Below are 52,933 nucleotides of genomic sequence, written 5' to 3'. Positions count from 1 at the left end.
TTTATGTCTGTCTCTGCCAGGGTGAGAAAGCCTCAATTACATTCCACAGAGAGCCAAAGAGGGTCCTGTGGCCCTCTGTTTGTGTCCCATCCCCCCGCAAAACATGGAAAACTGACCTTCCCCCTCAGCGAGTGTGAGACACTTAATTCCATCCCCCCTCCCCATTCAGCCTTGCTACTTTGAAAGGACAGGAGATAACAGTTTGAAAGGACAGGAGATAGCCCTATAATCATTATTGTATTCAGATTGGTTTACCTGCAAACAGCCAGCAGCATGCCTTTCATCGCTCCAAACTTACTCCCCTCCCCCAGCAGCTAAACATGCAGAGCTGTTAAAAACCCAAAAGAAACCCCAAATCTTCTATGACTTATAACACTATTATAACCCAACATTCTAATTGATGAAAGCAAAGAAAAAGATGAAGTGTTTTTTTTTCAGGGATAGAGAGTAATCATCAAATTGCATACTGGTATGCAAAGTTTAAGTTTCCATGTTCATCGTAGTTCAAAACTGTAAGCAGGGTTCTTAAAGGCAATGCATTTTTCCACAATGGTAGTGTTTTATAATTATACTATGAAGAAAAAAGCCATAATGAAGAAAGGTAATAGAAATAGGTCTACAAAAGTACACCAATATGGGATACAAACATTTTGTCATACACTGATATATCATACACGTACTAATGAATTTAGTTTTATGTTAATCTGATACTGAATCATACTGCAAGTTCGACTGCAATAAAAAATTGTTGTGCGATACTGTTCTCGATTTAAATACAAAACAACAAACATAATTCTGTATGAACGTCACCGCCGGACTGCGCCTACAAGCTAGGAAAATCTAACAAAGGCGCCATCTTGTGGAGAAAGGGGCTCGTTACATCCGGCCCATGTTGAGGCCGGGGCACGTCTGCCTACACCTAGCGATGCCTATCGCTGGTTACCACGCTGAGATCGTCACAGAAAAGTTAAAATTTGCACCTTCCTATCACGGTGCGTGTCACGACCGTGTTATGTTTGTCTAATCTTGCTTGTCCTTAGTGAAGGTAAAGTCGACTGTTAACCTCAATATAAATCGGACGATTCAAGCTAATGGTTGGTTAGCCAATGCTAGCTGCGAGTCTAACATAACATCTGGGTTTGGCTTTTCACTTTTCCCTCTTCTCAGCTGAATAAAGTCCACCGGTCATATGTTCCAGGTGTAACTCTACGTGGGCGAACCACCCTTGTAGCGTATTTTCGCTTTCATTGGTGTTTTTAACGTATCACTATAAATAATGGAGAGGATTCATGTTTGAGATGTCCTTCTCCTGCCTGCTCGGCTCCTCCCACAGTTGACCTCAAACCCTGGGTGTAAATCTTTATAGTGCACGGAAATGGGAGGAGATATGAGAATATAAATCGGTTGCTATTGTTATTGAATCCAAAGTGTTTTCCCTTGCGAAATGTAACCACAGATGATTTAGATGGAGCTGAAGCTCATTGGTTACAGTCTAGAAGTTTTCAAACTTTCTCCCCCCAGTGCAATATGCTAGAGTTCCTGAACCGGATGTAACCTTCACCTCTTACCACACTGGTGCAGTAACGTGTCTGTTCATTAAACACACACCTACACAAAATGCGATTTTAGTCATACATTTTCTTGTAACTTTAATTTGAATGTCTTCTTTACTCACTCCTCCCTGGCTTTTTACTGACTTTTCCCTCTAGTTCTGATCAATTATATTCTAAAATAATTATATTACTAAGATCTTTTTCCACAAACCAAGACAAAAGAAATAGTAATCATATCAACAATCAAACCACTTCTTGTTAGCAACCAGGTAAAACTGAGATCTTTCATGTCAGTAAACAAACATTGTAGTTATGATTCTAAGGGTATATTCAGAATATTTTATTTTGTAATTACTGGAGGAATTCACAGAAATGCAATTGTCAATAAACTCTTCTTAGAATGTATATTTTTATGATGTAGCATGTGCTGATTTGGTAAACACAAGATAAATCACTTCAACATGAAATTTGAGAGAGCTTAAATTCCAACTGCAGTGTTATTACCTGTAAATGACTCACACTCTGACATTTGCCAAACATTATGTCCATAGGTTCTGTAGGTCTAGTTCAGCTCCTAGAACATACAGATTTAGGCTTTGTATTTTCCTTATTTTTTGATTTAAGAACAGAAGATACTGACTTCGTATATCTAGGATTGTCATGATTTACAGGTGCTGAGTACTTCTTGGATTTCATATCATGATGATGAAGTAAATGAACTCTTATCATTTGTTTTGCACACTTATTCTCGTTTCATGCAATTATGCAGTTTTTGTTGCAGACCAACACTTGTTAAATGTTTATATTTTCAGTTTAATTAATCAAAAACAAAAAATACACAAAAAGATGATGTCAGGGCAATTTAATGCAAATGAAAATTTGACATAAGTCATTTAGAAACAAAAACTATGAAGAAAACTGAAAATTCATTGAATGACTAGAAGAATAGAGTATTCCTTTAATTGTCCCACTGAGGGGAAATTTTAACCACTCAGCAGAAAGTGATCAGTGTAAGAAAAAGTTCTCAAAACTAAGAATAGACAATAATCAGTGTTAACTATTTTATAAAGTATAAATAGGTAAGAGACAAATAAGTTGAAAGGAGGGTTGAAATATTCCATCCTTGATTTCTTTGACTTTACTATTTGTATACTTATGTAGACTACTGGTTCAGGCAAATGTTGTTTAATTTAGTGTGCTTTTTGATTAAAGGTAGCTGTTAAAGTTTATTTGTTCAAATGAACCTGAGGTTGGTTTAATTCACTACCTTTTAACTGTTTTGTCTTTTTATTGTTCCAGTGGTTGTTTAACATAAAACTGGGTACTTTTCCGAGACTGATTCCTCTGGTAGATAGAGCTTTTCGCTTGTTGTTAATACAGACACCTTCTAGTGACCCTTGACGATCAAATCAAATATTCAGTCCAGTGCAAGTTTATGAACCGCAACAGCTGTATACACGGCCTACCTATTCTTACTGGGTGCTGTGTTTCAGCCTCCCCATGCTAAACAAAAGACAAGCAGTCAGGAAATGTGCCAGCCAATCAGCAGCTGCCTTACATTTCAGCAGCAACTCTATCCAGTCTCGATGTACCTTATATGAGAGCAGTGAGCTGGACAGCTTGGAGAGCGTGGCTGTGCTCTGAACAGGGTGAGGGCTGACAGGGCTGTCCTCCATGTTTTAATAAGCATTGACATATCACACTGAGTTTTTAGGCATGCATCCACAGAGGTAAGCTATATTTTGATTGTTTCACATGTATTACTGTGTTGGTAAGGTATCAGCCACTGTATATGATCCATGCCTGAGTAATAATACAGGTTTGTCTGACAAACTGGAGGAGACTGAAGAGTATTTTGTCACCCACAGCACAGGAGCAGAGCTTTGAAGAAGAAAGCATAGCTTATTACAGCATAATAGCTTGTCTCTGATAACAGGTTGGCTCATTGCACACATTCACGCAGCAGCCACAGTGTGTGTCTACGGTCAGTCTATGCAGATAGTGTATTGACTACAACGACCTGGTTTTATTTTGTCAAGATTAAAAATCTGAGGTTTTGTGGTTCCCCTTGGCCTGAGCTGTCATGATGGAAGGCCTTCGAAGGGAGCCCACGAGGAAGAGAAGCACAGCGGGGCAAAGGGGATTCCCCACAGGATTTAACAGATGGTAAACTGACAGCACAGCAGCTTTAATTTAGGCCTTGAACTGGCATGAGAACAAGGCAGAGGGGCACTGCTGTTTGCTGTACCAGGTAAAATTGAGGAATAAGAGAAAGCCAAATTGACGTTTCCCTAATTCATCACCATTTCTCTCGTAACTCAGTTAAGTCCTGCACATTGCCCCTTTTTCCACTTCAATACAGACACACATTAAATGGCCAGATGTGGTTAACTCCTCATATGATTTAGAAATATCAAGTATCAAGAGTTTAGAGCTAAGGACAAGCTTATTTATCAGAGTGCAGGAGGAATTGCTTTTGCCTTATGGTGTGCCCTGCCTCCCAATGTTCTCTGATTCTGAGCGTCAGCCATCTTAGAGAGCTTCCCCTTTCTGTCCCTCTGCTCCAAGCACACTGGGTATTTGTATGGAAGAGAGAAGGAAAAAGGGAAGGACTTCCTCTGAAAAGGCACAGCAGTGAAATCCTGTCTCATCCAGAGAGGCTTGAGCCCGTATTTTGAACCAGGTTTTGTTGAATTGTGTTTATATGTGATGGGGTTTGTGTTGGATTTCTCTTTGCATGAGTCATGTAAAATTTTTTAATCTATTTTGAAAATGTATTCATTTTCTTCCAGTGTGTCGCTACTGCTTTATTGTACAGCATCTATCTGACTTCAAGTGGTAAATCATTGCTAATCTTTTCTTTATTGATGAATGCTTTGACAAAGAAGCGGTTTTAGACACCCCCAAAGCTATGGCCTGGCTGTAATGGCATGCTTAATGCTTGACCATGGTTCAGGGGCAGTCTGCATTGACTGCAACAGCAAATCCCCCTTCAGTGTTTTGTGAATGTTGCCTGGTAATGCGTCTAATCCTTTCATGCCACTCTAGAGTGAGGATTGGTGCAGGCACATTGAAATCTACATAACACTGTCACTGCCCGTTTATGTTGTTCATAATGTCTGATCAGTTGATCTTTAAAAAAATTAAAAAAATATATTTATTTTTTAAACATATATATGTATATAGCAGGGATGTTTTTTCTGTACTGTACAAGTACTCACACCTGTGTTGTGCCATGTCTGTATATTTTGTTAAAAGCAATATACACTTTAAATGAGATTAAATGCTCAAATTCTATCCACTTTTAGGAGGACAAATACATTCCATTACAACTCCTGGTAGATATTGATTAAGAGGGTTGAAGAGGGATCAGAGAGACAGAAAGGGAGGGGATGATACTTTACATGTAGTCTTGGAGGCCTGTGACATTTTAAGTCTCGTTTTTGAGTCGCCCATTAGAGCCCACGCTGCATATCTGCATAATAACATGCTTGGCATCAAATAAGATGCATGTGTTCTTTTTCATCAGCGTCCGCTGGGTCTGTGTGCACGCGTGTGGTACGTGCACTGATCGGTGTTTCATCAAAATGAAAGGCATTCCGCTGCATCTAAAATCTGTTAGGTAGAAGTGGAGCATGTATTGGTTTTTAGGGAAACGGGAGACTTGGTTTTGGAGCGATTTAGCCACAGTGAGGAGCAGTCCTCTCTGCATTGCAGCACTGTGGCTGAGGAGAGCGGGGAGAAGAGAGCCTGTGTGGTACATTGAGCTAAGCGCCCAATCAGGCTCCTCCGTGTGTTGTTCAAACCAATCGGCTGCCTGCAGCCGAGGTTAAAGATTGACAATTGCAAGAGAGAGCAGCGGGGAGAGAAGGCCTTCAGGGAAACCTGGACCCATCTTTTCCCTCATCCCCCAACGCCCTCAATAATTGAAAAAGATTAAAGAATAGGCTGAAGAATCTGAGTAAGGAAAAAAGGTATGCTATTGATTTCCTACATTTAAGCATGATTGTTATGGTAGTGCTGGGTGTGGGAAGGGCTGTACCATCAGGTTACAATAGGTTGTGATATGTGATCCCTCATTTCACAATATTTTTGACAGGATAGGCTGTGGTGCTGTTCCTTATTGTCTCTGTTTCCTCCCTTTGCCTTCGCCTCTTATTGGTATACTTCTGACCTGCATAGGACATGTTTGTGGTATATTGTATACTGAAACTATCCAGACAGGTTAGATGAGGAGGCCAGTAAAACCATTTCACAGCACTCCTGCCTGTCTTTGCAGATGTGCAGTGTTCCAGCTCATCATTTCAGCGATCTTTTAGTGATGGAGGAGGGGTGTGTGGGTTGGTGAACAAGCCTCTTGAAATGGAACCTGTTTGTTGTTATTTCATAAGAGTGATACTACATTTTTCACATGCAATGGGAAGATAGTGCTTCCACTCAGAAGATGGGAAATAAAGGCAGGCAGTGGTGAAGCCATCTGAGTGGTGAGGCCAGTGTATCTGCTGTTCCGTTAGAGAGAATTGAAACAAGAATTGGATCAACAACAGGGCACCTGCATACCAAGATAAATCATGTTGGATTGATGGTAGAAAAACTTGTTTCTTACATAGCAAAAAACGCAAACATTTTTTAATAGAGTAGACTTGGTGCAGTGCTCTGTGTTTGTAATAAATTAGATAGTTGACATGGTTATTTTAAAACAAAATCAAGGTCTTTAGTTGAATGTTAAGCTGTACAGACATTCACACATAGTGTACTTCTATTTATAGATCCATTGTCTATGGAAAAATAATCTACTGTTTCTCAAGAGCGCGGTCTCTTTTATTTTCAGTGCAGTTACTCAGACTCATTTACAAATGTTTTCATGGTTTTCCTACAAACCCTTCGCCCAAATGTCTCTGCTTGTATCCAGGTATGCTCTGCTCAGGCTTAAAACAGTACAATTGAACCCAGACACTGTTGCTTGCAGTGATTCCCTTGCTTACAGGTGGCTTTGGCATGCTCAAAACATATCTATCCCCACTTTCTCGTCAAAATATTCCAATTGTTGCATTGTTGGATCCTGTATAGACCTATCAAACCCATCCAGCCTCAGTCTTACTCCTCCTTTAGCAGGTCAATCGGACCTTCAAGAGATTAGTAAGATGGATATCTATTATGGTGTAGAGGAAAAGATTGGAATGCACGACTTCTTTTTTTTCTGTTTTATCATAGTTGTTAAACATAGTTGTTTGTGTTGTAAAACTTTATGCTTGTCAAAATCCAAGAATGGATCCGGCCAGAGGTGACACTGAATTATCCCTCCAAGTTAGTGCAATGTCTTTCAATGCCACTGGCGTGACTTCATCGCCACTGCGGTGGTCTACAGCTGGACTGGCAACCACCCTCTCCTATGTGCCAGTGTTGGAGTACCAGAGCCCTTGGCCACACTGTCAGGTTTTTCCAAAAAAGTTTCATTAGGACAGGTCAAGTTGAACGTTTGCAGGCCCCTAACCTGCCACAGCCTGTGCTTCTGCCCCTGACACACCACTGTACTTGGAGCAGCTCTGGAATGTACATTGAAAATGGACCAGGCTTTTAACAAGTTTAGTTGGATTGAGCCTTGCAGCGATCACACTCGGGGAGATCATCCCCCAAATTTTGCATGTTATTACTTGGAGAATATTATTTTATTGAATAAAAATCTTAAAGGGGAAATGTTTTTGCTGCTTTTCACTGACATTTGCATTGTTTGAATTATTAGAACAAATACGCTTAGGATTGGAGAGATTATGCAAAAAATCTTTAGTTTGTTATGCTTATTACTGATGTGTGAGGTACATCACTGAAGTAATGTGGAAAGAATGCCACAAACTAGTTTATCACCTGATCAATGACTACAGTGTTTGGAAGTATTTACAGGCATCAGCCGGAGGACTCAGTATTATGTGGATTCTGGAACTATAAATATATGCAGCCGTAATTTGTCGAAAATAAGTTTAAAGATCCAAAACAAGAATTTTCAAAGAGAAGCAGTGACAGCATGTTATTTATAATCTATAATGATTGGAAAGCTTTATAGTTACGTGATCAAATTTACACTTTTGACATTTTTCCTTTTTAAAATAGCCTGCTAACGCATAAAAAAACAATAACTTCATCCTGTTTTTACATACAGTGCCTTGTATGGCAGCTCTGTTTGTCTGTGCAAATGATGAATAGGTGAAGACCAGGCAATATCGCTTGAAGATGAGTTATTAGTTTGAAAAGCTTTGTCAACCCAGTTCATTTAGCATTTTAAAATACGAATCATATGGATCTACTCCCAAAGGCCAGTTTAGCTGTTCCCTCACAAATCTGCACCCATAAGCTAAGGGTGATAAGTTAGCCAGTATCCTTTATCCAGCCAACAATAATAGAGGAAATTATATAGTCTGGCTTGTTGTTTGATTTTTTTTTTCTTCCCTCTGCGTACTTGAAGCGTTAAGAATGGTGAGTATTTTTCAGGGGAAAATAAGGGACCCAAGTTGCAGCTTTCCAGACCACAGTGAATGCTTGTAAGCAACTAAAATGACCGTTCAGATTTCCACTTGTTAGTTTACTCAAATAATGCCAGTAAAAAATGTCATAACTTCATAGTTCACTGAATGTCTTATGTTAAAATTTGTTCCGAACATCAATACCAGATATTTTAATCGCACCTGGAACTGCAAAGCTGTCAATCCTGATGGATGTCCTTATTGTAATATTAATGTTGAAAATAACTTCATTTGGATTGTTTCAATTAAAATCATACTTCAGTTTGTCCCAGTTATCATTTCCACATGAAACGGATGCTAATTGCTCACCCTTGCTGTTCTTGTGGCTTTCAGGTGCATGTAGATTAACAACACTTGTTCACAGGTTTTGATCTGTGGCCTGTGCACAAGGTAAAAACTGTTGCCAGGGCAATAATGGAAGTCATAACTCTGCACCTTACCAGTCAATGTTCTTAAAATGCACAGCAACTGTGCTTGAATTTCTTGAACTGAATTTCTTCACATGAAGACGTTTCACCACTCATCCGAGAGGCAGTTCTAATGACCTCTGGGGAGCATCTGAATATAACTGACAAGGTTTTGGGCGGGTCTAGGTTAGCTTGCTGGATTGTTGTGTAAATGGTAGAGTTGGTCTGCAGAAACTAGGTGTAAGGGAGGTTGTTATGCTGTTGGAGGTCTTGTTCGTTGGACCAAAGGGGCAACTTAGTGGAATTACCTGGACTGGAATGTGAAAAGGTAAAGCTAAACAAAGGAGTGAAACCTTTTGGATCGCATGAACTGAGGCTTATGTAGACATTACCGGGGGCTGGTTCTGATGGTGGGTCTTTCCTGGTTGTTGGGAGGGTGCAGATGTAGCTGGTCCTGGTGTGCAAATATGTCTTGGTATTGATCCTAGGGTGGCGTTGTATGTTTGTGAAATGGTTTGTCTAAGGCCCCCATCTCTGTTCAGAGACATTTTTTCTGTTTTGAGAGAGATTGCTTCTTCGACTCTTGTCTTGAACCATCTGTCTTCTCTGGCCAGAATACGGACATTGCTGTTTTCAGATGAATGGCTCTTGTCCTTCAGGTGAAGGTGGACCTGCAGAGTCCTGTCCTGAAGTGGTGGCACTCCTGTGTTGAGCCATCCGTTTGTGCAGAGATTGTTAGATCTCTCCAATGTAGACATCAAAAGATACATCGTCACCCATATTTTAAAATAACAGATCATAAACAGACATTCACTAAATCACAGACTGACCATGGACTTGTATGTTTATGAAACTTGCCATATTGAAGTAATAGGAACACTGACAACATGAGTTAAATGTGTGCTTTCATTGTATAAGTATTTTCTTTACCCCACTTCCTTGCTGCTGCAACCAGATAGTATGTGGTGTTAAGTCGAGATATAAACACTCTCAGTGCACATCAGTCGTAGTGTACACTGGTGGCCCTTTGTCTAGCTAGTTGGTTTAGCCTGTTTCACTCATTGCGATAGAAGTGTAAAGTTGAAGCAGCTGCAGGCTCTGTGTGTTTTCCCAGTGTGTGTGCTCAGTCAAGCCAGAGGAGGACAGAGATGATTGTCTAGCCCATGAAGGAAGACATTTTCCCAAGAGACACAGTGAAACAGGGAATGTTGGAGGTCAAATGATATAATTTGTTGCTGCTGTCTTTTAGCTATAAACTGCATAAAAGTGCAGATGAGGACAACATAAGGGGTTCCAGCTGAGAAAACACATATAATTGACTGGCAATGATACACTGGTCTCTGCTAGTAACTATAGTAATATAAGACAATTGATAGTACTGTTTCAGCCTATTGGAAAATATACCTTTCTCGTGTCATTTTTTGCCAATTTTGTGAATTAGCCACAGCATAAACTTCTATCCCTTGCCATAGTGCACATATCTTTTTAATCATTTGCAGAATCTTCTTTTATGGCATACTGCACTACACATTCAAAATTAGTTTTCTAATAAGAAGCAACAAGGTGTCTGCCATGCAAACAATCTCTTCAAAAAGGCAGTTTTATCTATTCAAGGTTACAAAGTGATATAAAGGAGCAAAAATTGGCCAGACATATTAGTTCACCTTTATTTTCTCTTGATTTATAAATTAAAAGCTTCTGTCAAAACAAGTATCCAGAGTTCCAAGTAAAAAGTTGTTTTACTTTTCACTGAACTTGTAACTCCAGTATACAGTACATCCCCTGTTCTTGTTTTCAAGAAATGATCTCTGGGAGCTTTGCATTTCTGTATAGAGTTAGTTAGTTATAGTTAGAAAATTCAAAAATTCACACAGAACGGCCCGTAAGCAGCTGCTCACAAGCACTTGTGGGCCAGGGTGAATATGAGTTCACACCAGTTGGATGTGTACAGAGGAGTTGTCGTGTTCAGAGAGACTACAGAACAACAACAATGGGTCTGGCAATAGCAGCAATGCAGCAGTTTTATGAGGTTTAAGAAGGCGGAAGCACTCGTACCTTACACAAACAATAGCGCTATTGTTTCCAACTGTTGCGTGTTGGTCAAGAAGTGATTGTTTTTTCATAAACATTGCAAGTCCCCAATAATAATGTAGTCAATTTGCCTAAAATTCTGCCCGACACACTGATTTCAGCCATGAAGGATGAATGACAAGCACAGCATGAGTGCTGATTTACATGAATCTGATGGTCAATTGTTTTGTATTGTAAATGGTGGAAAAAATAAAAGCTGAGAGAAATGCCAGGAAAACAGAACATCGTGGAGCACGGAATGAACATGCCTTTCAGATGAATAGGATTATCTCAATCAGACTGATCTTTTGCTGGTCATTTTGAGGTACACCTGTTCCCAAATCTCGCATTGACACTGTAGGTATGGTCAAGATGCCTGACTGAAGTTCAAAGAGTTATTTCTTTGGTAGGGTATGAAATCACCACAAACAAAGTGAAAGCATGGATTCATCCAGTCATGTCAAAAAGCAGAAATCAAAGTGGATGTGAACTTGAATGTGATAATGAGGTGACTACTGAAATGGCCTAAATGGTCACCAAATCTCATTCTAGTTGAGCACCTTTGGAATGTTGTGGAATGGGGGATTTGCCTCATGGATATGTGGTTGACCGATCTGCAGCTGCAAGGTGCCATCGCAGTGGCATGGGCAAAAATCTCTGAAGAATGCTTCCAATAGCTTGCTGTACGTCCAACTCTCTATTATGTCGGAGTGCTCGATTAAAAATGGCTGCTGAGCATTCGTTGCCACAGTCTGCGGTATCTCAGGCAGCATTAAAAGGTTTCATAGGTGAACAGAACTAATTTCAAATGGAATTTTAAATTTGTAACATAAAACTTAACCTGCAGAGGATATTATCATTGTCCTTCATGAGAGTGATTTGGCAACTGATATGCTCCCGCATAAAGCTGAACTCAAAACAAATCTGGCCTTTTTGGTCGGGGATCTACGATAAAGATGATAAAGCATGATGGCTCATGAAAAGCACAGATATAAATAATAGATTAGGTATGGGTGCTCAATGATGTTCTATGCAGGGACGCAATGGAAAAATAAAAATTAGGAACAAGGCTAAGTAGTTCAAAGTCCTAGCACTAAGAATGACTGAAAATACATGGTGACCCATTGACTAATTTTCTCTTTTCTGCATCAGTGTGGCAGAGGAAGTTGGGAAAACTGAGCCTGAAGCTGAGGAAATGGAGATTTCAACAAGATCCAAAGGTGAGACAAGACTATTCAATTCATCCAACCAAAATGAAGCATACTGTATAAAATGTATGTTGTTATTTAGTGCCTGGAATACCTCAATGAATGCATAGCACATAAAGTATTCTACACAACGGTTTTGCTTGTGAATGATATTTATAGTTGTTTTTTTTTTGTATTTGTCCTGCTTTGACTTGGCCATCAATCTATTGTGTGTGTGTGTGTGTGTGTGTGTGTGTGTGTGTGTGTGTGTGTGTGTGTGTGTGTGTGTGTGTGTGTGTGTGTGTGTGTGTGTGTGTGTGTGTTTGTGTGTGATATGTCTATTTGTGTGCAGTTTCAGACATGGGATCGACAGAGCGAGCAGTCCAAAAGAGAAAGATGACAAGTCCCTCTCACTCATCCAATGGTCACTCCTCTGCTGAAACCTCCCCTTGTCCCATGAAAAAGAAAAAGAAACCAGGTGCTGTTAGCAGTAGCAAAGATCAGGTAACAATCAGCTCAGAACCATAAAGCCCTAAATATACAAACACTACCTTCCACGGTAAACAGAGAACACATGCTCACGATGGTTGATTGTCTTTTGATACCTTGTCTCACGCTCAGTCACAAGTATATGCAACTTACACTTTGATACGCACCAGCAGTAAGTAAGGGGATACCCGCTACAGCGTTGTGACAATTAATTGATATCGCAGTCCATTATGAGTTTACACTCTGCTTCATTGGATCGCTGCTTTTAGTATTATGAAGCATTATTTCAAGATACTAAGGTGCAGGGATGTTTACTAAGCAGGTCTTTAAACCAACTCTTATTCTTCCTCCAAGCTCATACTTGTATACTTACACCTAATAATGGGTGTTTGGTGAAGTCTCATGTTATCCTTTCCAGAGACATGTTGTTTAAAAAAAAATAGGATAACTGATAATCTTTACAGTGGAACCCATACTGAAACAGTGTTTATTACTGCAGCCAAAGAAATTGGGATGGATCTGGGCATTTTTGTTGGTTTGTGTGATGGTAGAAAACTTCTTAAAATGTTACTCAAGATGCAGTGAGAGCCAAGGAAAGGACCTTCATTTTTTTTTTATTTCCAAGTCTTGATTTAGGGGCCAGTTCACAATCAGGGATCATATTTTTCACATTTTCATTGATTTAACAGAAACATTAGAGTCTTTAACACTTTTCTACGGAATTCAGCTTTGTTTAAAATATTTTTGAAAGTATTGAAGTATTGGGGTATTTGATCACAGTACAATGGTATCAGGCTTGATGACAGTCTGCTCTCTGAGTCTGAGTAAATTTTCAGGTCTTTATTTATCTGATTGCAATCAACAGGGTTATGGAAAACAATGTCAGGTTAATTTACATAATACACAGCTTGCCCCCCATCAATGTTCTCTCAAATTTTCAAATGTGTGGGTCTACAGACAACCTCCCTGAGCACACTGAGGGCCACTGTGAGCAGCACACCAGTGTCACACCTTCCATATAGTCCGTATTTTTTCATGAGAAAACTCGCTTACTCCATTAGCTTAGCTGCATGTATTGCAGAGCAGAACTTTCTCTCGAAAAAGAAAAAATCTCACCTAGTTTCACCACTTGTTCTTCTATTTGCACATACTCCGACAGCCATTCCAACTTAAAAGATCCGCATTTCTTTTTTTTACCTTGGTTTGGTGAGTGGATGTATCACATTCACCGCCCGCTCGTTTCGCCGTTATAAAGGGTTAGCATGTTAGCATTAGCGTCACTTAACTCAACTACACTGTTATTATTGTTATAGCGCGTACGGGCAGAGCACGTGCACAAGTAATGTCATGCCGTGATTGGCTGCGTAGCGTAATCGCATCGTATCGTGTGATTGGCTGGACACCTGTCACTCACAGAGTTACACTGCAAAATGATACAGAAAAAAATGTTCCATATCTAAATGCATTGGCAGTGCGCTCACTGCGCTGGAACCGCGATTGCGCAGTTGAGCAGCTGATAGGGAACATTGCCTCCCCCCGCCCCCCCCATCCCTCCCCAAAATGCATTGGTCAGATCTAGTTAGTGTAATAATAACGTCTTTTTATGTGAGTGTTTGTATTTTTTTTTTTTATTTTAAATCCTGTGGGGTCTCATGTATAAACATTGCATATGAACAAAATCAGGGTCTGTTTAACAAAGGACAGTCGTAACTCCTGCACCATTATTATACTCCATATCCTCAGAGCCAGTCAAAACCATAAACAAAACCATAAATTCACAAATAACTTTTAGTTGTATTTTCCTGTCAAAAATCCATTTTTAATGATGTCAGGATGCTGCTGATTGTCGCAGTCAAGACGTGAAGAGGCTGTCTGTTATTTAGACACTGGACACCAGACACAGTGGTGACGCATGAGGTCAATGCTACGTGATGGATGCTGTCTTATTCCCACTCTTGATTATCGCATTGATTCGATCAACAGGCCCATTTTATTCATTGGATTTACGCGAGTGTCTTTCATTGACAATATGGATGTGGGCATGTTAAGGGCGGACAAGAGGTTAATTCACGTGCAACATATTTCCAGGTCAACCGTGATACAGTTTATAAAGAGAAAGTTGCCCAGAGGTGAGCGTAAGCAACACTTTATAAATCTGATTATTGTGACAGAGCATATTCATTTCTAGTTTTGTGCACGTGCACTTTTTAGTGTGGATCTGAGGCAATGTGTTATAGATGAGACCCACTGATGAATTATCTTCGCTGCCTTCCATTTTTGCATCAGCTTGTAGTTTTCTTTTCAGTGCGAATAAATGCAGTCAGTTATGTTGTATAATCAGTCGGTCACCTTTGTGCATTCCATTTCCAAACACTTCACATGCCAAGGGTACTATCTCTGTTTTTATGTTTTCAATCATTTTACCAGATACTTTGATGCTGCAATTAGAATTTACCATCTCGGAAAATCTGTTGGTGTTTATTTAAGCTCTATTTTACGTGCATGCTTTGCCTGCCTTGTGCTTTAAATGCAGTTCACAAATGCACCTTTGGTAAATCATTGCTATTATCTTACACTTGGCACTTTAGATTGACCCTCGTAAATGATTATCCACTACTGTAACTCTGAGCCTTTGCCAGTTAAATGAAGGTTGTTCACTCTTCTGCATATTGATGAAGGTTTTGATCTTTAACACAGACCAAGATCAGACAGCTCCACAAGTGGCCTGTTTTTGAAGTAATCACATGCAGTTTTGGGGTTGAATAACATTTGCTTACAAATGTGATCTTGACTCTTGAATATTATGCTGCAATCAAAGTGTAAAAGTGATTCGTGCTCTGGAGTCTGTGTTTAACTATTTACTACTGTGTGCCTTTTGTTGATGCTGTGCATGTCTGCTTGGCTTCTTTAGTCTCTGGCCTGATTTTGACCTTCCCCCAATTTGTGTTTCTTTTGCCTGCATTTCAGTCAGAACTAAGACATGGTCCCTTTTACTATGTGAAGCAGCCAGCACTCACCACAGACCCTGTTGATGTTGTACCGCAGGACGGCAGGAATGACTTCTACTGCTGGTTATGCCACCGCGAGGGCCAGGTGCTCTGCTGTGAGCTCTGCCCCAGGGTGTACCACGCCAAGTGCCTCAAACTACCAGCCGAGCCCGAGGGCGACTGGTTCTGTCCGGAGTGTGAGGTACTCACTTGGGAATATGTGTAGTGCTGCATAGGTGTTAGGAGCTGAGAATGCAAACGCTTTAATCGAACCGTCACAACCCCGGACTCAGTTTGGATAATAAATGATATTGTCTCTCATTTTGTATTGCACTACATGTACAATAAGTGTTTAAAACAATTCTCCTCTTAATGTCTTTTAGAAAATAACAGTTGCGGAGTGTATTGAGACTCAGAGCAAAGCCATGATGATGCTAACTGTAGAACAGCTGTCTTACCTACTAAAGTTTGCCCTTCAGAAGATGAAACAACCAGGTGTAAGTATTTAAGTCCTTTTGACTTTCTAGGGACTTCATGTAACACATCAGTGCCGTAGCATAGAGGCAGGAGTTTCTATTCCATACTGACGATTGTATGGAGCTTCTTCCCATTCTAACCGAACATTCAGATATGTTGCTTTACCAATGGCATGCGTTCTTTTCTGGCCAGCCTGGATTGAAAGTGCTTATGCAACCCAGCCACCTGCTTTTTTCAGATCATCGGTTGCTCCAGATAAGATCTTCAACCCCAAGTAATACCTATCCGCTTATCAGTCCAGCATGATTTGATGTTGATTTGCATGTGCCGATTTTCTCTTATCGCAGAACTAACCATCATAGTTTTGCTACAATGGGCCTCTCATGGCTGGAAACCATGAAGGTAAACATGCTAGCTGGTGGTGAGGATACAGCTGCCCCTCTGACTCTCTTTCAGGATCATCCCCGCTTGTCATCTCGCTCTCCCCATGCAGCTTCCACGCAGAGAAAGACTTTTAATTGGGTAATCAATTACACCATTAACCAGACCCCGTCATGTTTTCTTCTTTCACTGGTTCTCCCCCTTTTGTTTGAAGCGAGTTTTAGAGCTTTTAGTGGCAGCATTGTGGTAGCATGTTCTTACGCAACTCGCAGAAGGTATGGCAGAGAATGAGGCCCGAGTTTGTTTACTGTCAATCTGTTTTCTGTCTCCTCCATCTCACAGACTGAGCCTTTCCAGAAACCTGTATCTCTTGAACAGCATCCAGATTACGCTGAGTACATTTTCCACCCAATGGATCTTTGCACATTGGAGAAGGTATAAACAAATATTTCTTGGATGATATGAATGTAGAAATGCTGAATCGTTAATGCTTTGATTTTTCTTTTTGCACTCAGAACATCAAAAAGAAAATGTACGGGTGCACAGAGGCTTTTTTGGCAGATGCAAAATGGATTTTGCACAACTGCATTATATATAATGGAGGTATGTGGCGTAATCTGGCAGTTTTATACTAAACAATATGATAACCACACATTGAACATAGTTGTTAAATAATTCCACTATCAGGAACTCAGTAAACCATTTAGTATAATCCTACCATGCAAAACCTTTCTGAACAGAATCTTAAAAACAAAACATAGAAAACAAGACAAAGCGAAAAAAAAAAAAAAAAGATCCCACAATTTTTTGTATTCACTAGTAACAGTTATGACACACTCTTGACCGGTACAGCATCTGGGGACACAGGAGGTCATTGAATTTTCTATTTTTTGACTTCTTATGGGGATCTTTGATTTCTTATTTCTCCTTCACATATTTATATCGCACTTTCTATTCTGGAGTTAATATAAACATACATAGTGTGTGCAAATCAACAAATTAGAAGCTTGAACTATATAAATACTTTTCCTTATGTTGCAGTCATCACAATAATTGTTGTGTACCCACACCCCATGATATAGAATTCGTAGTTTATCTGACAGATTTCTGTTCTTTTTCAGGCAATCACAAACTCACAGCCACAGCTAAAGTTATCGTAAAAATCTGTGAGCATGAGGTAAGTATGTGGTTTACGTCATTTAGGTTTATTTTTTAAAGATTTGTTTACTTGATTGAAGTAAACAATTTAAGTTTTTTTTCAGATGAATGAGATTGAAGTTTGTCCCGAGTGTTATCTCTCTGCCTGCCAAAAGAGAGACAATTGGTTCTGTGAGCCATGTGTAAGATATACACTGTTTCTGAATAGAATTCAACCATGTGTGTGTCAATTCATTTGCACAACACTGAAGCAGAAACTTTCAGTTCAAATGTTTTACTATGTGTCTGCAGAGCAACCCGCACCCGCTGGTATGGGCTAAACTAAAAGGGTTTCCCTTCTGGCCAGCTAAAGCTCTGCGAGACAAAGATGGACAGGTGGATGCACGTTTCTTTGGTCAGCATGACAGGTATCAGTACTTTGTGTTACCATACGTCGCTTTAGCATCAAAATCAAGCTGTGCAAAACCCCTTATTCTTTTTTTCTCAGGGCTTGGGTCCCTTTGAATAACTGTTACCTCATGTCCAAAGAGATTCCATTCTCTGTGAAGAAGACCAAAAGCATCTTCAACAGTGCCATGCAAGAGATGGAGGTCTATGTGGAGAACATGAGGAAGAAGTTTGCCGTCTTCAATTATGCCCCTTTCAGGACACCTTATACTCCTGACAACAACTTCCAGATGCTGCAGGATCCAACGAATCCCTTATCCACTCCTATCAAACATGACAAACAAGAAAAGATCAAGCTGAGCTTTGATATGACTGCTTCACCCAAGATCCATCTGGCTCGGACCATGCTGTCCGGGTCTGGAGTTGGGGGGACTGTAGCAGGGCAGCGGCTCCCGCTCAGTGACATGCCTCGTTCCCCAATGAGCACCAACTCCTCTGCCCATACAGGTTCAGATGGGGAACAGGAAAATACAGACAAGTGCCAGACGAAAACACCAAACAGTCATTACACTGTGGGAGAAGAGTCCATGGACTGCACAGGTATTCCACATGCTGGCATAAGAGGATACCTTTACTCCACTTTAGTCCAATGTAACTGTTAATATCGCCACACAGCATCACCTGCCTATCCCCAACCAGGTCCAGGTGGCAGTTCCTTGGAGAGTCCCAAACCTTTCCACTCTCAAGCACCTGGAAATCCCAAGCAGGAGAAGACTCCTCCAACAGGAAGCATACTCAACCTCAATCTAGGTGATTTTTTTTTTTTCTTTCTTGCTGGTTATGTAATATATTTTATCTTGCCAAATGAATTATTCAATGCAGAATGAGAATTGGAAGTGTATGGATTATACCTTTTGTGGCCCGATATTTTTTTTAGTAACTTGTGCATGTATATTCTGTCAGATCGGAGTAAAGCAGAAATGGATCTGAAGGAACTTAGTGAAACAGTTCAGCAGAAGCAGGCAACGGCACCTGTCCTCACCTCTCCGAAACGACAAATAAAAAGCCGCTTCCAGCTGAACCTGGACAAAACTATTGAGAGTTGCAAGGCACAGCTGGGTCAGTATACTTACCACATATAAAAATTTAATGTCTACCTTTTAAAATCATATGATTTTAATGTCTCTGATAATGTCTCCAAAATATCATCTAAGGCTGATGGTTGGTGATGACTTGAACTCTATCAAAAGTGAATCTCTCTGGTTTAGTGTTGCGAAGAGCTTCTAAAAACATAATTGTTTTGATTTGACCATGTCCCATGTTTCCAATAATATTGTGCATTAATGGTAGTAAAGCATATACATTGGTCACATGATCTAAAATTCCATATAGTGTATCCCAATGACCAGGTTCATTTCTGACTCGGCCCTTCAACTGCTTTGCAGGTATCAACGAGATCTCTGTTGATGTATATAAAGGTGTGGAACACAGTGACTCAGAAGGCTCTGATAACTCAGACACTAGTGACAGTGAGTATGCTAGTGATGAGGGGCAAAAAAACAAGGATGCCCAGGACACAACACCCACTGAGGAGACTCAGACGGAACCCCCCAAAACTACTGACCAAGATTCTCCAAGCCAAGGCAAGGACTGCAAAGCTGATACGCTTGTGATGTCTGAGTCTGCAGCCTGCGATGCCAGTGCAACGCCATTAGATCCTCAAGCTAAAGAGAAAGGAGGCCCAGATTCAGAGAAAGATAGCTCGGAGAAGACCAAAGCAACTTCCACATCACCAGTTTCCAAGGAGAAGCCTAAGGGGAAAGAGGAGGCAAAGCAGGTGGTGCCAGTGGACGACTCCGACTCAGAGCGGGAACTGGTTATTGACCTTGGGGAGGAGCAGGGAGTGAAGGACAGGAGGAGAAGCAAGAAAGACAGCACTGTCAAGGAGTCTTCTACTGGTAAATCAGAAGGTTAGACTTTTATCAACTGCCAGGATTAGGAAAGATTGACCTTATTGATTTCGCAACAGAGAAATTCACTTATCACAGCAGCATTACAGCGTACACAGTTAAGTGTACAAATAGCAATAATAGAAAAAATATGCAAATAAAGGATATAGATACAAATAAACAATGACCATGTACAACATATACAATACGGTACAAAAATATGGAAAGAAATCCTTTGTGCAAGGAAGCATTATAAAAAAAAAAACAGCCTCAATCAATTTCCTGTTGTCCAATAAAAGCACAAGTTGTTATTTTGACACATATTACCTTTCGCTCAGTTGATTTTCTGTATTAATGTAACTTCTGAAAGAAACAATGTTGTACAGACAGAAAATCTGTATCCTATTGGCAAATGCCCGAAGTAGCAGTACTCAGAACTGACTAATGTTGGGTCTTTAATAATCAAACCCCATCATGCAAAATAAAAACTAGATTTTAAAAAAGACATTTTCATAGTCAGGGATGTTTATCAATAGTTTTCCTCAAGGCAGCCCAAACCAAATCACATTTACTTGGATGTTTCAGGAGAAACATGGTTCAACTTTTAGGTGTGACGGTGGTATGGACTATAGTCTGACAGATGTGTCACACTTGTCATTATTGTACAAATCACATTAAAATGACCAAAAGTTTGGAATAAAGGAGAACAGTGTCAAATGGACCCTCATTCTTATACAAAGCCACTTTGTACATCATCAACTAATGAATCTGCTTTCTCTTGAAGGTAAAGCCCTCACTCCTTCGACCCTCCCATCTTTAAACAGCACAACCCCCTCCACACCTTCTAGCGTTTCTTTGCCAGCGACTGCCATCCCTGTCACCATGGTCTCCTTCACTACTCCCTCTCCTGCAACTATCAGCCTTGCTAACATGTCCAACGCTCCAGCAACACCGCCGTCCTCCTCCTCATCCTCAGTCTCTACCACACCAGCTTTGAAGAAACAGCGCCCACTACTGCCTCGGGAGACAGTGCCAGTGGTGCAGAGAGCCGTGGTGTGGAACCCCACGAGCAAGTTCCAGACCTCCTCACAGAAGTGGCACATGCAGAAGGTGCAGCGTCAGCAGCAGAACCAGCAGCCTGCTGTGACTACAGGAGTGCAACCTTCATCTCCCAGACAAGGCCAGGCACAGGTGGTGACCCAAACACAGGCAACTGGAAACGGGTCGACATCTGTCTCCTCATCTTCAGCACAGCAGTCTTCACAAAGCACACGTTATCAGACCAGGCAAGCTGCTAAAGGTTCGTAGCGAGATTTTGGTCACAGTTTTGCAGGGATTCGTGAATAGCTTTACCCCAATGACCATGTGAATGTTCCCAGCAAAAAACAAAGAGAATGTCAGACTAAGTAATCAGTTTGTACATTATGATCTCATGCTCCTGGAAAGAAATTGAACATTTCAGCAATGATTTGTCTATATTGAGTAAAAGTGTGCTTTTATCATAGCTGTTCAACAGAAAGACAGTCCACTCAGCACATCAACATCAACTGTAACCCTGGTGTCCAATAGTCCAGTTTCTATGATAGCAGCATCAAGTTTAGGCACAGCTGCTTCATCGTCACCAGTCGCAACAGACCTGTATATCCCTACGGCCTCAGCTGAGGTTGCTGCAGATATTGCCAAGTACACAAACAAAGTTAGTATGACTTTTAGTTTTGTGTTTTTGAAAAGTGCCATCTACACTAATCAGTTATTTACTGGATACCGTCCAGTGTTGTGACTTTTGTCCCTGACTGACCATTTTCCAGCTAAATAGTGAAGATTAAAAAAAGAAGCCATTCGGAAAGATGAAAGAATTTTATAAAAATGTATCTTTATCATTCTGAACAAACAGCACAAACGAAAAACCTACGCATTTTTTTCCTTGGTAAAAAAAAAAATCAACTGTTGATTTCTTTCAACATGCCTGCCACATTCCATGGAATTTGCTTGATTTAAACGATTACTTTGTTTTAGTCTGCGCATGTAGTGATTTATCCATTAAAGTTACCTTCTAATGTTGATTTGACTTCAAATGGTTTTTTTTACCCTTTTCCAGATAATGGATGCAATTAAAGGGACAATGACAGAAATCTACAATGACCTTTCCAAAAGTACATCGGGAAATACAATAGCAGAGGTAGGTCTTCTCTCACCTCTTTTATTATAAGAGTTTCTTTGCAAGTGACTAAGATGCGTATATGTTTTTAATTTAGATAAGACGACTTAGAATTGAAATCGAAAAATTGCAGTGGTTACACCAACAAGAGTTGTCAGAAATGAAGCACAATCTGGGTGAGAACATTTTAAATCAGGAAATACAGTGCAAACAAACACCTATATCCAAAACATTTTAAGGAATTTTATTTGTTTTTGATATCCCTGTGTACATATATTATAGAACTGACTATGGCAGAGATGAGGCAAAGTCTGGAGCAAGAAAGAGAGAGGTTGGTGACTGAGGTGAAGAAACAGATGGAGGTCGAGAAGCAGCAAGCCGTGGATGAAACTAAGAAGAAACAGTGGTGTGCTAACTGTAGAAAAGAGGCCATCTTCTACTGCTGCTGGAACACCAGCTACTGTGACTACCCCTGTCAGCAAGCCCACTGGCCAGAACACATGAAGTCCTGTACACAATCAGGTAACAAGAGCCAGGATCAACATGTTATTGACAGCATATTCACAAAAAGAAAAAAAGAAAATCGCTATTTCCAAGATTTTAAGTCTTTTCCTTGCCTGCATAAACCAGCTACATAATTTTCCCAACTTAATGAAACGTTTGTTCTATTTCTAGCTACAGCCCCACAGCAAGAACCTGAGGCCGAGGCCACAGGAGACTGCCAAAACAAAGCTTTAGGGCAGTCCAATGCTGGCCCAAACACTAATCGAGACATACCAGTCCCTGCACCATCAGAAAAAGACTGTGACATGGAGAACAGCAGTGACAATGTTGCTGTCACTTTGTCATAACTGTGGTTACTATACAGTACTTGAAAGTGTCAATATATAACTATGTCTATTTCACTTGTTCAGTTAAGGTGGCTGTTAAAGAAGGTGATCCAAATTATTTTCAATTAACCACTTTTGTTTGCCTCTCAGACCAGTCTAACTGCCCCCGATTCTGGGTGTTGTTTTATTACATTCTGAATGTGGAAGCACATAGATAGTTAATGCTAGAAGGGGTACTTGAAACAAACATGTGTACTGCAAATCCATGCATGTTCTTCAGTCTTTTAAGAGCTGTCAGTATAACATTCAAGAGCATGTTTTACCATTATGAAAAAAAAAACACTTAGTGTACATGGACAACAGTTAAACTGTTAAAAATGACAATAATGTAACCTCTTTTAATGGACCACCTCACTATTAGAGGACTGTGGACAAAAATGTCTGTAAATTACTTATTTTGTATTATGTTTATTTATTTGTTATTCTAATGTTGCTTGCTGTAAACTGCGAAGAAATGACCAATACAGACATTTTAAACAAGCTGTGTCCATCGCTATACTGGTATAATTACCAATTAAGTCTGAAATCAGTATGCATATATTACATCTTATGATCTTGGTGACGCTCCATGTAAATTGTGCCTTCTAGACTTTTAGTCACTAATCACTTAGGATGTTTTAGTTCGACATGAAAATGTAATACTTGCCTTCATTGTCATAATTTCACTTGCGAAAAAATGTTAACATATCTATGAGAGGGGTCTGGGGTCTTGAACCTGCTGAACACAACGAGAGAAAACACAGTTAAATATTCAATATTCATGATCAAAGTGAATATAATTTCATAGTGGGAAATTATATTTTATCTATTCGGTTATTTTAGATTAAAGACGGATGAAATAAAAACTAAACTGAAAAGAATGTGAGAAAAACAGTAAATTGTACTTCTCCTCCCGGCCGGTGGAGGCGCTGAAGACACGGCGCATGTTCTGTCACCGTCAGCCATCTGCCGCAGTCTGTTAGCTCAAGGAAGGAAAATGGAGGACTGACCAGAGAATGAGCGAGGGCACATCGTCGGTATTTTTTCGAGTTTAGGTGGGTAAAATAAATGAATCAACGCCTTGATTGCCTATTTTTGAATTTTAATTTAATTTAGTCTCCTCTTATGTCTCCTTGAATGTCGCGGCTAAACAGTTTGGTACCGATATTCGACAACAAGGTTGAACCTGATGCGCTTGACATTAGTTATTACGATGACTTGTGTAAATGCAATTTCACTTAGTCATTTACAACCACTGTGGACAGTTATATAGTTCTATTTCCAGAAACAGTAAAGAAAATGGCGTTAAATGGGTCTCTAGGGTGAACTTGAATCGAAAATATTTTGTACAATCAGAGCCATCCGAATGCTAATGCTAGCATATCCATGATCTCTGTTGCTTACAGCGTCGTCAAGGCTCGCTTGATACAAACGCCTGTTTTTCAACTCTGCTTTATAATTCAAATACTGACTGTTTGACGACTATATCGACCAACTAAACCGCGAACTAGCCAGAAGGTGTCAATGTTGTAGTGTTGGGCACGTTATTCCTGAATATTAGCTAAGTTAATTATATATCTCACGTTAGCTACCGTTAACGGTTGTCTAGTGAATAGTGTGATGGCTTTGCGGCCATTACTGGAGGTGCAGGACGCCGAGGTTTTCTTTCATTTTAACTGCTTCGTGTTTCTTTGTTTGTATATTATTTGCTGCAGTCTGGGCATTTGGTGCACAATTTTCATAGCGTGGTGTTAGACGTGTGATTATGTCTTTTGACGTTGATGTTGGGGCGATTAGGAATTTCTTTAGCTTTTTTTTTCGATCACGTGCATCGAGGCCGTTTGCAGCCTCCCTGTCGGTAGTGAAGCTGGGAGTTCCCGCGGGCACAATCACAGGTTTCGCACTTACATTTCGCCGCATTGTATTGTCTAGAAGTATATTTCGTCTTGTACGTAACTGTTTGTGCTTGCGGTTTTGTTAAACGATGATCGTTTCGGGGCACCTCCCACCTTTCTTTGCCTAAAGTGCGCCCCCTCCTCCTTCACGTGGCACGGTGTCGTGACCACATGTACGTCGGGGGAAAAAATCTTGTTCGTTCACCCGAGTTGGATTTGTTTAAAGGCGGGATGTCCGCGTTAGAATCCCGTTAATGCGCAAGTTTTTAAAAGCCAAACTAGACCAAGCGAAGGAATCTGAATTAGCCGGGATTTTGAACGACTAAGAGCAATTCTGCCTCCCCCCCGGGCTTTGAGTAGCCTTAAATTTATATTTCTATATAATGTTAAAACAGTTTCGAATAGAAAATCTTATGCTATGCATGGTTTCATTCGAATTAAACACTGACTTTTGTGCGACTATTCTTATGCATATCCACAAAATGCGAAAATTAGAACAGTTTGAGCCATATAAAACACCATTACCCCCTGTGTTAAGTGGCCAACGCAGTAATCACCGAATTCCTAGTTTGTTCCTTAATATGTCAAAGCCACTACCTGTAAGCAATTAGCAGGTTTTACTCATCCTGCCTCAGTTTTGACTTTTTGGGGGGGTGGTTTGCTTGAGGAGTTTTAATGCACACTTGTGTCACCTAACCCTGCTCTAATCACAAGTTACTTATTTTTATTGATATTCCTAACTTGTCTTTTTGTTCTGACAGATCCTTTACGGAGGACGGAGGGTGCTTGCGAAGCCCTTTTATGTTTAAAGAAGCGCAGGTACAGACATTAATCCTTCTTGTGAATTTTGCTTGAAGTCAAATGGCTTCCCCTTGAAATTAATATTCAGTGAGTTTACAACCAATTTAGGCAGCTTGGATAAAATGATTACTAAAAATCTTGATGTCGCAGATGTTGATATTAAGTGTTGTATTAGCTCTTGGTGCCTTGTGTGTGACACAAATGTGACATGTGATACAAGAAGTGGTGTGAAGAGGGTTTTCTGTAAACCACAAATTAAATCTAAGCTAACGGCATGTCAAATAGCAAAGTTATCAAAATGAGCTGCCAATGGAAGGGGAAAAAAGCATCCATGAGACGGTTGAGGACTAAGGAAAATTTTGAAAGTGATTGACAAAAGGAGGGAGTCAGAATTTTAAGTATCTGGCTGAAAGCAGTTTTCACTGTCTCTGCTTCTCCAGCTGCAGTGTTGGACTCTGAGCTCTTTTTCTTACTGCTATAGTTGAATAGAATATTCTTTTAATTGTCCCACTGTGGGGAAATTGCTGGAGATATGTGATCTGGTTACACTGCAGAACCTTGAATTTGCTACAGATAAATATTTTTGTGTTTGTAATCTTCATAAAGATGAAAAGCACAATTTTATGTTGTATTATATATTAGTTTTTTTGTGTTTTTGCCATATGTCAAAACCCCACTTTGAGTTATGGATTATAGTAACATTTTTATGTTTAAACATACGGATAAGCTTTTGATTTTTCTTAAAATCCCCTGACTGTTGTACATTAACCTTTATTAATAATATTCCAGGTACTAATGGTAAAAGGTTACAACATTGCTTGGTGTCATCAGTTATTTATTTATTTCTTTATTTATTCTCATAATATTCAAGGTCCTTTTTCCCTTGTGCTACTGTGTTCATTACCAAATTGTGCCATTTATTTTAGCCATTGAAAGAATGGTATGGCCATAAAATGGTGTTCAGCTAGCATTATGCATTTTAGAGTCAGGTCTTGGGACTTACCTTAAAGTGCAGTTTTCTATCAATTAATACTTTGTGCTTTCAACTCAATCTTTTAGTTATGCTGGCTTTATTTAAATGTATAAATTAAATCGATAGAGCAACATATTGGCAGATTTAAAAGAAATCCACTTACAAAGTTTCCATCAATACATACCATTTTTGTTTATATCTACACATTTCTATTTTAGGGAGTGGATCTTGAGATATAAAGGTTTTTAATCTTTGAAGTAGGTTAAGTCTGCAGACCTCTGACTTTGTTGGATAAAAAAAAAAAAAGTGGATCAGATTTGAACTTCTGCTCAGCTGTTGATTGTAGACATTCGTTTTGAATTAATTCTTTGACTCCAATTATGGAGGAGGATGTGAGTCCTAAAGCTCACTCTCTCCTCAGAGCAGAACCAGGAACATATGGAAAACTTTTTCAGCTCTTTTCCCCCCTTCTTTTTTCCCTTCAGCATTGATTGTCGGAGTATGTCAAACCCCAGTTTGAATTCTTATGTCTGGTTGAGTGTAGAACAGTTATTAATCAAGTCATTTTATTTCTAAATTATGGCAAGTGTTTCCCACAAATTGGAAATATACACCTGGCATTTAGCACTTGCTAACAAACCAAATTTGCACTGTGAGGAGTGCCTCTAGGAGTCATTTTTCATGATGGGTCTTTTTCTCTTACTAGTTGTGACACTGCTTTCACTCTTGCTTGTGAAATGAACTGTGGGGTACAGAGTTGGGTACAGAGCATTGAGAAATAATTTAAAAGTTAGGTCACGTATCAGAATCTTTGTAGAGTTTGAAGGGGTTTATTGTGGATCAGTCATGTTATCCCAATCAATATAAATGCAGTGCAGATGCTAATAATATCTGAGAAATTCTTGTACTGTCTACAACAGGAGTATGTTGATTATACTGTTTAACGTTACCCCTGGAAACTTCTCCATTCCCCAACTGTCTTGCAATTGCATACGATGCATAAATAAAATGTAAAACGAAAACTCGCTTGTCCGACGTAACATAATGTAACATTCTGCCAGCAGCCCTGTATTTCAGTGGTCACACTTTTTATTTGCCAGTTAGTAGAAGGTATATGTATAGGAAAAGAAGACATTTTCATTGGTCACTGATAGCTTAATTTTCTTGGCCTGATTCAACATAAATATGCTAATAGTGTTTGCCAAAACTAGACTGGTGGACATTAATATCCCAGGACCATTCCCCACATAAAATCTGTGTGCTGAAATGGTGAGGCTATGATATCCTACAGCACTGACTTGTGATGTATTTTTCTCCTTGCTTTTTGTGATTGTCTTTTTCTAACAGGAGATAATGTGGCTGAAGAGGCATTAAAAGAGCAAGACTACTCTTACAAAGCCAACAGTGAATTAAAGAAAATTTGTACATTCCGTCAGATCACTGTAGCAAAAACGAGAGATGCCAGTAGAGACAGCGACAGACAGCCTTGAAAGTCGCTGTCCTGTGCGCCGTAGTGGAAGGCAGTCCAAACGTACTGACAAACTAGAAGAATTCCTTTCCACTGCCAAAAGAGCGCTAAGAAAGAGCGCTCCTCCTAGCCTGGAAAGTGGAGATCCTCCTTCCCAAACCCCAACAGATGCTGAAACAGCCTCAGAAGCCAGCTTTGATGGTAACGCTGACACTAAGGCCGAGGAAAAGTCAGAGCCCTTAGAAAGGAGAACAAGAAGTGGTACAAGGAAGCAGACCCAAAAGAGAACCAGTGGCAGGCAAACGCGTGGAGGCTCTGGAGCAGCGGTGAAAGACGAAGGAAGCTCTGAGAATGAAGACGACAGCAGAGACTCTGCTACAAAAGTGTCACTAGAGGACAAAAATGAAGAGAAAAAAGATGAAAAAAGTGATTTAAGCATAGATGACATAGAAAGAACAGATATAGAACAGCCTCAGACGGAGATGGAGTCTGAGAACAAAGAAAATGGTGAGGATAAGAAAGAGCATGCAGAAAAAAATGAAAAGGGGGAAACAGAGGAACCAAAAACTGAAAGTTCTACGGAGAGTTCTGAAAATTCTGCAGTCGTAGTAAAGCGTGCAACAATACGAACATACATAAATAAAAAGAGGGCAGCCAATAAAAACGCTGCCCCTGTCAAGGCTTCTGCGCCTGCTGCCAAGACAACCACGCCAGTGCTTAAAACTACTCAAGCTGCTGGTAAGACGTGCAAGTCCCAGACTGAAGAGGATGAAGATGAAGAAGACGACGACGACGAAGAGGATGATAACGACACTTCCACCTCTTCATCGTCATCTGGAGAGTCTGATGATGGAGGATATGACCCCAATGCACTTTATTGCATCTGCCGTCAGAAGCATAATAAAAGGTGTGCTTTATCCTATCATTGCGTCATTAGTGAATTATTATTCAGTTATCCTTTTAAGAATTGCATATGCAAACTAATTTGCAAGCATCCTCACATTTGCTCTTGAGGGATCTTGTGTGTCTGTATTGTTTAGGTTTGATTCAGCTCACTTTGATCTTAGCCCAATTCCTCGGTATCATGTCATTTTAATACCAACCCTCAAGATATGAGATAAAAAAGTTTTATGTTTTGAGAATTCTAAATTCTATTTTCTATGTCCTTGGTCGCTAGGTTCATGATCTGCTGTGACCGTTGTGAGGAGTGGTTCCATGGTGACTGTGTTGGTATCACAGAGGCCCGTGGGCGTCTGATGGAGAGAAATGGTGAAGATTACATCTGTCCAAATTGCACAGCTAAGAAGAACCAGGTTGTGAGGCCAGCCACTTCCATCCTGTCTATGAGCACAGAAATTGGGAAGTCCAAAAGTGGTGTTGCTTCTCCGGTTCCTCCTGTTTCCATTACCGCTGCATCTTCTGCAACTGGTGAAAAAGCACTTGCCCTGGGAGCAAACTCAGGTCCCTCAGCAAACCAGGCGGTCTCTGCATCTCAAGCCTCTACATCTGTTGAAACTGAGGAGAAAGGAGTTGAAGATGTGGGTATCAAAGGCAGGATTGAGAAAGCCACCAATCCGACTGGGAAAAAGAAAATAAAGATCTTTCAGCCGGTAGGTCCTTTTATGATGTCAGAGGATTTGATATCTTTTAGCATTAATTCCTAAACCTTTTATACTTAGTACCCATTTACTCAATATTTGGGTTTAATCGAATCACTATGATGACTGAAAGCCAGTTTGACCAGAATAAAATACGATATTTACTGTACTATACGCTACAGATATATGCTTTGTATCTTTATCAAGTTCATGCATGAGAAAATGTATTTATTCTTCAAATACCTAAATATTTTGTCAATTTCTGTTCTCTTTTGACTAAGCTGTTAACGAGGTTAAGCAAAACTGATTGCTGCTTTCCTTCCATTCACCATTTTATTTCCCCCTGCTTCCTATCTAGCCATCACAGTATTTACAAAAACTAATAGTTGATGTTGGGATGTGGCTGCTGTAGGAGTAATGTGCTGCATGCAAACATTTAGTCTGAATAATGGTGTATGAAAAAAAAGACTTGTCAGTTGGATTTGAATGATCTCACGGTTGTTTTTTCCGTTAAGTGCGGTATGCTATTCTGATACATATTTTCAATGAGTACTGAAAAATCAGTAGTTACAACTTATTACCATGCTAGATACTTAAAGCATAGCCTTTTAAGCACTTGGGTTACAATTGCAGGGTTTGGATGAAGTTAAGTCAATCAGCATTTTAAATTTATCACATTTGACACTTTAATGTAAATTTCAAATAATATTGTTTGATTGACAGCTCACATTTCTACCAATTTCTCTCCCTGCTAGATGTGGCAGCTCTTTACTTAGGCAACAACAATGATGCAGAGAGTGAGAGAGAGGCTCTTTAAAGGAGATGTGGCTGAATGAGGCATTGAGAGCTTTGTTGGATCAATGCAGTGGGACTTTAAATGTATTCAAACTAAACCTCTAAAACATAATTAATGTCCAAATTTCACAGTTTGAAGACAAAACTGCTAACACTGTTGATGTTGTAACATCTTAGTTGTAACATTCATTTCAGCATATTGATTGTAATGCATTCTGACTTGATGCAGTCCATACAGCTGCCACCCCAGCCAAGAGCAGATCAGAACCCGGCACCAGCGGTGGAGAAGAAAAGCATCTCAACAGAGCAGAAAGCAGTACCAGACACAGAACAGAAAGTGGCTTCAAATGTGGAGGTGAAAACAACACCAATGTTGGAAGAGAAAACTGGACAGGAGGCTGTGGACGCGTCTTCTTCACCTAAATGTATCGGGCCTGGCTGTGAGAATAATGCCCAGCCAGACTCTGTATACTGTGGGAATGACTGTATCCTGAGACATGCTGCCGCAACTATGAAGTCCATCACTGATGTGAAAGAGCCCAAGCAGAAGGATAAGGTCAAGGCTCAGAAATCCAACTCTGCACCAAAGGTAAATTGGACCACCTGAAATGGCCCTTTTTCAGTCCTTTAAAGTAACACTCATCCATTTTTTTTAAACAATGATACATGCAGTAAACACAAAATTGTGAAATTACATGTAAGAGCCTCTCTAGGGACTTTACTATGATTTACACACATACAATAAAGAACATTTATACTACAGATAAAGTAGCTGCTGGGCCCGCAAAATTCATGGGAGGAGTGAAACGGTAAACATGAGTGGAAAAAACTTGAAAAAGCAGTAATTCTGCTGTTTATGAACTGCCCAACATTGCTAACGTAGCATGGAGACAACATTAAGCATTTCATCAGCTGATTCGCTACGTTCTGTATGATGCTTACCTAATGCACTGAAGACTGGTGTTAAGAATCGTGTGAACAATGGAGTTGGAACAAAGTTGTGGATGATGTAGAACACCACCAATATTTTTTTAGGTACCAAAGCATATTTCTGTATTTTTCTGAGAGTTTTCATTTGGTGGACACCTTATATTTCAGTAAACCAGTAAGTTGGTTGTTGGTCAATTAATTATTCATCGACCAATCATGATGGAATAGGTCTGTATTCATCATATTTTCAGTTTTTTTTCCACCACAAAGATGTGGTAGCACTCAAGTCTAAAGCTGCATAGTGCTTCAATAATATCTGTCCCCACCTGCTTGTGCATCTTAACACTAGTGAAAAGTGAGGGGGGGCCCTCTCGGTGGTGATCGTCATTTTTTTGTAAGTTGCTTTTTTTGTGAGCATTCCTTAGAATTGTGTAAGTCCCAACTTACTAGTCTTCCCTATCACCACTTTTGAACTGCTTTGCTGTCGTTATGTGGGGAACGCAAAGCAAGCTGGTCTCATGTTTGGCACTTGATGCTGCCATTGTCTCACAGGCTCAAGGTAGTTTTGTTAGCCTGAACTACTCAGTAAGCCTCGTTAGTCATGTGCCAGGGGCTGACAAATGTGTGGCATCTTCTGTCTTTTAAGCCTAATGCTGGCATCTCTTTCCCTAAATTTTCACTTAGTTTGTTGAAGGCAACACAGAACATCTATAGTACAGACACACTGCATTTTCTCCAGAAATTAATTGCCAAGCTGAGACGTTGTTGCTTGTTTTTTTTTAGCTAAAATGCATTTTTCAGTAAAGTTTAGTTATGTTGTGAAAAATCGAAAAGCTGTGGAACATTTTATTTGCGTGTCTTAAATGTCATATTTGGACAACTAGCATCTGCTGTTTGGACTCAGTTTTTTGTTCCGATCTGAAAGTAGGAAATTACATTTGAAAGAGTTGGGAACATGACGCTGAACTCCTGAACATAATCTGATTCAAGATGTCAGATCAAACTCCCAGGAAACTTATCTCAGGCACAAGGACATCCTCATATCCACAGGTTCACTTCTAAAACTTTGCATACAGCTAAAACATGCTTTTGGATCATGGTTTGAGTCCTTCAATTGAGAACCATTCTAAATTTGCAGATCGTTTGAGTGAATGTATTTGCTGCCCGAGTCTGATTCCGGGATAGCAGTGGGATTGTTTTTAATTGTCAAAACAAAGATAATACGCTGTTTTAAACTTGAGGTTGTACATCCAATCTGCTAATTTGATTAGCTCTTCAACTTAATTGATTTTTAACTGCTACTGTTATCCTTTAGTTGATTATTTTGTTTCAAGAAATTCAGAAGGAAACTGTTGTGAGGCAAAAAGTTTTTTTTTTTTTTTTTGCATTTTTGTTGTACCTTTAAAAGCCTGAATGCATTTTCATCTCTTCCAATTCACTCAGAGGGTCGCTGCTGGTGGGAGGAGGACACGAAGGAACAAGGAGGAATCGGATAGTGATGAAGATTACAGCCCTGATCCGGATGATGATGATGAAGACGAGCATGCCGAGGAACACCCGCCCCCTCCAGCCACCGCATCCTGGTCCAGCGACCATAATTACATTGCAGTAACACCAGAAAAGACTACACCCATATCAACAACAGTGTTAAACAAAAAGTGTATGTATCTCTTTGAGGCCTTGGGCTATTGTTGTTTTTTCCATTACAAATGTGGTTCCTGTCATGCTAGCATAATATCAAATAGCAATTCACTCGGAGGGGAGCATCAGGAGGTGGACTCCTCTGAGGTTGACATTACCATGATTTCCCAAGTGTTGTGATTTTGATTTTGTGAAGGTTTGGTTACTCAATGAAATGGTGGCAGCTGTTGACAAGGTAAGTGGTTGATAAAGGTAAGTATAAGTCACATGGTCATTGAAATTGTTTTTTTCTCTGAGTAGGGGGGGAGTCTGCTTTCAAAAAGAGAAGGAAACCGATATCAGTGTTTGAAAAATAATGTCCCAAATTCTGAAAAATCATTACATACCTCTGCTCATTTTTCAAATTATTTTGTTAAAGTTAGCATAAGCAATGTAGCCAGAAATTTTACTGCGGAGTTCAATCATTCTTTGACCCATCCGCAGCCATTTTGTCCCCCAAATTCTTGACAGCAGATTACTGGGGGGCCCACATTTCATCACCACATGCTTAGAGTGCACAATTGAAAAAGAAATTCATGGTTAGCGTTCAAAAGCCGCTTCCGACTTTGCCCTTTCTGAAATCTAGGTGTGTGTGTGTGTGTGGCAATGCTTCCTTACCAGCTTTATGTGGATGCATGCGTCTTCAATTCCTGCGTTCACCCCTTAGCTGATCTCAAACAGGCCCTTATTCCAGCAGGTAGGTCTCAGAATCACATTTATTGGACCCATGAATTTTTAGCTCATATTGAGCCAACAATCATCCATGAACCTGTTGAGGTCAACCTTGTGCTCTGTACCCTTAATTTTTAGGGTAACGGGATTACCTTTTTCACAGTCTTCTTTTCCTATTGAATGCTATGCATCAATACCGTTGGGAAACTGGCTTAAAATAAAAGGTGATATGACAGATATTTGGATGCCTTGATTGATTATCTGAGCAGTGTTAGCCTGATGGATGATCCGATTACTCCAGCAAACAAGCATATACCACTGATTAAGTCATCACACACCAAGATTTGAAGACTGATGCCCAAGATGCCGTGAGAGTGAGCGGCGTGAAGAGGAGCCTCTGCAAGACCTTCTCATCCACGTTGCCGTGAGACCCCAAGACCACTTTGAAGTTTTTGTGTGCTGAAATGCAAGAGGCTGCGGTGGGAGACGGAAGCTGAAAACCTGCATGCTTTACAAGAACAAGCTACGGACAAGATTTTCCACATGATTTCCAGTCCATGAGATCATATACACATTAAGCTGAACCTTCATTGACGTATTTCTGGGGAGGGGGGGGTACTTTCACCTCATTTTACCCTGCAAGACCTTGAGGAGTCAGTGAGGCATTTTAGTAAATGCACAACATTGAGTATCAGCAGGGCAGAGTAGTGCGTCCACTAATGGTTGGTACAGGAGAAGTTTAAGACATTTTTGCTGGCGGTTACACCTGACAGTTGGTCTGCTGTTTTTGGGTTCATACAGCTTTAATTGCAGTATTACCAAAACCTGCTCAGTACTGAAGTGTGTAATTTGAGGGGAAATGCTAGTGCATAAGTACATATTGGCAGTGAATAGTTTTGTGTTCTCTTTGGGTTTTCACATGAGGGTGCATTTGATTTTGATGAAATTGGGACTCACCGAATCAGTGCAAGTTTAAAGGGATGTTTTATGTCAAGTTGATTTTGGGTCAGAATCAATTTGCCCCAACAAGATCCTCAGGGTGATGATGGTCAGTGGTAATTTAGTTCTGTAGTTTAAAAGAGGTGTTTGTTTCAACGCTACCTGAAATGTTGATCTAATGCACGTTCAGTATTGTTAGCAAATAGTGCTTAAGCAGGCTGTTTCGAAGCCTTTAAATAACTGTTGGATGCTTCTCAACTTCTTATGGCAAGATAACAGTTTTTTTAAAAAGCACTAATAGCACAATGTACCTGCTGTTACTGCTAAAAAAAGTAATAAAAAGGGACTATATCTTCTCTGTTGTCAACTTTGTATTTATTCAAGGAATGTTGTTCCTGATTGGAATTTGTGCACACTACTACCTGACTGCAGACTAGGATTTCTCTTGATAGTGATCTTTTTTTTTTTTTTTTTTTTTTCCAAAGTTTGTGATGTGTTATAAAATGAGCCACTTCTAGAAATGATGAGCCAACTTCTCGAGTGACTTCCTGAAGCTGTGACCATCTGAAATATGACAATGTATCGTGTCAACTGAATTTCTTTAGGGTATGTTTTAAAGTCTTTTATCTCTGTGATTTCCAGCCCCTCCCAAAGAGGAGAAGCAGAGTGAGAAGGAGCCGGCACCAGTTTCTCAGAAATCTTCCTCAGTATCAAAAGCCCAAGTCAGAGGAAACAAGAAATCCCAAACGGCCAAAGGAGTCAAGGTTTCCCCAAAGGGCAAGAAGCCACCACCTCAGTCAACCAGCTCCAGGACACTGAGAAAACCTGCGTCTGCGCCGAGTAAAAATGCACCAAAGTCAAAGAAGCCAGGCCCATCGCCCACCGTTTCCAAGTCTGCTTTTCCTCCAGGTCCTATACATGTCACAGGCGCGCTGCGAGTCACCAAGTCAAACTTCACCATTCCCAAGAAGCCTCAACCAAAGGACACTCCATCTCATAGGCAGTCTTCATCCAGTAGGGCATCGTCCTCTCAAGCTTCGTCAGCCTCCTATTCCCACTCTTCATCCTCCAGATCTTCCCATTCGGCTTCCTCAGCGCCCCCTGTCTCCCCCATGCCACCACCTCCCAACAACCAGATGCGACAGAACATCCGTCGCTCGCTGACAGACATCCTCTACAAGAGGTGAATTTGTGTTTCTCCACAGGTGTGTGGTTCAGACCCCCAGACCAAATGCTGAAATGTTGTGCTCTTTGCTTCCAGGGTGAGCGATAGCGACGATCTGAAAATGACCGAGAGCGAGGTGGCCAGACTTGCGGTCGCCATTGAGAAGGAGATGTTTAACCTCTGTCTGAGCACCGACAGCAAGTACAAGAATAAGTACAGGTCACTTATGTTCAATCTCAAGGACCCTAAGAACAAAGTGAGTCAAAACAAACACGTTTCCATGAAAGTTTCATGTTTGACATAAATTATTTTCTACATGATTGAATTTTAAACCCCTCCCTTTTTTATGTTAGGGCTTGCCTTCAATTTCACTCGCTAAGTGCATAATGTGTTTGTTTTAGGGTTTGTTCTACAGGGTGATCGGGGGAGAGGTCACCCCGTTCAGACTGGTGAGACTAAGTGCCGAGGAGTTACTGTCCAAGGAGATATCAGAATGGAGGAAGTCTGATAATACTGAGGTAAATATCGCCTCCAGTTTACAGTCGGACAAATAACTGGCTGTCATTATACAGAGGTGGGACGTGTGTATTGTATCTTAAAAACAAGAATGTTTGGATTTTGCCTGCAGGCTCAGACTTCCAGTTCAAGGAGTCATTTGGGTCACTCCAAACTGGGTAGTAGAAATGACTCTGGCTCACAAAGCATGGACATGGAGGATGCCCCACCGTCATCTGATGCAGATGTATGTATCTCAGGCACAGCCTCATCTGCTCGCTCGGCTTCTGCTGTAGTAAGTGGAAGCATGCTGTCTTTCATACCTGCTGCATGAGTTCCTTAAAGTCTGGCAAAGTAACAGTGGCAGCCATAATATGGGGGCGCTATCTGTAAACTTAACTATCTTTCCTTCTTTCCTTTGCTTTTCTTGCTTTGGTAGCACTAGGGACCTATTGCTGTCCTTTGTGGACATCTGGCTATTGATAATCATATTCAACACTCAAACGTACAAATGACTACAAGTCTCTCGATTTCGCAGGACCCAGATGAATCCGGTTCTTTCCCTGCTTCTGCAAACCAGTCGTCCTCCGGCGATGGAGGCGGCAACATGCCTGATATTTTCAGCAACATGCTTAAAGACACGACTTCCGAGCATCGCACCCATCTGTTTGACCTCAACTGTAAAATATGTACAGGTGAGTGACATACAAGGTGATGTTAGTCAACTGCTTAAATCTTTTTGTGTTATATTAATTTATTTATTTTGATTCTTGAAACAGGTCAGAAGACGGAGGATGAGCCAGCATCAAAGAAAGCCAAGTTGACTAAGAAGCCTGACACAAATCCACCCAGACAAGAGCTCCATTCTTCCAGGTCCGGGGATGTGTCTCCTGTAGGCCAACCGCAGGTCTCCTCCACTTACCAACACCAGCAACCTGTCCCACCCACCTACCAGTCCAGTATGGAAGTCACGGCCCCAGAGCCACAGCTGCAGCTCTTCCAGGAGGACCGGATCAGCCTCCCGCCTCCGGCACAGCCCCCGCCAATCGTGGCACCGACCGTCTCCTCTGTCAGCATCACCCGCAGGGACCCGCGCATGGCAAGGCATGGGTCGGGCGTGACCGTAACGTACACCACCCCTGAAAAGGTCGCCAACAACTCCGCAGAGCCATCCCCAGCTCTTGTTGCTGCTGCTGTCGAGGTTGGAGCAAAGGCCTCCCTGCCCTTGCCCCTTCCCCTACCCATGCCCCCAGGTCCACCACCCTCGGTGGCTGTGTCTAAACCAATCAAAACCAGGTACATAGTCTCTTAAGATTTATTAAACTTTATCAGCTCTCACCGAGTCTTCCAAAATATCCTTGATTAATACTAAACATTTGAAAGAGCCTCAAAAGGGTTGATACTTAACCAACTAAACATTTATTTAGATTTGCCATTTGTCACAGGGAAGTCAGTACCGACCCCATGAATGTTATGACCCCTTTTCTGCTAAGTCTAAATATAAGCCAAGTCTAAATATAGTAATATTTATACTTAAATATAGTAATATTTAGACTTATCTTCTGATGTCCAGGCTGGCCACTTGTTATTCTACTATGTAATTTTTGAAAATGTCTCATTTCCTGATGACTTCCTCTCCCAGTTTATTAGACCCTCCACTTGAAGGTGAGACGGCTATCTTTCTCCACGGCCAAGAGAAGATATGGAAAGGCTTCATCTTCATGCAGTCTGTCGCAAAGTTTGTGACAAAGGCTTACCTGGTTTCAGGATCTTTTGAACATCTGAAGGAGGTCAGTAGGTTGACTGACCATGCCCTAATGTGTACAGCCTTTTTTTAAATTCTTTTTGAGAGATATAAGGTGTCATTAACAAATGAATCCCTGCATTGTCCACATCTTGCAGGATTTGCCCGACACCATTCATGTCGATGGACGGATCCCACCAAACACAGTGTGGGACTATGTCGGGAAGCTGAAGACCTCACTTTCCAAGGTTCATGGGGGGGGAGCACAAAAAAAAAGTTGGAGCCAAAATCCATGTGCAAATTTGCCCGAAAAGCCTTTGCGTAAATTATGTTCTGCTCTATTCCAGGAGATCTGCCTGATCCGTTTCCACCCCGCCACAGAGGAAGAGGAGGTGGCGTACGTCTCTCTCTTCTCCTACTTTAGCAGCAGGAAGCGGTTTGGCGTGGTGGCGAAAAATGACCGGCGGATTAAAGACCTCTATCTCATCCCACTCAGTTCAAAGGACCCATTACCCTCCAAACTCTTACCGTTTGACGGGCCAGGTAAGGTTTCTACACAATTTTTTGTCAATAATAAACTTCTGTTGGGACTTGCACATATGTACTTTTTGTTTTTTCTTCATATCTTTATGTTCCTTTTGTTCCCTTATGTGGACTTGGTGAGTATATTTTACGTGGTCTGCACTCGGGCTGAAATGAGAGCTTGTGGACTTCCAAGTTTGTACCGTAGGGGGCACTAACACTCTGGATTTTACATGACTGTATCAGTGTCATGCTATTAACTTGTCTGTGTGCCGCTTAGTATTAATAAAGGATTACTTGCGTCCCAGATTGGTGCCAATTGAGTTGAATCTCAGCTTTTTCTGTTTTGCGATTTGATTTTGTAAAAATCTGCCTAAAACATTGATTTAACTACTGTTACATATGTGCTTTTTACACGGAGGTGGATATATTGTTGATTAACAGAACTCAATCTGGGTTTTGATCACAGCTTAAATATTACATATGTCTCTTAGAAGGGACCACAGCAGTCCTTTTTAAAAAATCCAAATGGACTAAGTGCAATAATACTTTTACTGTCTTTTTTTTTTTTTTTTTTAAATTGTGTCCAGATTATTTTTGCAGCATAGCAGCAAACCACTTTAGGGCCCTGACAAGCTTTCAGGAAAATGTTGTTTTTGTTGCAAGCAACTGCTTTTACTTTTATCTTTTTTTCCATCAGTGTATGGCATGAAGAAAAAAAAAAAATCCCAAAATTTATATTTGCAGATACAAAATGCTTTGGATTCGTACCCATTTACCTTTTTTCCCTGAAATTTTGCCAGGAATTGTTGTTAATTAGTAACAAGCTCTTATTTCACTTGGTTCACACTACAAATCTGATAATGTTTTGTTGATCGAGTGTTTTTTATTTTATAAAATCCCCAAAAGATTTTTGTTTGTTTGTCCCGCTGTACAGGGCTCGAACCGTCACGCCCAAACCTACTCCTTGGGCTCCTGATCTGTCAGAAAGACAGAAAGCGTGTTGGCACTCCACTGGAAAGTGAAGAGAAAAGGTCCAAGGCTCACATCACTGATACTGACGACAGTGGACCTTCAAAAGCCTCTGTCAAAGCCGAAAGAAGCACAAGGCTATCCTCAGAAATCCCCTTCAGCACAACTCCTCCAGGGTCACCCCCTCCTAGCTCTTCTGACACATCCGCTGGTGCTGTCACCACACCTTCTATTCTTTCTCTGTTGTCCTCTGTCAAAGCTCCCCCCACATCAATGGTCACTGGCAAAGATTCCCCGTCCTCCTCCTCAACCTCTGCCGCCTCCTCCTCCTCCTCTGCAGCTGTTGCTACCCCTCTTCAGACTATCCTCAATACCCTGTTCAAGAAGAAAAAGCACGACTCCGAAGCCTCCAACTCTCCATCCGACCAGAGCGGGGATGCTCCAGTCCAGCCGGCCGCGTTGCTCGACTCCATCATGCAAAAAAACATTTCCATGGACGAGGATGAAGATGATCGGCCATATGACCCAGAGGAAGAATATGAGCCCAGCATGTGTTACGGCGTGTCTAAAGCCCCGGTGGAGGTTGTAAGCAAACCGGACATCGCCAAAGTGTCTGAAGTGGCATTGAGCGAGGGAGATGACGTGGCATATGATCCGGAGGATGACACCATTTTTGAAGAGCTCCAAGCGATCGTGCCATGTCAAACTAAAACCGCAAGTGAACCGGCGCCAGACCCGCAGCAGATTCTGGAGAACCTGAAGCAGATTGGAGACCAAACATTCCAAAAGCAGGCGGACCAGCCAACGTCATCAGTGGGGACAGCACCCATCTCACTGACCCTTGAGGACAAGCTGTTAACTCAACCGACTGCATCCATCTTGGCTGGCAGCCAGCTCTTGCAGCTCGGCAAAAAAGTCGAAGAGCTGGTCAAGTCATCTTCAGTCAGTCCTTTGATAAATCAGAAGAGGGATCCTCGACAGAGCAGGGACCCGCGTCAGACCACGGCTTGCGGAAAACCAACGGATGAACTTGAGGAGCAAGAGGAGGCATCTGCTGTGTTGGCAGAGAGTCCTCCTCCGGAGACAGTTGTCCAAGAGCTGCAGTTACCTTCCGTCACCGATGAGCAACAATCCTCACAAGGCCCAGACGTTTCGCTGTCTTTAGAAGAAGCGAAAAGTGAGACGTTGCCCTTCATGGACTCAGACAAGGCCGAGGTGTCAATTCCCTTGTTAGGAGAGAAGCTGGAACCTGATATGGAGGTCAACTACATGGATGAGAAGGAAGCGAGAACAGAGGCGGCTGAGCCCGTTGTGACTGAAATCGAGACGGACAAGTACAGCATTTGGCCAAATGCTGCCAGTATTCTTAAAGCTAGCGAGGATACAGAGTATGAGGAGAATAGCCAGGATTCAGCTGTGTCAGGCTATTATGGCGATGCCGGCAAAACCTCCGCCATCACATCTACAATCCCCGTCCTCACTCAGAGCACAGCAATGGCTGACAGTCAGTCCCATCACATAGCACATCACATGTCTATGGCCGGCTTTGACACATCCTACAGACCTCTGGGTGAAATGCCTCCACCGACCAACTATCCACTGCCCCCCCAGATACAGGGTCAGAATCTGGTAAGGCCCCCGCAGGTGTCACTTCCTCCGCCCATGCAAGGACATCCCTCAATGTCGGCTCCCCCTCACATGCAAGGACCCCTCCCACCCATCCACGTCCCGCCCCCTTTGCGTGCCCCCCTGCCAATTCAAGCAGACACCAATCAGCAATTCGGCCCGCTGCCAGCCGCGTACCCGCCTTACCAGAACCAATGGCCTGGCTCTCAGTTGCCGCAGCAGCAGCAGCCTCAGCAGCCTCAGCAGCAGCAACAGCAGCCACCTCCCGGGCCACCTCTGCAGAATATCATGCCACCAAGAGGACTACCACCACCGTTCCCTCCGATTGGCCAGAGAGGACCACCGCCTCAACTGTTTGATCCCTCCATTCCCTCACAGCACATTGGGCAACAAGGTCCTCCCCTAGGCCTCCCCCTGCCTCCTAATTTCGACGGACAGAGTCGCTTGCCCCTGCCAAGATTTGGTGGCCCACCGCCGCCACCATTCAATTTCTCAGGAAACCAAATCCCTCCTCTGAATTTTCCCGGTCCGCCCCCTGGACACTTCGACAACAGGGTCCCTCCTCCCTCCTCGCACTTCAGTGGGCCCAGGGCACCTCTGCAGTCTCAGTACGGTGACCATGTAACACAACCCCCGCTGGTAGACCAAGCTCGGGGTTCTGTAGACCAGTATGGCAAAGACACCCACACCTTTAAGTTGAATGCGGACCAACACCAGAATCCGAACACGCTCCACATTTTTAAAGACAATCAGGGCCCACTACCAGGCCCAGCGTATCGGGGACCCGTACCCAACCAGTATGACGACAGAAGAGCTCCACCTCCCAGCGGGGAGATGGGTGGACAACACTTCGCTCACCAGTATCCAGGCTCCAGGCTACACGCCTCGCCACCACATCGAGGTGCGTTCGATGAACTCCGGGTCCCCTCTCAGGAGGTCAGATCCCACCCGACACCGCCTTTTGGACCGTCAGAGCTGTACCGCTTTGAGAGGCTCTCGGATGAGGCTCGACCTGTTCGCCACAGTGGCCCGCTGTTGCCAACTCCTCCAGAGGCTCCCATTGGACCTTCTGGCCGCATCGGAGGCCACAGTCCTGACCTGCTCAGGGATGACCACTGGCGCCGCCATTCCCCCGAGATGAGGAGGAGGAGCATTGCCCGAGAGGGCTCGGAGCCCCGCAGTGTGGAGCGCTTTAGCCGCTTTGATGGAGGCCTCCGAGAACCCGCTTCAGGTCCTCCACAGCCCGCTGAAGAAAGACCAAGGGAACTGTCCGAGGATCGCAGGAGGGAAAGAGAGAGGGAAGGGACCCATCCTGGCCGGCCCTCGTGGGACAGAAGTCAGAGCAAACGTTGGAGTCGGGAGCGTGACTGGGACCGGGGCAGAGAAAGGGATCGCGATCGGGAGCGGAGCCGAGAGCGCGAACGCAGCAGAGGGAAGGAGGGCGAGAAGCACAGGGAGACGGAGGCAGAGCGTCACAGGGATCAAGAGGCAGACAAGAGGAGAGAACGCGAGAGAGACAGGGAAAGGGACAGAGGCAGAGACCGAGACTCCGATAGGAGGGACAACGACCGTGACCGAGGACGAAACCGTGACAAAGAGCGTGAGCGTGACAGGAGGCGAGACAGATCCCGAAGTAGAGACCGGGACAGGGACCGCGGGAAAGACCGAGGCAGGGATCGGGATAGAGACAGGGATCGGGATCGAGAGAGGGACAGAGACCGAGACAAGGACAAGGAAAAGGACAAGGAAAAGGACAGGGAAAAGGACAAGGACAAAGACAGAGACAAGGACAGAGACAGGGAAAAGGACAGAGAGAAGGACCGGGACAAGGACCGTGAAAAGGACCGGGACCGGGACAGAGACCGGGACAGGGACCGGGACAGGGACCGGGACAAGGACCGGGACAAGGACAAGGACAGGGACAAGGACCGGGAAAAGGACCGGGATAAGGATAAGGATAGGGACAGGGACAAAGAACGGGAAAAAGACCGTGAAAAAGACAAAGACCGGGACAGAGACAAAGACAGAGACAAAGACCGGGACAAGGACCGAGATCGTCGGGAACGGAGCAGGAGCCGGGAGAAGAAAGATGAGAAAAAAGACATTAAGCATGAGGCATCTAAGGAGAGCGACAAACCTGCGGAAAAAGACAAAAGCGTGTCCTAGTCTGTTTCATGTACACTACATTACCATTCTGATGGACATTTTAATCGAGCACCACTTCTTCTAAATGTAGATTAGCAGTATTTCCTCTTGTGTTCAGACTGAAGAACAGTTTGACAATGTTTGTATTCTGTTACTTAAGGATTTCTACTTTTGTTCGATTGCATTTGAAACACATCCGAAGGCCATCTTAAGTTGCTTGTGGAAAAGCTGTATAATGTAACTACTGAGTCCTATCACGTGTATCCTGTCAAAGCCATTCAAGGAAAAAAAAAACGAAGTAACAGATTAACACATCATTTGCAATATGTAAATAGAAATGTATTTGTGTATATACTGATGTTTTTAATAATACGTTTTCTAAGTAGAGAAAATCTAAGCCATATATCTGGAATGGATAACATGAAAGGCAAAAACTGCTTAGAACTGTTTTCATTGCACAGTACAAAGGAAAAAAAAAAGTTCCATTTAGCTACAGTATAATTGATGGTTGTCGTTGAAATAAAATGAATCTGTTTCATCTCAGCTGATTAAACCTGACAATTACACGCGTTCTTCGCGTCTTTCAAGAGCGCAGGCCGGTCGGTCCTGTGTCTCTTTTCCGATGTAACCCCGAACGATTTCGTAACAAATGAGACCGACAGGCTCTCAGATCGAGGCTGCCTTGATCTTCGGCGGGAGTTGCAAGTGTAACTCTAAAATGTCGTATTGCTCACAACTTAAGTATTCATCACACGTTTATTGAATGCGTTTCATATTCACAGTGCACTGTGCTTTCGGGTGAAGTACATTTATGTTGTCCTTCATCTCTGAACTGATGCATTTTATATATTTCTGTACATACAAAACACATTGGAGCAAAATAAGTTCAAACTAATTTACAAGATGAAATCTGTCAAACAGCATCATCATTTCAACTGTTCAAACTTACAAAAATTTGCATCATACCGACAGTGAAGGAGGACTGGAGTTATCAGAAAAAGGGCAATCGGGATAATACGTATTATACGAGAGGAAGCTATTTTATCAAAACCAAACTTGAGGTTGAAAATCACCATCTCTGTTGGATTGGCTGGTGTTCTTTCCAGCTACTCAAAAACAAAGATGAAAAAGCAGCTGACCTTAGTTGTAAAAGATATCAGAGTTCAACTGAACATCACCAGAAGTGACTTACATTAACTGTTGTGCATTAAAGCAGACACATTTTTTCATTGTTCTTACAACCACAGAAGTATAAACTTAAAAAACAAAGGTGGTTTTCATTCCTCACTCTGTCTCAACACCTCCAGCCGCATCCATTAGACCACCAAGTTACTCCCTTCATTTGTTCCACCATACATCATCAATAAAGCACTAATAACTAATGCATTAAGCGTTGATTACATTTCTGCGGTCCTCCCCCACCTCATTTAAGCTCAAGTCACTTTATCTTCCAGAAAGATATAAAATCGGACCCGTCAGCGCCTTAGGCCTTGTGTCCTGGCCACCGCCGAACTCGACCATACCCTCTGTATTTTCCTCGGGCACCAGACGAACTCTTCCTTTCTGTCGTAGTTAAAATAGGCAAACTTGAGGAGACTCCTTCGCTTCTTCGGATCAAGAACGGTAAACAGGAAATAGTTGAGGGCGCTGTCCCTGACATTGGGGAGCTCTCTGTGGACCAGTGTCTCCTCCAGGAAGAAGTGGACAAGGGGGGCCTGGTAGTGACGGTACCCTAAGGTCCCCAGGCACTTCAGGATACGGCTGATGCGCAGGTTGTTGTGCCTGTGACTGCAAAGTGTGGAGCGGAGGAATTCAAAGATTGACAGCAATTTGCTTTGAACGCTAATTTTAACAAGCTAACTGCGCCGGAATGGAATTCCGATACCTGTTCAAGTTGTTGAACCTTTCTCTCCAGTTGCTCGCCCTTCTCACCATGCCAGTTTCCTCGCTCCACATTTCGATACCGTAGAAATCAAGCATGAGCTTGTACGACTTCAACAGATTTGCCATTGCGATGGGGTCCCCGCGAAACTCCTGAGGGAGGCAACAAAACCTTCTTCTGTAAGAAAATGCATTAAAATGCGGGTGAAAATTTTCAAACTGAGCAGATTTTACCTTAATCTCTTCTTTCGTCAGTATTCTAGCCTCAGGGTTCATTCCAGGCTCTTCCAGCGGGAACAACCTGCAAAAAGAAAAACCTTGTTAAAAAAAAACTGAAGACCATAAACCGTAAATTTCTTGCTGCGTTTTACTTACCACTGGATGTAAGTGTGTACGTACTCCAGTATGTCGTACTGGCCATACCACTGATCGTGGAAACAATGGATGAACAAACCTGCAGGCCGGAAAATAAAAAAATGAATATATTTTTAGAGGGTGGCGTAGTGGTTAACGCTTTCACCTCACAGCAAGAAGGTCCCTGGATGGATTTTTGACGGAGTTTGCATGTTCTCATGTAGTCTTGAGATATCAGCAGGTGTAAGATAATGGTTTTCCACGAGTTTTTTTCAAATTTTTTCAAAGTCTTCTGTTACTTAAGATAGAGAACGGTGACTCTGGTGACCTCTTTAATGCAGAGAAAGTGTCCTGTGAAGGAACGCGCCAAGGATCTTAACCGTGGCGATGACTTCGCCTCGCATATCCGGGGAGACTGATTTCCATCACCAAACCATCAACCGCGAGAATCTCCTTCTTATTTTTCAACGCCGTTCACAGGTTTTTACCGTCAGGTGCTGAAGGCCGCTCCCCACGGTAGAAGCTCAGGTTGGGCTTGTCGCCCTGCTCCAGGAGAAAAACACACACAGATATAAATATATAGCAAACTCTGGCACAAAAAGGCTTGATTTGGCTGAGTGTACTCACAGGGGCTGTTTGAAGGCTGTATTGCTGCTTGACCTTAGTCTGCGGGGTAATGGAGGGGGGGGTAAGCATATGACTTACAGTGCAGAGCTTGCAAGGTTGGACAATTGCGTGTGTGTGCGTGTGTGTGTGTGTGTGTGTGGGGGGGGGGGGTTACTTGATAGCCATGCCGGAAGTTCTGCATGTCCCTCGCAGCGTTAATAAACAGGTCAAATTTGTACTGTAAAATAAAAAAAAATAAAAGAAATACATCAATTGATAAATAAATAAATTGTCACAGTATAAAATCCTCATTTCTGAGGTCGCTTAAAACTTTATTATTATTCTGTTAATCATTACTACATTTTTTTTTTTAAACTGCCAGACCCCTGAATGCAACTTCTCGAAAGATTTACTGACGTTTCCAGTCTTGCCCGTCCGCAGAGGCGGGTCATCCAGATTCTCCTCTGTCTCCCAGGTGGAATCGTAGTCGCAGTAAAATTCGTCCGCGGTGTTCACCTTGTACCGGTACTCTTCATCCAAAAATTCTTTCTCATTTCGACCCTCGCCACCGCGCTCCAAGCCGCGCGTCTCCTCCGAAAAGTCATCGCCTTGGACCTCCGCTTCGGTTGTTTTGGGCTCTTCTGGCCTTCCGTGGATTTCTCTCGACGGCAGAATCAGACGGCTAATCCCCGGGGAGATCCATCTTGCCACGGTGACCCACGCGTGGCCGAGACAGCGCCACAACCGCAGCCAAAGCGCGTAAAATTTGCAGGCGAACACGAGCATGTTGTTGCTGCTGAAGTGCAGAGAGTTGACGGTTTACTTTCGCTTCTCTGTTAAAATGTTGCATGGCAGTAAATCGAAACCTATCCTGTGATACGGTTAAATCCACAGCATTTCCTTGCGCGGGGGACGGACTACTGTGTTATTACAATGTTATAAGCGTTTGAAGGGCGCACAGTCAGTATTAACGTAGGCTTACTTCTCAAAATCTTCTTGTCTTGGCTACTGGACTTGAATTTCTTCAGTTGAAGACGTTTCAACCATCATCTGAGAAGCTTCTTCAATTCTCCATTGAAGAAGCTGAACTGAGGATTTTGACAAGAATTCACCATGATTTGGATGACTGAGAACCTCCACAGACATGTTTATGTAGGCTGAAAATGCTCAACAGGGCATTATAGAGAAAGCCATTTGATTTAGAATTTTAAAGTGTGCTGCTACAGATGCGTGCAGTGCACGATATCTGTTAAACATACAAACATTTTTAAAATCCCACTGGGGCCGGGGGCCTTCCAATAAGAATAGAAACATAATCACATTCTTCAACTTGTTTCCCATTTCAGGCAAAATGAAATTCAACACGACTGTCTGACTTATTTTCAAATGAAGAGTTCAACAGTTGGAAATCCAATAATTTTCCAATTCTAAGCAGTTGTCCTGTATTTTGTTACGCAGATATTGCTGATTTAGTCTCTGATTTATTCTCTAGTTTTCATGAAATCTCTCTCTCTCTGTCTGTGCCCATCTATCCAACCACTTGGCTGTGCCCATCCATCTACACACACACACACACACACACACACACACACACACACACACACACACAGAAACCAAAACAAAACAGTCGCTTTCCATCACACCACTATTACTACTATACTACTACCTATTACTCGTTATTCCTCGAGAAATAAAGCTCAGCTGCTCTTGTGATATAATTACCTTGGTGTCTTTCTCTATGTGTTTAGTACTGTTATACCACGCACACCGACAGAATATCACATGACCTTTTTTTAATTAAGATTTATAGGTTTAAAAATCTGGGGTATATCATTTCAACCACTGGACAATGAACAATCAGACATTTTTGCTGCAAACTCTGAATAAAAAGCAAAACCAAGAATCTGAAACGTGATAGTTTATTTGTGCATTTTCTTAGTTGTCTATTTTTGAGAATTCAAAATAGATACATGCAAGGTGAGCTTTCTTCTTTTGCTTTAATCAGCTGAGAGTGAAAGGTTGCTGTTCATTGTCAAATCTTACGGCGGCAACTGGGCTTTGCTTCTCTCCTTGAAGACGTTGCTCCTCGTGGGGAGTTTTCTGGTACATACGGGTCCTTCTCAAAAAATTAGCATATTGTGATAAAGTTCATTATTTTCCATAATGTAATGATAAAAACTAAACTTTCATATATTTTAGATTCATTGCACACCAACTGAAATATTTCAGGTCTTTTAGGGTTTTAATACTGATGATTTTGGCATACAGCTCATGAAAACCCCAAATTCCTATCTCAAAAAATTACCATATCATGAAAAGGTATTCTAAACGAGCTATTAACCTAATCATCTGAATCAACGAATTAACTCTAAATACCTGCAAAAGATTCCTGAGGCTTTTAAAAACTCCCAGCCTGGTTCATTACTCAGAACCGCAATCATGGGTAAGACTGCCGACCTGACTGCTGTCCAGAAGGCCATCATTGACACCCTAGCAAGAGGGTAAGACACAGAAAGAAATCTCTGACCGAATTAGGCTGATCCCAGAGTGCTGTATCAAGGCACCTCAGTGGGAAGCAGTGGACTGAGTCTGGAGTAGAAACATCCAGAGCCACCGTGCACAGCCGTGTGCAGGAAATGGGCTACAGGTGTCGCATTCCCCAGGTCAGGCCACTTTTGAACTAGAAACAGCGGCAGAAGCGCCTGACCTGGGCTACAGAGAAGCAGCACTGGACTGTTGCTCAGTGGTCCAAAGTACTTTTTTCGGATGAAAGTAAATTTTGCATGTCAATCGGAAATCAAGGTGCCAGAGTCTGGAGGAAGACTGGTGAGAAGGAAATGCCAAAATGCCTGAAGTCCAGTGTCAAGTACCCACAGTCGGTGATGCTCTGGGGTGCCATGTCAGCAGCTGGTGTTGGTCCACTGTATTTATCAAGGGCAGGGCCAATGCAGCTAGTTATCAGGAGATTTTGGAGCACTTCATGCTTCCATCTGCTTAAAGCTTTATGGAGATGAAGATTTCATTTTTCAGCATGACCTGGCACCTGCTCACAGTGCCAAAACCACTGGTAAATGGTTTACTGACCATGGTATTATGGGGCTCAACTGGCCTGCTGACTCTCCTGACCTGAACCCCATTGAGAATCTGTGGGATATTGTGGAGAGGAAGTTTAGAGACACCAAACCCAACACTGTGGATAAGCTTAAGGCCACTATCAAAGCATGCTCAGCAGTGCCACCGGCTGATTTCCTCCATGCCACACCGCATTGAAGCAGTCATTTCTGAAAAAGGATTCCCGAGCAAGTATTGAGTGCATATCTGAACATAATTATTTGAAGGTTGACTTTTTTTGTATGAAAAACACTTTTTTTGTATTGGTCGGATGACATATGCTAATATTTTGAGATGGGGATTTTTGTTTTTTTCTTTACTTTTTGGCCCAAATCATCAATATTAAAACAATAAAAGGCTTGGGATGGGAAATGGGATGGCCAGCTGGTTCGGAAACCTAACAGTTGAATAAAAAAAAATCTTTGTATTAATAAATAGCAGGAAGGGTCATGGGTAAATACACACCTGAGAACACCCCTCAGGTAGCAGACAGTGATAGAACCTCAAAAAATTTCATCAGACCCCCTGCATGTACCAAATTGTGAGTATGAATTATTAAAAATATTTGCAAATCTATGCAAATATAACAGATATAAAAACTTATTCCGACATCCACCAAGTTAATCAACATGAACAACCAATAGGAAGGGGTAGGTATGGATGGATGGGGATGACAGAGTGGTTGCACTAATGTAATGTACGTGATGATGGATGATGGTTTGTATTCGTGTATCCAGCCATCCCTCACTGAGACAAATTTCTCCTCAGGAAGAAAAAGTGAAGATAAACCCATGAATCTTGAAGAAAAACTGAGGGCATATAAAACCCTCACATCAAACTTCCAGTTTTCATAGAGTTTGCAACACCAGCAAAGTCATTGCTGTCTGTTGCGGTCATCAAAGTGTGATGATGTCACACCTTAGATCAATGCTGCGCCCCCTCCCTAATTTACAATCTTAGAAAGTAAGCGATAAGTCCCCCCCCCACCAAAAAAAAAAGAAGAAAAAGAAATGGTAGGCATATAATAGGTTCATGTTTCTACTTGGGAGAGTGATTTAGTCCGAGCACCAATTGACGGCGGATCTGCGCTATCATGTGATTTAGTTCCAATGGCCTGAAATGAGAGGAAGTAATTCATATGCCTGAATCACCCTTGTCTCCCCCTAGAGCAACCATGAGTTTCATCGGTTATTGCCGACAATGATTGAAATTAAATTCCATCAGAGTAGATGTTATTGATCCCTGATGGGAAATCAGATTGTTTCAACAGTATTCAATCTGTTAAGTTAATGCAATACAACAGAACAAATTAAAGGGAGGCTCAGTACAACAGATTTGGAAAACGATTACGGCGCGTGAACGATAATTTGGATCGCTTCATGTGCGCGGATTGATGGAATAATGTGGTTTCATAAAAAAAAAAAACCTGCCAATAGAAATGGAAATAGTGTTATGAGCGCTGTGTTTACACTGGTAATGACAAGGGATGATGCGCAGCAGAGCCGGCTGACACATTAGGCAATACAGGCAACTGCCTAAGGTGCCAGGGAATGTCACAAAATGAAGAAAAAAATTCACTATATCACTTCAATATAATTATGTTAATACTAGTTATTTCCATTAAGTCTTAAAATGAAAAAGCTCACATTGATTAAACTATAAATCAATGCCCAATAAATGTAATGCCCAATGATTATACCAAATGAGTCTCCCTCTGTCTCATCAGGGTATTGGGGTATAAAGCAATTATATTAAATTCTTTTATTTTTCAATTTGTAATTTGTTATTGTGTAAATGGGGTGACATATAACTATTCACTTTGTCATTCACACATCTGGGCAAATTTCCAATTTCTCCAATGAACCTTCTGCATGCTTTCGAACTGTGGACAGAAACTGGTGAACCCGTTGGAAATCCACGGTGACTCGGGGGAAACACGGAGACTCCACACAGAAATCCGAAATCCCCCCCCTCCCAAAAAAAAAATGGAACCAAGGGACCACTAACCACTGTGCCAACTTGCCACCCTCACTTATTTATTTGTTCGTTTGTTTGTCTGTTTCTGATCCACTGACGGTATTATTCCAAACCCGAAAGTCGGCACTCTTAACAACCATTTTACAGCAATTTGTGGATAAAGGCACACCTTTTCGTGAATAACACCCACTTTTCTTTGATTCTTTCCCTCCTGCCGTAACCACACATCTGACCGGCCTGCTCATTGGGGAATGAAGCTGAAGGCTGTGTAACTGCCCTTTTGGCTAATAAGGCTCAAAGGACTCCTCACATTCATCACAAAGTTCAGGCTTGTTCCCCACCCCTGTAACGCCATGAGTGTGTGTGTTTGTGTGTCACACTATAAAAAAAAAAAAAAAAAGGCATATCAAGCTTGAGTCAGTTTCTCTCAGACCAGGTAAAAGGAGGATATGGTTTTTTAATGAGCCACGCACTCACTGCCTGTGTATTGTGCGATGATTATCGTATCTGGTCATACCCACGGCCGTAACCTGCTCTTGTCAGTGAGTGGATAACATCTCCTCGGCAGAATATTTCCTCGCCTCATTGTCCACAAGCAGAGCACTTTGATAGATGAGTGTCCGTGTTCGGACATCCTGCTCTTAATGTCTTCCTGTGTTAGATAAAGAGATGCGTGAACCGTCCCGTGGAGGAGAGAGATATCACATCAGTGTGATAAAAAACTCCTAGTTGGTGCAACTCCGGGTGAATGGGGGGGCTTTCAAGAAATCTTCTGTTATATACCATAATAAAGCCTTTAAAACATTTTTTTTTCTGTCGTTTTTTCCTCACAATAAGAGACTTTGCATAATGAATTGATCTGGAGTAATGTCCATGTAAGCCCTGGACGCTCTCATTGAGTGCACTCGGGCAAGGCTATTATCTCTCAGAGGCTGCTTTTTTGTAAAAGGAGATAATTGCTTGCACTTCCAGTGCAGAAAATCAAGACCTGTTTGCACGCTGTTCCGTTAACATCCACCCGACAATAGATTTCGTCTGTGCTTACCGAAGCGGTATACAGTCCCGAGCTGTTTCCGCAAGATAGAAAACCACAGCTCGAGATAGCCATATGTTCCGTGTGGAATGGAGGCAATAAATGTGGATTTTAATGACAGATCTCTGGCTCTGTATGGCACTGGGTGAGTGCATGAATAGGCCGTGTAAATTGGAAGTCTCTCCTGAAATAGACAGAAACATCAAGCGGGGTATGAAACTGAAATAACTTGTCCGTCTGTTTTCTGGTTGCCGCGCCATGTACCCAATTAGCATCATGTGGCTACATTTTTTTTTCCAAATAGCCAACAGATGCTGCTGAAAACCTCGGCGAGCCCCCCGTAAATGACGCATCTATGCATACACGCATCTCTCGCCTTGGCGGATCACTCAGCGAACCAAGTGTGCTTGATAAAGGTCAGCGCTGCCGCCAGCTTATGCTCCACTGCTAAGCGTAATGCTTTAGCCGACACATTTGTGGATTTTCTGTAACGGTAACGCCTTGCAGTGCCCGCCGAGAGTGCACAGTGCTTGGAGGTGGCCGGCTGTGCGTTTGAGTAATGAACGGCACCAATCGCAAGCCCATCGATATTTCGGAAAAATAAAATCAGATGGTGTGAGAAAAGAAGAGTAGGTCTAAAGCATTAAGTCAAGTCAAGTCAGATTGTATTTATAAGGTGCCAAATCACAACAAAGTTGTCTCATGACACTTTCCATTCAAAGCAGGTTTGGACCACACTAAATTATTTACAAAAACCCAACATTGCCCCTGAGCAAGCCCTTGGTATGGGGTTGGAAGAGAGAAGGACAGAGACAGAGGGAAGTATGAGGGTTGTGAGGGACAAGACCAGATGATTTTTAAAATAAGAATAACAGCAGCACTAACACCCACATGACCATAGCTGACATGATACTTTGATCGCTTTAATATTCATAAAAGAAATAAAAATGGTGGACGCCTG

General features: G+C 41.9%; 3 protein-coding genes across 9 annotated transcripts; 2 read left to right on the top strand and 1 right to left on the bottom strand.

Annotated features, from left to right (window-relative positions):
• The first annotated feature begins 3,160 nt into the window (after nucleotides 1-3,160).
• On the top strand, nucleotides 3,161-23,091 carry zmynd8 (zinc finger, MYND-type containing 8). Of its 6 annotated transcripts, none has more exons than XM_086168962.1 (21): nucleotides 3,161-3,283; nucleotides 11,701-11,768; nucleotides 12,088-12,239; nucleotides 15,270-15,413; nucleotides 15,595-15,708; nucleotides 16,145-16,210; nucleotides 16,412-16,504; nucleotides 16,585-16,672; nucleotides 17,191-17,246; nucleotides 17,332-17,409; nucleotides 17,519-17,634; nucleotides 17,715-18,214; nucleotides 18,290-18,424; nucleotides 18,578-18,733; nucleotides 19,060-19,584; nucleotides 20,348-20,863; nucleotides 21,069-21,259; nucleotides 21,662-21,742; nucleotides 21,819-21,897; nucleotides 22,004-22,243; nucleotides 22,397-23,091. In XM_086168962.1, exons 1-21 carry the CDS (start codon nucleotides 3,270-3,272, stop codon nucleotides 22,570-22,572), a joined length of 3,588 nt encoding a protein of 1,195 aa, XP_086025088.1. In that variant the 5' UTR covers nucleotides 3,161-3,269; the 3' UTR covers nucleotides 22,573-23,091. The 6 variants fall into 6 exon arrangements, with proteins under 6 accessions (XP_086025088.1, XP_086025085.1, XP_086025084.1 ...); XM_086168959.1 differs by having other exon boundaries at nucleotides 15,192-15,413; nucleotides 18,314-18,424; XM_086168958.1 differs by having other exon boundaries at nucleotides 15,192-15,413; nucleotides 19,060-19,572.
• Nucleotides 23,092-23,216: 125 nt separating this feature from the next.
• dido1 (death inducer-obliterator 1) lies at nucleotides 23,217-43,568 on the top strand. 2 transcript variants are annotated; one of them, XM_086168956.1, is made up of 16 exons: nucleotides 23,217-23,645; nucleotides 25,247-25,304; nucleotides 27,607-28,634; nucleotides 28,905-29,337; nucleotides 30,350-30,709; nucleotides 32,494-32,710; nucleotides 34,984-35,524; nucleotides 35,603-35,762; nucleotides 35,908-36,024; nucleotides 36,135-36,248; nucleotides 36,540-36,696; nucleotides 36,781-37,297; nucleotides 37,644-37,791; nucleotides 37,904-37,993; nucleotides 38,093-38,288; nucleotides 39,205-43,568. In XM_086168956.1, exons 3-16 carry the CDS (start codon nucleotides 27,718-27,720, stop codon nucleotides 43,029-43,031), a joined length of 7,794 nt encoding a protein of 2,597 aa, XP_086025082.1. In that variant the 5' UTR covers nucleotides 23,217-23,645; nucleotides 25,247-25,304; nucleotides 27,607-27,717; the 3' UTR covers nucleotides 43,032-43,568. The 2 variants fall into 2 exon arrangements, with proteins under 2 accessions (XP_086025082.1, XP_086025081.1); XM_086168955.1 differs by having other exon boundaries at nucleotides 36,135-36,296.
• A 199-nt stretch (nucleotides 43,569-43,767) lies between these two features.
• On the bottom strand, nucleotides 43,768-46,740 carry LOC147222111 (opioid growth factor receptor-like). The gene is made up of 8 exons (XM_086168963.1): nucleotides 46,269-46,740; nucleotides 46,027-46,089; nucleotides 45,873-45,911; nucleotides 45,734-45,788; nucleotides 45,267-45,345; nucleotides 45,126-45,192; nucleotides 44,896-45,044; nucleotides 43,768-44,798 (listed from the first exon to the last, which is right to left on the bottom strand). Exons 1-8 carry the CDS (start codon nucleotides 46,635-46,637, stop codon nucleotides 44,486-44,488), a joined length of 1,134 nt encoding a protein of 377 aa, XP_086025089.1. The 5' UTR covers nucleotides 46,638-46,740; the 3' UTR covers nucleotides 43,768-44,485.
• Between the last annotated feature and the right edge of the window lie 6,193 nt (nucleotides 46,741-52,933).

The sequence above is a fragment of the Fistularia commersonii genome, chromosome 21 (assembly GCF_037954325.1).
Source record: "Fistularia commersonii isolate RoL2024-O1a breed Wild chromosome 21, RoL_Fcom_v1.0, whole genome shotgun sequence".
NCBI lineage: Eukaryota > Metazoa > Chordata > Actinopteri > Syngnathiformes > Fistulariidae > Fistularia > Fistularia commersonii.
Note: the sequence above shows the minus strand (reverse complement) of the source record. Positions and strands in the feature narration are given on the sequence as shown.

What these genes read in the sequence shown, in the direction of transcription:
- zmynd8 (XM_086168957.1), top strand. An exon ending in CATACTCAACCTCAATCTAG is followed by an intron (nt 18,425 to 18,577) that starts GTGATTTTTTTT and finishes ATATTCTGTCAG; the next exon opens with ATCGGAGTAAAGCAGAAATG. An exon ending in TTGCCAAGTACACAAACAAA is followed by an intron (nt 21,260 to 21,661) that starts GTTAGTATGACT and finishes ACCCTTTTCCAG; the next exon opens with ATAATGGATGCAATTAAAGG.
- dido1 (XM_086168955.1), top strand. Translation starts at nt 27,718, where the DNA reads ATGCCAGTAGAGACAGCGACAGACAGCCTTGAAAGTCGCTGTCCTGTG. An exon ending in CTCGCTCGGCTTCTGCTGTA is followed by an intron (nt 36,297 to 36,539) that starts GTAAGTGGAAGC and finishes TCGATTTCGCAG; the next exon opens with GACCCAGATGAATCCGGTTC. An exon ending in CTTTTGAACATCTGAAGGAG is followed by an intron (nt 37,792 to 37,903) that starts GTCAGTAGGTTG and finishes CACATCTTGCAG; the next exon opens with GATTTGCCCGACACCATTCA.
- LOC147222111 (XM_086168963.1), bottom strand. Translation starts at nt 46,637, where the DNA reads ATGCTCGTGTTCGCCTGCAAATTTTACGCGCTTTGGCTGCGGTTGTGG. An exon ending in ACAGCCTTCAAACAGCCCCT is followed by an intron (nt 45,789 to 45,872) that starts GTGAGTACACTC and finishes CTCCTGGAGCAG; the next exon opens with GGCGACAAGCCCAACCTGAG. An exon ending in GTACACACTTACATCCAGTG is followed by an intron (nt 45,193 to 45,266) that starts GTAAGTAAAACG and finishes TTCTTTTTGCAG; the next exon opens with GTTGTTCCCGCTGGAAGAGC.